Source organism: Triticum aestivum, chromosome 2B, assembly GCF_018294505.1.
Source record: "Triticum aestivum cultivar Chinese Spring chromosome 2B, IWGSC CS RefSeq v2.1, whole genome shotgun sequence".
Taxonomy (NCBI): Eukaryota; Viridiplantae; Streptophyta; class Magnoliopsida; order Poales; family Poaceae; genus Triticum; species Triticum aestivum.
The window spans coordinates 313,623,410-313,693,924 of record NC_057798.1 but is presented as its reverse complement, the minus strand read 5'-3'; the positions used below and the strand labels follow the sequence as shown (position 1 = coordinate 313,693,924).

The 70,515-nt window shown below is 45.0% G+C and overlaps 1 long non-coding RNA gene across 1 annotated transcript; it reads right to left on the bottom strand.

Annotated features, from left to right (window-relative positions):
* Positions 1-15,918: 15,918 nt before the first annotated feature.
* Positions 15,919-18,892, bottom strand: LOC123044815 (uncharacterized). Its single transcript, XR_006420508.1, has 2 exons — positions 18,323-18,892; positions 15,919-16,266 (listed from the first exon to the last, which is right to left on the bottom strand). It is a non-coding gene; the product is annotated as an uncharacterized lncRNA (long non-coding RNA).
* Positions 18,893-70,515: the final 51,623 nt, after the last annotated feature.

Here is a 70,515-nt window from a genome sequence, read left to right as displayed (position 1 = left end):
GAGGGTGCGGGGGGGGTGCTCGTAGGCGGCGGTGGAGCGGGGGAGGGTGCGGTGGGTTGTCGGCGGCGGTGGAGCTAGCGGGGGAGGGTGCGGGTGGGATCGAGATCGAGATGGAGGGGAATAGCGATCGAGATGGAGGGCCGGGGATCGAGATCGAGATGGAGGGGGAATCGAGATTGAGATGGAGGAGGATCAAGATCGAGTGTCCTCATGAATTGAAAAAGTGCCCATGAAATTTAAAAATATTCATGATATCAAAAAGTGCCCATGAAATAAAATCGAGAAATGAAGACTACGATTTAAATACAATCGATCTTAGCTAGCTATCTGTTCACAATCTTCTTGCCCTTCTTTTTCGCAAATGGAGTTCTTCTGTGGAACGGACGTCCTTTAGGTAGGGTGGTACTGCTTCTTCTTGTGGTGTGTGCTGCTACTTCATCGTCGTCGTCATGTTCGATCTTCGGGTCGCCGTACTTGTCGAAATCTTGCTCATTGGCTACTCCATCCATTCTGATGATCTTCCTTTTGCCTCTTCTCACGACAACACGACTGGGCTTTGATGGGTCGGTAATGAAGAAGCATTGGTCCACTTGGGAAGCCAGTACCCATGGCTCATTTTTCGCGGTGACGTTTGCGCCCGCGGTCTTGGATTTGGCTTCGGGTATAACCATGGTGGTGAAATACCGGTCTTCTTTTAGGACGCTCTTGGCCCATCTGACACGGAACATCGGGACCTTCTCTCCAGCGTAGCTCAGCTCCCAGATCTCCTCGATCCTTCCGTAGTATCTGTCCTTGTCGTTACTGGCGTAGGATTCCATCGTTACCCCGGAGTTCTGATAACCATCACTCTTCATGTCCTTGTTCTCGGTGTAGAATGTGTAGCCATTGATATTGTACGCCTCATAGGTCATCAGGTTGTGCTTGGTGCCCTGTGACAAGGCGAATATGAGTTGTTCTTCCGCGGAAGAATCCTCATGATTATATCTCCGTCCGTCCTCTGTTGGCCTCGGTCATTGTACGTCTTCTCAATAAAGGTTTTGTGCTCTACCACCCAAGGATCGACCACGTCTATGTGTTGTAGCGCAACTAGGTTTGCTCTTTCAAAGTCGGCGAGTCGACCCTTGAAGTCGACATGCATTTCGCGGCGACCCTCACGGTGACCCCATCCAGCGAGCCTGCCGAGGTGCCTATTGACGGGCAGACCAACGGGGTTCTTGATGCCTAGATAATTCGTGCAGTAGGAGATGCACTCTTCGGTCAGAAAGCCCCTGGCTATACTTCCCTCTGGACGTGACATGTTGCGAACGTATCCTTGTTGGAAATATGCCCTAGAGGCAATAATAAAAGTGTTATTATTATATTTCTTTGTTCATGATAATAGTCTTTTATTCATGCTATAACTGTATTATCCGGAAATCGTAATACACGTGTGAATACATAGACCACAATATGTCCCTAGTGAGCCTCTAGTTGACTAGCTCGTTGTGATCAACAGATAGTCATGGTTTCCTGGCTATGGACATTGGATGTCATTGATAACGGGATCACATCATTAGGAGAATGATGTGATGGACAAGACCCAATCCTAAGCCTAGCACAAAGATCGTGTAGTTCGTATGCTAAAGCTTTTCTAATGTCAAGTATCTTTTCCTTAGACCATGAGATTGTGCAACTCCCGGATACCGTAGGAATGCTTTGGGTGTATCAAACGTCACAACGTAACTGGGTGGCTATAAAGGTGCATTACAGGTATCTCCGAAAGTGTCTGTTGGGTTGGCACGAATCGAGACTGGGATTTGTCACTCCGTGTAAACGGAGAGGTATCTCTGGGCCCACTCAGTAGGACATCATCATAATGTGCACAATGTGACCAAGGGGTTGATCACGGGATGATGTGTTACGGAACGAGTAAAGAGACTTGCCGGTAACGAGATTGAACAAGGTATCGGTATACCGACGATCGAATCTCGGGCAAGTAAAATACCGCTAGACAAAGGGAATTGTATACGGGATCGATTGAGTCCTTGACATCGTGGTTCATCCGATGAGATCATCGTGGAACATGTGGGAGCCAACATGGGTATCCAGATCCCGCTGTTGGTTATTGACCGGAGAACGTCTCGGTCATGTCTGCATGGTTCCCGAACCCGTAGGGTCTACACACTTAAGGTTCGATGACGCTAGGGTTATAAAGGAAGTTTGTATGTGGTTACCGAATGTTGTTCGGAGTCCCGGATGAGATCCCGGATGTCATGAGGAGTTCCAGAATGGTCCGGAGGTAAAGATTTATATATGGAAAGTTGTTGTTCGGGTTCCGGAAAAAGTTCGGGTTTTTTCGGTATTGTACCGGGAAGCTTCCAAAAGGTTCCGGAGGATTCCGGAGGGGTCCGGAGGTCCGGAAATTGTTCCACCACGTCCAATACAGCAGCATGGGCTGTAAGGGGGCGCCCTAGCCTTAATGGGCCAGGGGAACCAGCCCCCCAAGGCCCATGCGCATGGGAGGGGGGAAACCCTAAGGGGGAGGGCCTCCACTTGACTTGGGAGGCACTCCTCCCCCCCTTGGCCGCACGCCTTCCTTGGAGGAAGAGGCAAGGCTGCGCCTCCCCCCTCTCCTTTGCCCCTATATATAGTGGAGGGGAGGGAGGGCAGCCGCACGAGAAGCCCTGGCTCCTCCCTCCCTCCCGTGACACCTCCTCCTCTCCCGCAGGTGCTTGGCGAAGCCCTGCAGGATTGCCACGCTCCTCCACCACCACCACGCTGTTGTGCTGCTGCTGGATGGAGTCTTCCTCAACCTCTCCCTCTCTCCTTGCTGGATCAAGGCATGGGAGACGTCACCGGGCTGTACGTGTGTTGAACGCGGAGGTGCCGTCCGTTCGGCACTAGGATCTCCGGTGATTTGGATCACGACGAGTACGACTCCTTCAACCCCGTTCTCATGAACGCTTCCGCTTAGCGATATACAAGGGTATGTAGATGCACTCTCCTTCCCCTCGTTGCTGGTTTCTCCATAGATAGATCTTGGTGACACGTAGGAAAATTTTGAATTTCTGCTACGTTCCCCAACAATCCTTTGATGACACCTTTCATCCTTTCGAACGGCATCATGCTGTGCAGGAACGTTGGCCCGAGTTGGATGATATCCTCCACGATATGGACCAGCAGATGCACCATAACATCGAAGAATGTGGGCGGGAAGTACATCTCAAGCTCGCATAGTATCACCACGATCTCTTCCTGTAGCCTTCTGAGTTGCCTCACGCCAATCGACTTCCAAGAGATGACGTCGAAAAAGTTGCATAGGCCAAATAGCGTTTCACGGACGTGCGCGTCCATGATCCCACGGATTGCAACTGGAAGTATCTGCGTCATCAGCACGTGAGAGTCGTGAGACTTCATCCCGCTGAACTTTTGCTTCACTGGGTCTAGGTATCTGCTTATCTTCCCTGCGTAACCGTAAGGAAGTTTTACTCCTACGAGGCAGGTGAAAAACTGCTCGATCTCCTCCTGACTTAGAGTGAAGCACGCGGGAGGGTAGTCATTTCCGGTCTTCTTGGCCTTTTTGCCTTTGCGACGACTTTCTGTGTCCTGCTTCGCCTCATCATCATCATTAGCGTGAAGCTCCTGCCTGATGCCCATTGATTTCAAGTCTGCCCTTGCTTTCGGCCCATCTTTGTTCCTCTCTGGCATGTTGAGCAGGGTACCAAGCAGACTCTCGCACACGTTCTTCGTGATATGCATGGCATCAAGGCTGTGAGGCACATGGTGGATCTTCTAGTATGGCAAGTCCTAGAAAACAGACCTCGTTTTCCATACCTTCAGCAGCGGCTCTGGCGCCTTTCGCTTCTTTCCCGGCTCTGGCGCCTTTTTCTTCTTTCCCAGCAGTGGGCAATCTTTCCAATTTTTCAACAACTCGTCTATTTCCTCGCCGCTCCTCGTACACAGGCGTCTTCGGGGTTCGGTTTCACCATCGAACAGATCCTTGCGTTTCCTCCACGGGTCAACGTCGCGAAGCCACCTTCGATGTCCCATGAACACGGTATTCGAAGACCCGGGATCTCTATCTAGCTGGCGATACGTTGTGTCATGCATGCACCTTACGCATCCAGAAAATCCGTGGACTACCTGCCCCGCGAGATATCCGTAACCGAGATAGTCGTGCACCGTCGTGAGCAGTGCGGCTCTCATAGGGAAGTATTCTTTCTCTGTAGCATCCCACGTATTGGCTGGCATTTTCCACAGCGTGTCTAGCTCCTCTTTCAGCAGCCCCAGATACAGATTGATGTCGTTCCCTAGTTGTTTCGGCCCTTCAATTAGCATACTCATGTGAATGTACTTCCTCTTCATGCACAACCAGGGGGAAGGTTGTACATCCACACAAACATAGGCCAGGTGCTATGTGTGCTTCTCTGGCTACCAAACGAATTCACTCCATCGGTGCTCGCGCCCAGCATGATCTTCCTTGGATCCTTCCCAAATTCTGGGTATTCGAAGTTCAACGCTTGCCACTGGCTCGCATCCTTAGGGTGACTCAGCATCTTGTCTTTTTTATTTATCTCCGGATCATTTCCGTCATCTTCCCGCTTCTTCTCCTCCCTATCCGCGTGCCAACGTAGGAGCTTTGCTACCTTAGGGTCCGCGAAATACCGCTACAGACGAGGAGTGATCGGAAAGTACCACACCGATTTTCGAGGAGCTTTCTTCCTCTTCTTGTATCGAGTGATGCCGCACACCGGACATATGGTAGACTCCGCATGCTCGTCCCGATAAATGATGCAATTGTTCATGCACACATGGTATCTCATGTGCGGTAAATCCAGAGGACACACGATTTTCTTCACCTCCTCGAAACTGGTCGGGCACTTGTTCCCCTTGGGAAGACGTTCGTGCCAGAATGACATGTTCTCGTCGAAGCATGTGTCGATCATTTTGTGTTTTACCTTCATCTCCAGAGCCATGAGTGTTACTTTCAGGCGGGTATCCTCGGGCCTGCATCCTTCATACAATGGAGTAACCGCATCTATCTCCAGCTGATCCAGCTTGGCTTTCTCTCGGGCGGCAGCTCTTGCGTTATCCGTCTGCTTGAGAAGCAGCTCTTGAATATGAGGGTCCTGCACCCAGCCTCCATCATCGTCTGCTCCGGCATCTTCATCTTCATGATCATGCCCTTCGTCTTGATCTTCCTCATCATCATGTACGGCATCTTCTACATGATGACTGTGTACAGCATCACCGTCGTGATCATGTCCTGGAGATTCTTCATCTTCTCGCCCTCCCTCGCCACGGTGGTTGTCTTGTTGCCCTTCCTCATTTCTTGCCCGGCCCCCATGGACGACTTCATAGTCATTTTCATCACCTTGTCACCGATAGCCATCCATGAAACCACGCAAGAGCAGGTGGTCCCGCACCTGCCCGGAATGCAGGTCCGCAATAAGGCCCTTCATCTTGCATCTTCGACACGGACATCTTATCTCCGTCTTGTTCTTTTGAAGCATCTCGGCCTTCGTGGAGCTCAAAAACCTATTTGTGATGCCTTCGGTCATCGTGCGGACCATGGTCGCCTGCGGGATAGAACAAAACAATATTTTAGAACCAAGAAAAAAATTGGCATGACCTTCCCTAAAAATAGGACCAAAAAGAATTCATAGTGCCAAAATTCTCGCCGAAACGGAAATGAATCAACATTCCGGCAAAATATTGGCAACTATCGCATTTCAAATACCGGTACCTGCAAACACAAACATACATGCAACACCACAAACATGCATAGATCTAGCTAGGCCACAAAAAGTGCATGTGCACGTTGTTGGAGCGAGCTAGGGAGAAAAAAAGTAGATCTACAACATGAAGATAGCTTTCCCCTTACTTACCTATCAAAAAAAGGTAATTTCACCACTTAATTTTGATGAATCTATGGTGCAAATGAGGTGAGGAGGAGGAGGTAGCCGACAAGCTTGGAGAAGAAGGTGGAGGGAATGAAGTGGGGAAAGTGAGTGGGTAGGTGTGGCTGTCCAAAATATCTTGTTGGTCCCAGGTTACTAATGGCGCACCACCTCCAAATGCGCCATTAGTAACCCTGGTTACTAATGGCACACCAGCAGGTGGTGCGCCATTAGTAGTTTTGCAAAAGAGTAAAAAAATATACTAATGGCGCACCGTGGCATAGTGCGCCATTACTAGTTTAAACTAGTAATGGCGCACTGTGACACGGTGCGCCATTAGTAGTTTTGCAAAAAAAAGAATAAAAAAAGAATACAGTACGGGCGCACTCTATGGCTGGTGCACCATTACTAGTTAGAACTAGTAATGGCGCACTTAGCTAGGATGCACCATTAGTATGTATGGAACAATGAAAAAAAATTGTTACTAGTGGCGCACCTTGTGTCTGGTGCGCCATTAGTGTCTTCCACACTAATGGCGCATCACCAAATGGTGCGCCATTAGTATATAGTAGTGGCGCACTACTTATCTGGTGCGCCATTAGTGTCAATTTCATCTATAGCCCTTTTCCTAGTAGTGTTAGGGTTTCCCCCAAACCCTAAGCGCATGGGCCCTAGGGGAGATGGCGCCCAGCCCACTTAGGGGCAGGTTCCCTTCCACATACAGCCCATAGGGCCCTCTGGGGCAGGTGGACCCTCACGGTGTGTAACACCCACGATGCAGCTATATCTCCCACGTGTCGAAGCATGACTTAGAGGCATAACCGCATGGTGGTTTTGTCGCAAGAAGGGTCATCTTCACACAATCCCATGTAATGAACAAGAATGGGATAAAGAGTTGGCTTACAATCACCACTTCACACAATGAACATAAATAAGTCATACATCAATCAGAGTACACACATAGTCCGACTACGGACGAAGCCAAAAGAAAATAAGATAACCCAACTGCTAGATCCCCGATCGTCCCAACTGGGCTCCACTACTGATCAACATGAAACGAAACATAGCAACGACCAAGATCTGCGTTGAGCTCCCATCTGAGATCGGTTGCATCACCTACACTGGTATCATCGGCACCTGCAACTGTTGTGATAGTATCTGGTGAGTCACGAGGACTCAGCAATCTCAAAACCCGCGAGATCAAGACTATATAAGCTTATGGATAGGAAAGGGGTAATGTGGTGAGGTTGCAGCAGCGACTACGCATATATGGTGGCTGACATACGCAAATAAGAGCGAGAAGAGAGCAAACGGAACGGTCGTGAAGCTAGAAGTGATCAAGAAGTGATCCTGAACTCCCACTTACGTCAAACATAACCCAAAACCATGTTCACTTCCCGGACTCCACCAGAAAGAGACCATCACGGCTACACACACGGTTGATGCATTTTAATTCGGATCTGGTGTCAAGTTATCTACAACCGGACATTAACAAATTCCCATCTGCCACATAACCGCGGGCACGGCTTTCAAAAGTTTGAACCCTGCAGGGGTGTCCCAACTTAGCCCATCATAAGCTCTCACGGTCAACGAAGGATATTCCTTCTCCCAGGAAGACCCGATCAGACTCGGAATCCCGGTTTACAAGACTTTTCGACAATGGTAAAACAAGACCAGCAAAGCCGCCCGATGTGCCGACAAATCCCGATAGGAGTCGCACGTATCTCGTTCTCAGGGCAACACCGGATGAGACTAGCTACGAGTAAAACCAGCCCTCAAGTTTCCCCGAGGTGGCCCCGCAGGCAGCTCGGTTCGGACCAACACTCGAAGGAGCACTGGCCCGGGGGGGTTAAAATAAAGATGACCCTTGAGTCTGCAGAACCCAAGGGAAAAAAGGCTTAGGTGGAAAATGTTAAAACCAAGGTTGGGCCTTGCTGGAGGAGTTTTATTCAAAGCGAACTATCAAGGGGGTCCCATAAATCACCCAACCGCGTAAGGAACGCAAAATCCGGAAACATAACACCGGTATGACGGAAACTAGGGCGGCAAGAGTGGAACAAAACACCAAGCATAAGGCCGAGTCTTCCACCCTTTACCAAGTATATAGATGCATTAATTAAATAAGAGATATTGTGATATCCCAACATAATCCTGTCGATCATGGAGCAATCTTCAACTTCACCTGCAACTAACAATGCTATAAGAGGGGCTGAGCAAAGCGGTAACATAGCCAAGCAATGGTTTGCTAGGTAGGGTGAAAAAGGTTAGAGGCTGACATGACAATTTGGGAGGCTTGAAGAGCAAGTGATAGATAGCGCAGCATAGCGATAAAACGAAGCAACTAGCAAGCAAAGATAGAAGTGATATCGAGGGTAGTGGTCATCTTGCCTGAAATCCCGCAAGTAAGAAGAATGAGTCCATGAAGAAGACAAACAGACGTAGTCGAACGAATCCTCACAACTCCGGAACGAAACCGAAGCTAACGAGAGAAGCAAACTGGAAAGAAGCAAACAACATGGTAAACACACAAGCATAATCATAGCATGATGCACAATCAAGTAAGATGCATGTCCGGTTTAATGAGGCATGGCATGGCAAAGTGCAACAAACAATACTACAAATTAAGTGGAGCTCAATATGCGATGAGTTGCATATTGACAAAACACCACATCAATTATTTAGTTCTCTCTCGGTTATGTACCCAACAACATTAAATGTTAGTAAACATGGCAAGAGGTGAAGCATGAGCAAACCACCTATTTAGGCAAGTTTAAATGCGGCTGGAACAACAAACAACAATTCTGGAAAATCCACATATGTCATTTAGCAATTTAATGCAAACACAATTTTAAACATTTAAATGTTGTTAACATGATGCGGATGACATATACAAGTTTATGCAATTTCATGAAAATGTTGACATGAGCATGTTACGAGGCATTTGTCGCCATGGTGGAAGGAAAAAGGTGCCACGGCGATGAAAAGGAAATGGTGCCACGGCAACATTCCGGTCCCGATAACTCATGGAGGTACCGGTGCAAAAGGAAGTGGTAATGAAGTGAGCGAGTCATGCAAGATGGTGGGGTGATCCTAGTTACCGGGTTCCCCACGTGTCGGTGGCATGGCAAAAGAGGGGCATCGCAAGCGACAATTCGATCATGGTGCAAACACGAGCATCTCATACAACACATGCATTCGGTCCACGGGCGGTCGTCATCTCGGAATTATACCTTTGAAGCATGCATTTCGGAGCGGTTCGGGTCCGATGCATGTGCGCGATGGGGATCGAGACGAAGGTGGCGGCGCTGGCAGGGGAACAAGGGGAGGAAGAGAGTGAACAGAGGGGATCGGGCTAGGGTTAAAGGAATTAGATGGGCTGGCTGGGCTGGCTTGGTTGGCCGGGCCTAAGAGGTCGGCTGGGCTGCAAGGCTGTTGGGCTTCTTCTCTCCCTCTCTACTCTTTTCATTAACAAAGAACTGGCAGAAAGGAAAGGAGAGAAGAGAAGGTTAGAGGAAGAATTTGGGCATGCGGTTCATTTTCCCGGACTCGCAAAAATGCGCTTGTTCCAAGAAAAATGGCATGGACATGATTGCAGGAATTAAATTCAAACTCATTTGAAATTCAAATGGGTTTGAACTAGGACTAGGTTTTTGAAGTGACCAAAATTGTTGAGGAATTTGGTGGAGCTCGGGAAAATGACGAAAGAAATTATGGGCAAGGCTGGAGACCAAGAATTGAGATAACAACGGCATGGGATATTTTGCAAGTGGGTTATGGTTAACTCCAAATCAATGGAACATTTGAATATAGCTCCCTAATATTGGAAGATATGTTATAAAGAGAAGTCACCCTTCCCTCGATTTAAATGGATCGAAGATCCATACAATTTATTTAGATGAGTTATAAAATTAATGACATGATGGCATGATGCAATGCAAAAGATGCAACAAACAAAACAAATCACACGACGAAACTCAGAATACAAGGAAGGCATCTGGAGCGTCGGTCTCGGGGCGTTACACGGTGGACCCCTGGAACCCCTTCAGTGGTCCCGGTACAATACCGGCAAACCCCCGAATACTTCTGGTGGCCGTATGATGACTTCCCATATATAACTCTTCACCTCCGGACAATTCTGAAACTCCTCGTGACGTCCGGGATCTCATCCGGGACTCCGAACAACATTCGGTAACCACATACTATTTACCATAACAACCCTAGCATCACCGAACCTTAAGTGTGTAGACCCTACGGGTTCAGGAATCATGCAGACATGACCGAGACAGCTCTGCGGCCAATAACCAATAGCGGGATCTGGATACCCATGTTGGCTCCCACATGTTCCACGATGATCTCATCGGATGAACCATGATGTTGAGGATTCAAGCAATCCTGTTTACAATTCCCTTTGTCAATCGGTACGTTACTTGCCCGAGATTCGATCGTCGGTATCCCAATACCTCGTTAAATCTCGTTACCGGCAAGTCACTTTACTCGTTCCGTAATGCATGATCCCGTGACTAACTACTTAGTCACATTGAGCTCATGATGATGCATTACCGAGTGGGCCCAGAGATACCTCTCCGTCATACGGAGTGACAAATCCCAGTCTCGATTCATGCCAACCCAACAGACACTTTCGGAGATACCTGTAATGCACCTTTATAGCCACCCAGTTACGTTGTGACGTTTGGTACACCCAAAGCATTCCTACGGTATCCGGGAGTTACACAATCTCATGGCCTAAGGAAATGATACTTAACATTAGAAAAGCTTTAGCAAACGAACTACACGATCTTGTGCTATGCTTAGGATTGGGTCTTGTCCATCACATCATTCTCCTAATGATGTGACCCCGTTATCAATGACATCCAATGTCCATAGTCAGGAAACCATGACCATCTGTTGATCAACGAGCTACTCAACTAGAGGGTCACTAGGGACATGTTGTGGTCTATGTATTCACACATGTATTACGGTTTCCGGTCAATACAATTATAGCATGAACAATAGAAAATTATCATGAACAAGGAAATATAATAATAACCATTTTATTATTGCCTCTAGGGCATATTTACAACAGCCGCAGCTCGGCGCCCGAGCTCGCCGCCCCTTTGCCGTCGTGCCTCCCCGGCCCGGATTCGGCGAGATCTGGTCGAGGGAGCCCCGGATCCGTCTTCCCCGCCGCCTCCGCTGTCGGACGGCGACTAGACGACCCGGCCCGACCTCGCCGTCGGCGAGCGCCCGATCTGGACCGCCCCGTCCCGAAATGTCGCCGTGCGCCCATCCAAACGCAGCCCCGTACCAGATCTGACCGTCCCCGCACCACTTCGTCCCGTTTTTCTGTGAGGTGAAAAAAGACTGCCAAGTCCCTGAGTTTTTTATATTATGTGTGCATCTTTGCCATAGCATAACTTCGTGTATATTGCTCCATTTTGCGTGTATGATATGTCAGTATGTTCACCTCATGGTGATCTACATGATGGAGTAGTTTTCATGCGTGTTATTATTCATATTGATGCCTTAATCTTTGTTGCAAAACTGCTAAGTGATATAAACTGCTGAAAATTGCTGCTTGTTAACATCAGTTATGCATCTTGTGAGTGGTGTAACTTTGTACCTGTTGATCATATGAGGATGATCTTGATATGAACATGTTCTTATCTTCATGCTCTACACGTTGGTGTGCTTTTAATTCATGTTAGGGTGCATCTACATATCTTAATCTATGTTGCAAAAGTGCATGTTGTTGTTAACTATTGGAAACTGTTATAACTTGCCTATTTGTCATTTTTATATTTTTTTTTGTGTGATTTTCTTTTGAGCATCATGTCTACATGTTTTAGAAGCATAATCATGCCATATTTATAGGGGTGCAATCTGTGTACTTTGGTATGCCATTTAGTGAGTGAATCAAGCTTGTGAAGTGGGCTACTTGCTGTTAATGTTCTATCAATGCTGAATCTGTTATATCATGATGCCATGTTTGCTTGATGCTACCAATTAATACATGCATAATCTGGAGATACTTAGTTGACATGTCTTGATTTCTATCATGACATGCCATTTGTTGCCATATATATGTCTTGTAGGATACGTTTTTATTGCCATGAACATGCCTATATGTTGTTCGAGTTTTCTGTTAACTTCATGATGCCTTATTGTGAGCTTGTTATTGATTTATCCATGCCTCTTTTGGAGATTCTCCAATTACATGTTTTGAATTATGCTATGAGTACTATATTCACATGCCATGGTTGTTAATTTTGGATATCATATGCCTCTGTTCCCTGCTTGCAAACATGCTATCATAATGTTGCTGTTTCACTTGCTGAAACTGCTTCAACATTCAATCTTGTTATGTTGGTTTCCACTAATCCATGAGCCATATGCATATGATGCCATGATGTTATTTGCTCTTTGTTATGTGTACTTTGATGCTATGTCCTTCGTTGCTATGTATAGTTGTCGTAGCATCTATGTTTCATGCATCCTACATGCCATCATATTAACACTACTCATGCATATGCTCCTGTGTTATAAAATTGCTTTTTGCATTGATCATATTGGTTTAATCTCGATGCCTGTGAACCTGAACCTTAATGATATCTGAAGTTTGTTATCTGTACATGAAGTGCATGTCAAGTTTGTGTTTATATGATTCCTGTAGCATGTTATTTTGATGATTGCAAAGTGCCTAGTTGTTGTTTTGGACAGATTGTTGTTATATCTTGTTTGGAGTGTATGTGTTGCACCCATGTGGTTGCACCGTTGCTCTGTTTTGAGCATGCTCTATATAAAACTTGCTTAGAATTGCATGTAGCTTCATCATTTCATATTGAATCCTTGTTTTGGGTGTGTTTTCTTGATGTTTGAATGCATTTTGCATCAATGCCATGTTTAACTTGTTTTGCTCATATCTTCTAGGTCGTAGCTCCGAATTAAATGAACTTTATATGTAACTTGACTGGATTTTCACGTAGATCATCTTGGTGCATCTTAACTTGCTGTTTAACAACTTAAAAATAAGGTTTATTCAGATCTGGACCATTTTCGAAATTTGCATATGAGGACTTACCGGAATTGTTATAGGTTGTTTCCGGCCTCATTTAAACTTGTTTTGATGTGTTGTTCTTGTATGCATCATCTCTTGCCATGAGTAGCATCATATAGCCTTGTCATGCATCATACTTGGTTGAGCATCATGTCATATTTATGTGTTGTGTGTTTACCTTGTTGTTTGCTTCTTTCCGGTTGTGCTTCTTCTCGATAGTTCCTGTTTCGTTGCGATCATGAGGATTCATTCGACTACGCTTGGTTCGTATTCGCCCGTTCGTCTTCTTCATGGACTCGTTCTTCTTCCTAACGGGATTTCAGGCAAGATGACCGTTACCCTGGATCTCACTACTATCATTGCTATGCTAGTTTTTAGATGCTATCGCTATGTCGCGCTTCCTACTACTTGTTTATCAAGCCTCATAAATTACCATGCGAGCCTCTAACCTTTTTCACCTTCCTAGCAAACCGTTGTCTGGCTATGTTACCACTTTTGCTCAGTCCCTCTTATAGCATTGTTAGTTGCAGGTGAAGTTGAAGATTGCTCCATGTTGGACCATGATTATGTTGGGATATCACAATATCGCTTATTTAATTAATGCATCTATATACTTGGTAAAGGGTGGAAGGCTCGGCCTTATGCCTGGAGTTTTGTTCCACTCTTGCCACCCTATTTTCCGTCATACCGATGCTATGTTCCTTGATTTTGTGTCCCTAACACGGTGAGGGGTATGGGACCCTCTTGACAGTTCGCTTTGAATAAAACTCTTCTGGCAAGGCCCAGCATTGGTTTTCCATTTGCCTAACAACCTATACCTTTCCCTTGGGAGTTATAAACCCGAGGGTCATCTTTATTTAACCCCCCAGGCCAGTGCTTCTCTAAGTGTTGGTCCGAATCAAGCAGCCTGCGGGGCCACCTCAGGGAAACTTGAGGGTTGGTTTTACTCGTAGCTTGACTCATCCATGGTGCCCTGAGAACGAGATATGTGCGGCTCCTATCGGGATTTGTCGACACACTGGGAGGTCTTGCTGGTTTTTTTTACCATTGTCGAAATGTCTTGTGCACCGGGATCCCGAGTCTGATCAGATGTCCCATAATGGAGGATTGTCTCTGCGGATCGTGAGCTTATAATGGGCTAAGTTGGGACACCCCTGCAGGGTTTAAACTTTCGAGAGTCATGCGCGCAGTTATGTGGCACATGGGAATTTGTTAATATCTGGTTGTAGAGAACTTGACACCACACTCGAACTAAAATACCCAACCGCGTGTGTAACCGTGATGGTCTCTTTTCGAGTGGGTCGAGAAGAGAACACGGTAGGGCTATGTTTGGATGTAAGTAGTTTCAGGATCACCTCTTGATTATTACTAATTTGCGACCGTTTGCGTAGCTTCTCATCTTATTCTTGTATTCGTAAGTTAGCCATCATATCATGCTTAGTCGTTGCTGCAACCTCACCATTATCCATCCCTTACCCTTTAAGCTTTGCTAGTCTTGATACCCATGATAATGGGATTGTTGAGTCCTCGTGGCTCACAGATTACTACACACTACAAGAAACTTGTTAATCTATGATGGATTTCTCATGAAGGTTTCAGAAACTATCATCAATGGTACTCGATGAATGACGGTTAGCCTAGATCCATCATGGATCATCAAGAGGCCAACGGCCTCTGAAAACGGGTGACAATTTTTATGACAAACGTTGCCTCACTGTCATAATCCCGATATGTAAATCGTCATGGATTTACTGGCGGGCTTTTGTTCCTTTCTTAATTTCTTTTACCCCATCTGAATCATATATTCTGCTGATATGTCGTTCTCGAGATAGGCCACGTTATCGAAGCGACCCTCGCTCCGCCGCACACCCTTTTGTGCCGGCCAATGTGTTTCGTGGTGGAAGGAAGCCCCCTGCTCTTTCGTTTCTTTTTTTTTTTTGCCTTTTTTTGTTTTTGATTTTTAAAAATAATTCTGGATTTCAACAAAGTTTCAAAATTCAAAATAATGTGGATTTTGAAGAAAAAAATGTTCAAGAAATCATAAAATGATAGTGAATTCAATTAATGTTCAGGATTCTGAATTTTTTCAGGAAATAGTAAATCTCCGCGGATTAAAAAAATGTTCATGGTTTTGGAAACAAAGGTTCACATATTCAGAAAATGTTCACGGCTTTGAAAAAAAGTTCGGGAAATCAAAAAATGTTCATAATTATGAAAAAAATATTTTAAGTATTCGAAACATGTTCATGAATTTTAAGAAATGTCCACAAATTGCAAAAATATTCACAAAATTTAAATAATTATTCTCAAATTTCAAAAAATTGCATTGATTTAATAAATGTTGGCTAATTCAAAAAAAACATGAATTCAGAGAAATGTTCATGCATTTGAAAGACATCTAAACAAAAAATGTTCATGAATTTAAAAAATTGTTCGTCAATTCAAAAAATGTTCAGCATTTCATAAAAAATGTCCAAATGTTTTAAAAAAAATGTTTGCACATTAAAAAAATATTCATGATTTCTAGAGATGATAACAAATTTGAAAGATGTTCGCGAAATGAAAATTGGAAGGAAATGAAAAAAAGAGAAAGAAAGAAAAACCGAAAATCAAAAAAGAAAATGAAAAAAGAAAAAGAACAAGAGTGAAAGAAAAGCGAAAGAGAAAACACAAGAAAAGAAACGCGGTCTGGAGAAACGACCAGAAGGATTACACGCTATGCCCCAAATAGGAGTCGCCAGCACTATGTGCTCAAAGAAATCTCATACATCAGCACTAGGCTAGCAGGACGGCACAAACCAGCCACCACAGCGGCTCCACGCGGAGGAGCTGCGCCTGTGGGCCAGGTGTGCAACTTGCAAGCATCCCAGCTTGTTGGGACTATGTTTGATTCATTTCATCCATAATTTGAAATATATAATTTGGATTCAGATCAAGAATTTATGTAGAATAGGAACACGGTGCAACTAACAATCACAACAAAAGTAAAAACAACCGAAAACTGGATTAATATCAGCCATAAATCAAATAATTTAAAAATCAGCGAAAAAACATTATACATCATATTCATACTGGCCATAAATTCAAAGAAAGGCTAGCCTAAGTTGCTAAATTGCTAGAACACTTCAATCTACATATACAATCTGCTATAGACTAGACCACGTATCAACTAGAGTTGCTAGACCAAAACACTTCAATTATAATGTTAATTAACTACACAGCAACACAATGTTAGCATTTGAGCAGTATACATTCCAAACATCCGTTGATCACTTGCATCAAGTTGCCGATCCAAGTCTTGAGAGGACCATCTGATGAGCTTACGGCATGAGGCTGAAAATAATGGTCACAAGTTTAGCACTTCGATAAAATATGAAAATTATTTTTGGCAGAACACAAAATGCTACATCATATTAGCGGTAACACGGCAATCATGGACACGGAGAACTAACATAGTAATATCAGTTCAGTAAAGGGAAGTATATCACACAGCCCCACTACATTCCTGGTATTTGCTTTGGTGCAGAGCCGTCAGATATATTGAGAACTGCTTAGTTCTACTGATGTGCACATACTCCCTCCGTTCCTAAATACAAGTCTTTTTAGAGATTTCAATCTGGACTACATACGGTACATCCGTATGTAGTCCATATTGAAAACTCAATATATCTAACGGAGGGAGTAGATGCAAACTTGTAACATGTAACCATATCTTCTTGTGTTGACATAATATTACAAATTTACTGCATTGTGTGTTCCCCTTTTTCCAGAAAAAATTATCAATTACATGTATGCTAATATATAAGGAAAACATATGTCGAATGTTTTTCTTAAGTACAATCAGAATGTAGATTTGAAACATTATATATTTCGTCCAAAGGGCTCGCAAGAGAGCAGCATGACAGTGCATATATTGATATATAGGTCACGACCATAGTAAATTGTTAAATGATTGGAGTGTTAAATAGTATCAGACAATTATTTTGTTGGAAACGGCACGCTTGCAGTGAATATTGCAAAAGTTATTTCGATTCAAGGTGCAACGGTACATATTAAAGAGACGCCAAGTATAAACAACCCTGATCACCATGAACTCCAAATTCACAAATTTATGCAATGCCACAAATATAAAGCATAACTGTTGGAAAGCTAGCAGGATGCCTGCATAAGTGATGGAACCATAATGATTGTTCATTGAATCATAACAACATCATAAGGGAATAGAATCAGTAACTGAGACAATTGTTTGTTCATATCCACTGCATGGTTATTTTAGCTGGCCATATTTGAATAAACTACGCACTGCCGACGGTAATAAGCGCATTTAGTAAAGGCATACCTGCACTATCTTGACATACAGACTTTTCAATCTTGTCAGACTCAACACTCGAGTGATTTAAACCTATATTTAAGAAGATCATTGGTACAGCTTCACAGAAAAATGAAGTATTGCATGCTCTTCCTCCTATCACTCAGGAAAACTAAAACCAAGTGACATGAGATGTTCTGCAGACATTCTAAATGAAAAAGGTGTGTGTAAAATAGAAAAATGATTGCACATGCTATACAGCTCCTCAGTCGGCATCCTCTGTTAGCAGTAGTTCTATTCCTGGTATACAAATACTAATTAGACGTTTATCCTGAATCATCGCATTCCATTGTCCCACCCTAACAGAGGCAACATTTTTATTTTGGACAACTTCACTGCAACTGATCCTGCTTCTAATAAAAGGGCATATTTCCATGTTAGACTATCTAACTCCAGATGTTCACAAGTTCCTTACTAGTCCCAGTCACCACTCACCACACAGCGGACCACAAACAAATATTAGAACAACAGTAATATGGGAGTACCATTTAACTAGCAGGGGAAACAAGGTATCCAACTCAGATCTATATGTCTAACCGATAGAAACCTGAGAGGGTGCTTGGATACGTTTTAGTTCCATGACTAAAAGTAGTGGGACTAAAACTTGCTAGCCTCACCTATGCTTGGATCCAAATACTAAAGAGACTAAAATCAAATTATTGAGCATTTATTATTCTCAAAACCCTCCAATCTAGAACTCGCATGTGTTAAAAGAGAGGAATTAAATGAGGAGAGAGAAGGCTAATACATATTTTAGTAGGTTTCCTATGACTAAAAGATTTTAGCCTCAAGACTAGTCCTAGCCTCTCTTTAGTCAGGGGTGCTTGGAACTTTAGCCTCTAAAAGAGACTATTTTTAGTACTAAAAATAGTCCCTTGATCCAAGCACCCACTGAAATAACGATAGCTTGGTTGATTTACCACAACTCGTCAACATTTACACACCAATTAATGCAATTAATTAGTGCCTTGTGGTCTGAATTTCGGACTCTCGAAGTCCCAAATCTCGCTGTTGCCATACCTGGTTTGTCGCGCAGTCTAAGTCACACACCATTGAACCACATCGCCGTTGTTGTCACAGCCCTTGTTGTTCCTGTATGCGCCTCGGAGTCGGTGGCTACATCAGGAAGTGATACGCCGAGATCGAAGTCGCCCAGCCCGAAGTGTCCGCCAGAGTTCCTGCAAGAGCGACTCCAACCTTTGCCTCGGCAGCCTGACCATCAGCGACGCGCGCGTCCGGCACCGCCATTTCCTTCCGTGCTACCGGTCGGCATCGAATCGGCGGAGTACGGTGCTGCCACCGCGGGCTTGGCAGTCCGGTCAATCTCCACGGGCGGCGCAGCGGGGTCACCGAGATCGACGTGGGATGGCGATTGTGCCGTGGATCGAGCCCTATAGGCAGAGAAGGGGGCGAAGAGCGTGCTGGGGCGGGCCGAGGCTCTGATCTGGGGAGGGGGGAGAGGGTGCGGAGAGATCAGCTTGAGAAGGTGGGATTTTGGAACTCTGGCGGCGCTCGTTTTGAGAGAGGGGAAGAACGAAGGAGGAGACCTGACAGGGGCGGCCTCTTTTCCCATCTCAATGCGCAAGTGGGTCCAATAGGGCAGGCCATGGAAAGATTGAGCGCGCGGTCCGTCAAAAAATAGGCGGGAGAGCATTTTTTTTTTTTTGCGAGGGTGGCGGGAGAGCATCTATGTGCACTGTTCATAGTTTCACATGTGCCCCTCGGAAAAAAAACTTCACATCTGTGATGGGCGTTGGTTTCTTTCTAATTTTTTTGCACCGGATTCACCTTCCTCTAAGTTGCATTGTTCATGGATTTTCTCTTCCTTGTGAAGGATAATAAGCTAGGTAAAATCTTTGATTCTCTTAGGCCCTCCACTATGTGACTAAGGATGGCAATGGATAGGGTATGGGGCGGGTAGAGCAATACCATACCCATACCCGTGTAGTCAATGGGTACAAAATTCTATCCATACCCGTACCGGTGGGTTTGATACTTTACCCGTACCCTTACCCCGACGGGTACCCAAACCCATTGGGTACCCAATGGGTAGATCAATTAGTACACAAGTTATTCACAATTTTACATTCATCTATAGCACATTTGATAAAAAAAACAATTGATCTCAACTAAATAACAAATAGCCGAGTACATGAAAATTATCTTAATTTAAATTGACAATTAGTAAAAACTTAAACATAGGTCCATAGGCTCACAACAGAACTTTAACATAGGTACACTTGTGATTGTGAATCACGGGTAAGATTCACATGTCGGTATTAAATGGGTAGGGTATGGGTATATCCATAGGTAAAAGGCTATACCCGTGCCCTACCCATGAATTAACGGGTAGGGTATAGGTACTAACCGTGGGTATAAAATTATGCCCATACCCTGTCCATACGTGTACGGTACCCGCGGGTACCCATACCCATGGGTAAAATTGTCATCCTTATATGTGACCGGTGCCTGATGCATTAAAATATGGTAGATTGGGCATTGATGCCCTCAGGAAAAAATTTGGCACCGCCCTCACACCGTTGGTTTGCAGCCCGTAGAAAAGCGGGACCCGCACGTACATAAAGAAATCGAGCAAGCCAACCTCCCCCTCGATCCTTTGCGCTGGAAGTGGGCATTGGTGCATAGTTTAATGTATTTTATTGTCATGCTGGAAGTGGGCATCGGTCCTAGCACTTGCTCCGGTTCCCACAATATTTTTTATAGCACCGCATGGGCTATGGAGGGCATCGATGCCAAATTATGCAGAAGTAGATATGGCACCTCATTTGGCCTACATAGTGGAAGGCCTTAACATACCGAATCAACAGGTATTGAAAGCAATATAAGCGTTCCAAACTAACATATGTTGGCAAGCGTGACTGTGTATCACATTGTGATTTTGTTTAAATGTCGAAATTAGCACACAATGAAGCACACCTTTGCCTTGGAATAGCGATGAGCAATGGTGACTACAGAGAGGCGGTCGCCGATGGTGGTGGGGAGGAGAGGGGGCTCTTATGGGGCGACTAGTGGTTTTCCTCCTCTCCTTCCCTCATGGAGTAAAGCATCAGTGTGTTCAACCGCTGTAAGGAAGCTGTCCTGTGATCTCTCCCTTACTGCTATCTGGTGTGTCGAGGAGTAATCAAGCTAGCTTTTATCTTCTCCGGCTATTCAGTTCCATACCGTTGGCATGGGCACAATAATCAAGGGCCTCAAGGAGTGTGTGGGTTGAACCCCTATTGTTCGATCGACGGTCGACACCAATCACCTATCCTCCCTTCAACATCCGAGTGTGGGATGACTCGATCCCATTTGCCACCTTCTATGATCCTCCTTAGGAAGGCCGCTTAGTGTCGTCTTATCGATATGGTGTGTCGAGAGGTAATCAATTATTGATCTACTGTGTCGAGGGGTAATCAAGCTGACACGGTGTAATCAAGCTAGCGTCGAGGGGTAATAAAGCCGCAGTCTACTATGCCGAGGGGTGATTAATCTGTGGCCTCGTGTGCTGATGGGCAATCAAGCCGACATTGATGGGTAATCAAGCTGACACGGTGTAATAAAGCCAGCATCGAGGGGTAATAAAGCCACAGTCTGCTATGCCGAGGGGTGATCAATTTGTTGTCTCATGTGCCAATGGGCAATCAAGTTGACACTGATGGATAGTCGAGCCGACATTGAGGGTAATCAAATCGCAATCTCGTATGCTAAGGGATAACAAAGGCACGACCCAGTGTGTTGAGGGGTAATAAAACTGACACCAAGGGGTAATCGAGCCAATGCCCGAGGGATAATTAAGCATGCGTTGAGGGGTAATCGGGTGGGCATTCGTCCTTTTTCTAACAAACAAGTCGACATTCATCCTAGATGCCTATGCAGGCACACAAGAGCCAAAAGAGTTGAGATTAAACCATATCCCCTTAATAATAGTGATCTAAACGCTCTTACTTTACGGAGGGAGTAGTAATTATTTATAGAACATAGTGTAAGAAATGTCAAATATAACGTGCTTGTGTAATACTATAATATTCTTAAATATAAAACCTTTTAAAGATTTCACTATGAACTATATACAGATATATATAGATATATTTAAAGTGTAAATTCACTTATTTTACTTTATATGTAATTCATAATTAAATCTCTAAAAGGCCTTATATTTATGAGGCTAGTCATAGTGAGGAGTAACTTAGAGTAGTGTCATGCATATGACACTACTCTATGTTACCACTTTCATAGTGCAAAGTGTCATAGAACTAGTATCATATATGGTTGCATTTATTAGCTTGTAGACTCAATTTTTCTTATAAAGCGCCATGTGATGGTAACATAATACTCCCTCCATTCCAAAATATAGTGCGCGCGCGCTTTTCGAGGTCGAACTTTGACCATAAATTTAACGAACGAGACCGACTGCGGCGGGAGAAAAAGTTACATAATTAAAAACTTCTTTCGAATACGAAATCATTGATATAACTTTTGCTCCCGCCGCAATCAGTCTTGGTAGTTAAATTTACGATCAAAGTTGAAGCACGTAGATAGAGGAAGCACTACATTGTGGAATGGAGGGAGTATGTTACTCCAAACACCTCTCTACTCATTAAGTATGTGCCACATAAACAAACTTTTCTTGGGATGTGTTATGTTACTATCTAAGTTACCCCCACTATAACTAGCGTATAGAGGGAGTATATCTTCTAGACTTTACGTATATTCAATTCCCTTTGAAAAAGAAAGTTCTATATATGGTCGGAGGCAAGAAAACCCGCGCGCACGCGTTCAGTTTTCGCCGCAACGGCGCCAAGCCAAAAAAGCACCGACATGAATTGACCCTATTACCCATGTTCAGGTTGCCAAAAATTAGACAGTAGTACACTACTCTATACGAAGGGTATTTTAGTAATTGATGCACAGAAACTCCATAACCCCACACCACACCCCGCCCCGAGTCCCCAAATCGCCCAAATCCCCCTTCCACCTCCACCCCACCTCCGCCGCAGGCCACGGCTCCACCTCCACCCCACCTCCGCAGCAGGCCACAGCTCCAACTCCACCGCGCCCTTCCGCCTCAACCGCCGGCTACTTCCTCCCATCCCCCGCAGCCTCCACAGACCCCTTACCAAGCGGCTCGCTCCCGCCACCATCAGACGGCCGGGACTCCACCTCCACCGCCGGTCACGACCCCACCTCGCCGCCTCCAAAGCTGGCCAGCAGTCCACCTCCATGCCCCCCTTCTGGATCCGGTCTTGCTACGTATCCCTCACCATTCCCCTCCGCCTCCACCAAACCCTAGATGCGCACTAACCCACCTCACGGTTGCCTATCTACTGCTCGTACACATGTAGGTGTAGTTTGATTTCGTTTGCTAGTGCTAGTGTTTCATTAGAGCTCTGTTCGTTCCTATGAATAAGCAATCATCTAATTAAGTACTAGACCTCTAAGGTATTTGTAGCATAATGTTGGCGCAGGCAGTTACAGCCTGTGCGCGTCGATGTATAGTAGTAAGAACTAGGGAACGAAGGTTACATATGGACAAGACAGGTTAATTAGATCGACATTAATCACGCAAGTTGTGGCCTGAGTTACAAATATTAATCAGCACAGAGGTATCTAAGCGAGAGTGATTCACAGAAAAATAAAATACAAAGCGACAAGTGAACTAACTATATATCACCATGAAGCATTGCACCTTCATACTGAGCGCGACAAAGTCACGTGCTCACCTACTGACCTTTGGGTCAGCACCGGCCTTAGGTAAGCACCGTATGTAATGTAGACACATGCTCTGAGCATGTGTCATGTGTGAACCTTGGCGCATGTGTTCCTGTGAGGAGTACTTTGGCCATGTTCAGACCCTAGTGGAAGTTGGAACTGAGTTTCTATTTGTCATAGGGGTGGACAAAAGTCCTTTCCAGCATTAAACCACACGTACGTCTGCTTTTCTTGGCGCTGCCCAGCCACGCTTGCACTCTGTGTATGTAAGACATGATCGATTAGCTACTGGAAAACTGAATTGTCAGCTTTTAGGCTGTTCAGTACAAGGAATCTTTCTGTATCAATCGTTTGGAAAGGTTCCCCTACCTGCGTTTTTAGAGGAAAATAAACATCCACTGCAATCTCTTGTTTCTCACGGGCCCGAGGCAGCACAATGAAAAGCTGCTGACTCATGCACCATTGGGCCCAATGTGAGGTTGATTTGTACATGTCAGGACCAAGATTCACAAGGCAGGATCAGACTTGATTCGTTAAACCTTTTATAATTACCAGCAGGGCCATGTGAATTGATTTCTCTTGGTTTCTTTCCCTATGTTTAGAACTCCAGTTCTGCACATCTATACAATCTTTTCCTTTTGTATGTTATGCACCTCCGTTCCTTTTCATTTCCGTGTTTTCCTTCCCTTTGTTCCGACCACAGCCTAAAATGATATATTTATAGTCTGGTGTTGTGGCGCAATTTAAGAAACTACTTAACTTGACGTTTGCGCTCTTTTTTTACAGTCTTTTTGCTCCCTGACTTGAGAGTATTACCTATGTTGCCTAAAACATAGTGATGTCTATTCTTCACCTGGAAATCTTGATCATATTGTGGCACACAGCAGATTGACACACCAATACTAGCATATAACACAGTATAATATACACCATTACATGACATATATTTTTCTTCCATCTAGTTTGATGATGCAACTAGTTGAAATTATTCCCGTTTCAATGGAATAGCTAGATGTCTATCTATTTCCTCCTGGTAGTGATAGGGGCAAAGGTGTCCCGTCTTTTGATGAGATGATGGATATCGCTTTGGTGGAAGTCGATTTTGACGATCCGACTACGAACGTGCGAGGACGCCGCGCCTTAGCGATCGCTAAACCAACTCCGAGAGGTTATTGACCACGCCGGAGCACGATCAACCTTACCACGAGGGTCTGTTTTCTGCGAGCAAATGAAGAACAAGCAAGAAACTGAGATTGCAATCTAGATATTGCGAATATAAGATGAAAGCTTTATTGATCAAGGTGGGGTTCTGTGACGCCTTTGTCTGATCGTTGAACACAAATGAAGTACGCGAAGTTGCAGCTATGGCGAACTTTTAATCTAAACAAAACCCAAAGTCTAAACGTTGCCCTAAGGGCTGTATATATGGAGGAAGAGAGGGGGAATTTCATGGCCCTTGGTAGAGGGGTCCGAAATCAACCCTATCTCTTGTTTCCCCACACATACGGACTCTAAAAATAACCTATACTAATGTATTTCGAAATTACATGGGCCTGACCCAATAAAAAGGTGACGCAACACCTATAATAGCCTATGGACGAAATTTATGAAGTGGCATCTTGTATATTTCGTCCAAGGCTTTATGCACTCGTTATGGTGGCTTCAAAGACCTGAAATCATCACTCGTAACTCCGTTTTTGTTCCCCTTGCGCATACCATCATCTCCATGTTTTCTCTTGCTCCAATGTTCATCCTTCTCCAAGCTAGGCCCTTCATTTGTAAGCAAAACAAATGTATCCAATTTAGGCAGCATCATATTCTCATGAACATTAGAATCATTACCAAGAAACGAAAGTACCTGGTAATTTAGTTGGCGTGCGCGAGCTCTAGTAATTGGTCCAGTATGTATAGCAGCAGGGGCTGTGGGTGTAACAATGGTATTGATGTCTTCATCATCCTCTCCTTGAAATGAAGACGTCCTCGACGGAAGTTCATCTTCCTCACCCAAATAAGGATTCAAATCTGCAATGTTAAAAGTGGGACTAACCCCAAAATCTGCAGGTAGCTCAAGTTTGTATGCATTATCATTTATTTTCTCTAACACCTTAAAGGGACCATCAGCATGTGGCATTAGCTTTGATTTGCGCAAATCAGGAAATCTATCTTTACGCAAATGTAACCAAACAAGATCTCCAGGTGCAAACACAACATATTTTCTACCCTTATCTCCAGCAAGTTTATATTTAGCATTCATACGCTCAATGTTTTCCTTAGTTAACTCATACATTTTTAAAACCAATTCAGCATGTTGTTTAGCATCAAAATTAACCTTCTCCAAAGATGGAAGAGGCAACAAATCAATAGGTGCACGAGGTAGGAAACCATACACAATTTCAAAAGGGCACATCTTAATAGTAGAATGCAATGAACGATTATAAGCAAATTCAATATGAGGCAAGCATTCCTCCCACATTTTGTTATTATTCTTCAAAACAGCCCTAAGCATAGTAGACAATGTTCTATTGACTACTTCAGTTTGTCCATCAGTTTGGGGGTGACAAGTAGTACTAAAAAGCAGTTTACTCCCCAACTTAGCCCATAAACATCTCCAAAAGTGGCGAAGAAATTTAGTATCACGATCTGAAACAATAGTATTTGGCACATCATGCAAGCGAATAATTTCATGAAAGAACAAATCAACAACATTAACAACATCATCGCTTTTATGATATGGTAAAAAGTGTGCCATTTTCGAGAATCTATCCACGACAACAAATATGCTATCCCTCCCCTTCTTTGTTCGAGGTAAACCTAAAACAAAGTCCATAGATATATCCTCCCAAGGAACACTAGGTACATGCAAAGGCATATATAAACCATGAGAATTGAGTCGTGACTTAGCTTTTTGACATTTAGTGCAGCGAGCAATAAAACGCTCAACATCCCGTCTCGTCTTTGGCCAAAAGAAATGTGTAGCAAGTACGTCCTCCGTCTTCTTCACGCCAAAGTGTCCCATTAATCCTCCTCCATGCGACTCCTGCAACAACAAAAGACGAACAGAGCTAGCTGGAATGCATAGTTTGTTATCACGGAACACAAATCCATCGTTAACGACGAACTTGTTCCACATTCTTCCTTCTTTACAATTCTGCATTACATCTTTAAAATCAGCATCATGCACATATTGATCTTTGATGGTCTCCAAACCAAATATTTTGAAGTCAAGTTGTGAAAGCATAGTATAGCGACGAGACAATGCATCAGCAATAACATTTTCTTTTCCCTTCTTGTGTTTAATGACATAAGGGAAAGTATCAATGAATTCAACCCATTTAGCATGTCTATGATTCAGTTTAGCTTGACTTTTAATATGTTTCCAAGATTCATGATCAGAATGTATAACAAATTTTTTGGGCCATAAATAATGTTGCCATGTTTCTAAAGTTCGAACAAGAGCATATAATTCTTTATCATAAGTAGAATAATTCAGACTAGGCCCACTCAATTTCTCAGAAAAATATGCAACAGGTTTGCCATCTTGTAATAACACACCTCCTAATCCAATTCCACTAGCATCACATTCAAGCTCAAAAGTCTTATTAAAATCAGGAAGTTGGAGTAAAGGATCATGTGTCAACTTCTCTTTCAATACCGTGAAGGCTTCTTCCTATGCGGTACCCCAAAGAAAAGGCACATCTTTCTTTGTAAGCTCATTGAGAGGTGCAGCAATGGTGCTGAAATCTCTCATAAAATGCCTATAGAATCCAGCGAGGCCAAGAAAACTCCTCACTTGTGTGACTGTTTGGGTTGCGGCCAACTCTCAATAGCGTCAATCTTGGCTTTATCAACTTCAATTCCCCGTGGAGTAACAACATAGCCAAGAAAAGATACTCGGTCGGTGCAAAAGGTGCACTTCCCAAGGTTACCAAACAAACGTGCATCACGTAGAGCAATAAAAACAGCACGTAAATGTTCCAAATGTTCTTCCAAAGATCTACTATAAATCAATATGTCATCAAAGTAAACTACCACAAATCGTCCAATGAAAGCACGTAAAACTTCGTTCATTAATCTCATGAAAGTACTAGGTGCATTAGTTAAACCAAAAGGCATGACTAACTACTCATATAATCCAAACTTAGTTTTAAATGTTGTTTTCCATTCATCTCCCAATTTCATACGAATTTGATGGTATCCACTACGCAAATCAACTTTGGAGAATATTGTAGAGCCACTCAATTCATCAAGCATATCATCTAGCCTAGGAATAGGATGACGATAACAAATAGTAATATTATTAATGCCTCTACAATCAACACATATACATGATGTACCATCCTTTTTCGGCACTAGAATAATAGGAACAACACAAGGACTAAGAGATTCGCGTATATAACCTTTGTCGAGAAGCTCTGCATAATCTCCTTCGTCTCCTCTGGATTGGTACGGTATGGCGCACGGTTTGGCAGTGAAGCACCGGGAATTAAGTCAATCTGATGCTCAATCCCTCGAATAGGCGGTAATCCCAGTGGCACGTCTTGTGGAAAGACGTCAGCGAAGTCCTGCAAAATGTTAGTGACAGCAGGAGGCAAAGAGGAAGGCACGTCCTCAAATGAAAATAATGTCTCTTTGCACACAAAAGCATAGCAAACAGATTTGCTGAAATCTAGCTCATCAATATCAGATTTGGTGGCAAATAAACATGCATTTTTCAATTTAATTTCAGAAGCAACACTAGATGGTTTATTATTAGGCTTCATTTGTTGCTCAAATTCTTTTGCCACAATCTGATTTTCACTCTTATTCTTCTCCTGTTTTGCTTTATTAGCTCTATTAATATCATTTTTTAAAATAGAATCAGGAGTCATAGGAAGCAAAGTAATATTTTTATCCTTATGAACAAGAGTATACTGATTGTTTCTACCATGGTGTACAGAATTTTTATCAAATTGCCATGGTCTACCAAGTAATAAGGAACATGCTTTCATAGGTACCACATCGCAATCAACATAATCAGCATATGTAGAGATACTAAAATGCACACGAACAGTACGTGTTACCTTAACCTTGCCGCTGTTGTTGAACCATTGGATGTAGTAAGGATGTGGATGTGGTCTTGTGGTGAGAGAAAGCTTCTCCACCATCTCCATGCTAGCCATGTTGTTGCAGCTACCTCCGTCTATGATGACGCGCACAGAACGTTCCTTCACAACTCCCTTGGTATGGAACAAATTGTGCCTCTGATTTTGCTCAGCTTGTGTGACCTGCACACTCAAAACACGTTGAGCAACTAAACATTCATACCTGTCAGCGTCTTCAGGAGCCATGTATTGCGTCTCATGATCAGAATCATCTCCACCATGTTCTTCACGTGTAATAAGAGCCAAAGTCTCCTCATCATAGTCACTAGCGGACTCATATCCACCATCCTCGGTAGCAATCATAACACACTGAGATTTGCATTCTCTCGCATAATGACCTCCTCCTTTACAACGACGACAAATAATATCACTTGTGTGCCTTGTTGATGCCATGGAAGAAGAAGAACTCTGTGCAGGCCCGACAGGTGCGCTCTTGGCAGATAACGGTGGTTGTGCCTGTTTTCTTGTATCACGGCTGGAGGAGGCACCTGATTGAGGTGCTGGTGCAGTTGAAGTAGAAGATGCACGTGGTGTCCATGATGAAGGTCGGCCTGCAGAAAAGTTAGTTCACGCCAATGCTTGTCGATCCTGCACTTCACGTTCAGCTTTACAAGCAAGATGGAATAAACGAGTGATATTAGTATACTCCTTATAGTCTAGAATGGTCTGAATCTCTCTATTTAATCCACCCAGAAAATGTGCAAGCATAGCTTCATTCTCCTCAACAATACCACATCTAATCATGCGAGTTTGTAATTCCTGATAATATTCTTCTACAGAATTTTTCCCTTGTCTTAAACGCTGCAATTTTTGAAGCAATTCACGTTGATAATATGGTGGAACCCAATGCGTACGCATAGCAGTTTTCAAAGCAGCCCAAGTAGTTGGAATAGGATATAATCTACAATGTTCAGACCACCATACACATGCAAAACTAGTGAAAGCACAAACAGCAGCAGCAACCCGTCTCTCCTCAGGATATTGTAAACATGTAAATCGTTGTTCAGTTTCTAACTCCCAAGTAAGATATATATCAGGAACATATCTACCCTCAAATGGTGGAATATTCAATTTTAGTTTAGGAATATGGACATCATCTCGTACCTGAGGTGGTGGTGCAGGCCTACCATTGCGCATATTTGCATGTGGACGACCTGGTGGGTGTGGTGCAGGTGGTTGCACGTAGTTCTGATTTTGATCAACCTCATCCTCGTAATCTCCCACATAATCATCCTCCTCCGCATCAGCAGCAGGAGCCACAGAAGTATCAACAGCAGCACCAACAGTTTGGCCAAACGCAAGAGGGACACGGCTCGCTCGGCGGAGGTCTGTTTCGCGACGTGGAGGTAGTCGTTGTTGTTGTTGTTGGAGAGGTGCGTTAGGTGCAGCGGGTGGTGGTGGTGGAAGACGCGCGAGCAATTCATTAAACTTGTTATCGAGCTTTGTGTCGAACGTCTTCTCCATGCCATCTATCTTCTCCATGGCCTCTTCAAATCTGTTTAGCACATCTTCCACCCGTCCACTCATCATTTGCTGAAATTTATCATGCAAATCCTTATTCATCATGTTCTCCCAGTCAGTCTCGTCGGCTTGTGATCCTGGCATGGTTAGCAGCAATAGAAACACACAAGAATATGATCCTACAGACTACTAACAAGAGGTAGTGGTGGGTGTCACAAATCCGTCAAGCAAATCTCAAATTCTTACCAGTTCTTACCCGGCAGCAGGCGGTGATCGGCAACCGTTGGAGTCAAAACTCTCAAAGCTTGGATAAAGCGATTACCATGGAGAGTCAAACGCACGACGTAGATGTATGTGGAGCTGGGAAGGCTTATAATATGGTAGCAAAAAGGATCAGCAATAATCAATTCAGAGATGCAAAGTTGAATAAACGCTCAACGACGGTACAGTGCTGGTCTTAGGCTAGACTGTGCTAGAGACGCGAGCCTAGAACACCAACAAAATCACGGCGCGGCACGTAAACAAGGGAGGAGCACACTCTGAATTTTTTTCTCTTTTTTTTTCCTTTTTTTTGCACTTTTTTCCTCTTTTTTTTTGCTCCGCAACAATTTTTTTCGAAAAAGTCTACAAATGGTCTAAAAACTGCCTAGCCAGAATTTTCCAGACTTAGTTTTTTTTTGAAACTGGAACTATTTTTCTTCTGCGGATGGTTCAGAAGTTGGGGAGTCCTACTCTGTCACGACTCGGAGTATCACGTGATCTGGAAATCAAGAACAAAGCAACAATTGCTGGACTCGGACTAGGACTGGTGGCGGAGATGAATCTGGTGGAAACTTGGACTGGTGGCGAATATTTGCAGGGCGATGGAACCCAGACTGGTGGCGAATCTTTGATGGAGGTGGACTTGGATTAGTGTGATGGCGGGGATATGTGGTATATGGTAACGGCGATGATGATGGTGGTATATGACAGCGGTGATGACGATGGTGGTATATGGCAGCGGTGATGACGATGGTGGTATATGGCAGCGGTGATGACGATGGTGCGGCGGCGGCGTGACAACTTGTGAACAGAACTCGAATCTCTAAAGTACTAGATGCTAGGACCAGCAACTTGACACGATGATGCAACCGCAAATTCAACAAAGCAAATACAGAAAAGATTATGCAAAAGCTCAGATTGGTTCGGATAAGATGAACTAACCCTAATTTTTTTTTGGCTTTTTCGTGGACTATAGGTATGAAGAAAAGACTCGATCTAAACTACGAAAACTATAAAATCTCACCGAGCAACCTGGAAATCTGATACCACTTGATAGGGGCAAAGGTGTCCCGTCTTTCGATGAGATGATGGATATCGCTTTGGTGGAAGTCGACTTTGACGATCCGACTACGAACGTGCGAGGACGCCGCGCCTTAGCAATCGCTAAACCAACTCTGAGAGGTTATTGACCACGCCGGAGCATGATCAACCTTACCACGAGGGTATGTTTCCTGCGAGCAAACGAAGAACACGCAAGAAACTGAGATTGCAATCTAGATATTGCGAATATAAGATGAAAGCTTTATTGATCAAGGTGGGGTTCTGTGACGCCTTTGTCTGGTCGTTGAACACAAATGAAGTACGCGAAGTTGCAGCTATGGGGAACTTTTAATCTAAACAAAACCCAAAGTCTAAACGTTGCCCTAAGGGCTGTATATATGGAGGAAGAGAGGGGGAATTTCGTGGCCCTTGGTAGAGGGGTCCAAAATCAACCCTATCTCTTGTTTCCCCACACATACGGACTCTAAAAATAGCCTATACTAATGTATTTCGAAATTACATGGGCCTGACCCAATAAAAAGGTGACGCGGCACCTATAATAGCCTCTGGACGAAATTTATGAAGTGGCATCTTGTATATTTCGTCCAAGGCTTCATGCACTCGTTATGATGGCTTCAAAGACCTGAAATCATCACTCGTAACTCCGTTCTTGTTCCCCTTGCGCATGCCATCATCTCCATGCTTTCTCTTGCTCCAATGTTCATCCTTCTCCAAGCTAGGCCCTTCATTTGTAAGCAAAACAAATGTATCCAATTTAGGCAGCATCATATTCTCATGAACATTAGAATCATTACCAAGAAACGAAAGTACCTGGTAATTTAGTTGGCGTGCGCGAGCTCTAGTAATTGGTCCAGTATGTATAGCAGCAGGGGCTATGGGTGTAACAATGGTATTGATGTCCTCATCAGGTAGCAATAGTTTTCTAAGTAATTTCATGTTACATATGTTATAAATGGCCGGTATTGTAGATTAAATTGTTTTCAACTAGTGAGCCCTATCTATTAGTTCTTATTGTATGATGCATTGACTGCCTCAATTGGAAAATGATGACCTTGTCCATCGTGATGCCATCACATGTATGGCCAATGGCAGTGACCTCAATGCCCCAGATGAGGACAACCATATGGTGGAGAAAGGCGATGACAACCAGTTTGTTCAGTTGCTACCGAACTGACTTTTATCTACACTTTTGTTAAAAAAACATAGGAATTAGCCATGAGATGAAATTTTAGAATCGGAGTTGAGAAATTCAATCATATATGCCTAATCTAAACCTTAATTTGGCTTCATTGCACTTTGTTCCTTTTAATATCATATTCTTTCTTTGGACATGGATTAGCGTATATCCATAAAATTATGAAACCGGAGTTGAGAAATTCAATCATATATGCCTAATCTAAACCTTAATTTGGCTTCATTGCACTTTGTTCCTTTTAATATCATATTATTTCTTTGGACATGGATTAGCGAATATCCATAAAATTATGCCTGTTTCAGTGGAATAGCTAGATGTGTAGTTTTTTAAGTAATTTCATGCTGCATGTGTTGTAAATATCTAGTATTGAAGGTTTATCTGTTTTCAAATAGCGAGCCTTGTTTATTAGATTTTATTATATGACCAATGCACTCTCACTTACTGCCTTCTTTTAAGATGACGACCTCGTCCATTGTGTTGAAAACACCTCTCTGGCCAATGGAAGTGATCTCATTGCCCAGCCTGAGCACAACCATATGGTGAACGAGGAATGTGATGGCAACCAGCCTCTTCAGTTGTTATTGTACTGACTTTAATCTACATTTAACAATACTAGCTATTTGCCCGTACGTTGCAATGGGACTATACATATTCCAATAATATTAACATCAATCGTGTATACCTATAGGATACTCATGCATAACAGACAACATTTTTCTCCCGAAAAAAAACAAACACCATTATTGACTATTGTTTCACCACTCAATCACACTCTTCTTCTTTCACCACTATTTCCACCTCTTCGTCTCCTTACTCCAAGTAGCCTCCCTAGTCCAATCTATCCATACGGTTCTCAATAGCGCATCCGGGTTGCATCCTCAACCACTTCCCCCCCTCACCCACACACACTGGAATTTCAAGCACGCAACCATGTAGTTGGGGTATATTTCACAATGTGTTTGTCTTAGCAAGGCGTGGTTGGTGGAGGTTTTGATATTTCAAGATTTCCTGTATTGCATCCTAATTGGTGATTAGAAAGAAGCCAAGGATCAATAGAGTTATATTATTCCAAAGCAGAAACAGTAAAACAGAAAAAAATATTCTAGAGGTTAAAGATTTGTACAAGTTCAACGAAGACTAATTCATGCTACCACATCAAATTCCTTTAGCAAGATAATACTTTTCCAAAATACGGTTAACATCTAACTTTTCTAAAAGTTGTAGGACGGCTCCATGAAAATAAAATGAGCAGTACTACATGGACGATAATATTGGACGATTGCGGACAACAATTAAATGCAGAACGGCCACTGGAATCTCCCTGCTTTAGTTAAGATTAGATGATTTGCCCTATTTTTCTTTTATCTTTTGATCATTTGCCCTAATATGTATTCTAATTAATTCTTAATTAATTTCATTCAAAGAATCAACGTGGAATGACCTTTGTGCCCCTGTGGTAGTTTTGCAATTTCTATGCCTAATTTACCTGGTTCGACCCTTCGTAGTTCGTACTGAACCTGCTGCTCGTCCTGCTCGCTACTCTTAACACTGATGCAGCAAGAACATGAAGCAACGCTGCAGCTCAGCGGCCCGGCGGCTACTGCTGCCGCTCGGAGGCCCGGCAGTTCCCGCTGCTGCCCGACGGCTCGACTGCCCGCAGCTTCCTCTCCACCCCAGTGGCTCCCACTTCTGCTCGGCGGTCCGGCGGCTCCCGGTGATGCTCGACGGCCCAGTGCCTCCCTCTGCACCCGGGAGGCTCATGTTGCTGCTTGGTTGACGGCCGCTCCCTCTACTGCTCGTGCTCGGTGACACGGCACCCACCCGGCGACCAAGTGCCTTGTATTTCCTTGCTCCTCTCGATTCCTCCGCAAGGCAGCATGTAGCTTACATCAGGGGAGAGATTTAGTGTTTGACCAGTGCATTTTGAGCATTTTCCTCTGATCCCTTACTCTGAACTTGTGCATAGAATTTTGAGAGATCCCATTAGCCCATGTAAGCATAGGTTCTGCATCAGTTACTAATGTTTCTGTCTTGAACAGGAATACATGGACAATCAGTTAAACGATTTTTTTGCCTGTTAGATAGGAGTCATATCTCATTCAATAGATGACTCTGTGTTCACATCTTAGAATTAATGCAAATTTTCACACAAAATAAATGATTCAGAGTTCACATCTCACAATTTATCACAAGTTGCCACACAAAACAAATAAATGATTCAGAGTTCACATCTCCTAATTTAAAATAAGTCATCACATCATTGAAATCAACCTATCATCTTAATGCAATAAAATTCTAGTGTTTTTTCTTCCTTAGGGTCAATTTCTTCCTGGATGCTATAGAGCTTGAAGGCATGTCAAAAAGAGTTGCTGGAGAAGCACATTCTTTTTGTTCAATGTGTTGCTCAATCACAGGATGAGACATTCACGCTTTGTGGAGAAACTTGTCAAAGAGACCCATGACAACATATTAGTCACACCCATCTGGAGCGGCAGCAGCCGTTGCAGGCTTTTGTCCTTGCCACCGTTGTCACCGTGGAACATCGCGACTCCTGCAAAGTTGCCGGAGTCGCCCCGCCTTGCCCCGCCGTGATTGCTGGAGTGGTTGTGCCCAGATGTGACTACTTGTGGCTGCCAGTCTGCTTCTCGCCCTGGTCCATAGCGGTGGTGGTGGTGGCTCCGGCGATCTTGTGCTCATGAGGACGGTGCAAAGTTGATGGCCTGCTGCCTTTTTACCATAAAAGAGAAGTTTATGGCCTTATACATAAGAGATTTGGTGAGTTTATGGCAGAGATTGATCGATCATTTGGTTTCCGTATGTTTATAACCTTACCATACGTGAGTTGATTTATTACCATAATTGCCATATTTGAGATTTTCGTGAGTTTATGGCCTTACCATATGTGAATTGATTTATTACCATAATTGCCATATTTGAGATTTTCGTGAATTTATGCCTTACCATACATGAATTGATTGATTACCATATTTGAGATATGCTGGGTTTTCACGTGAGACAAAAAAACTCAATAACAGAGAAAAACCGGTTGAAGGGGAAGAAAAATCGGTGGAAGGGGGAGAAAAATCGGTGGGAGCGGGGGCTCTCGTAAGTGGAGGGCCGGACGAAAGGTGGGACGACGTAAGAGGGGAGAGGGAACGTTACGTTTCTTTTAGATAGTAGAGAAGATGAAATTCAGAATCTGAATTCGGCAAGTCAATCATATATGCTTGATCTAAATCCTAATTTTTGATCACATTGACTGCATCTTTCTGTGTAGATTCTGAATTTAGCAATTCAATCATAATATATACTTAATTTTGTGAACATCCATTCTTGATATCCTTCAAGTCATGGTTATGGTATGTAATATAATGTACCATTGTGGGCACTATGTAATACCATTGTGGGCACTTCTTGTGAATAGAGGTGGTTTTGCTATTGTTTTGGATATGTAGTATCTGCTTAGTTTTGCCACTGCATGCGTACAACCATCTGCAGTAACTTTTCTTGTGTTGAATAGCAAAAGAAATAGATAAAGAGTATTACCTGCATAGATTTTTTTATGCTTGTGAAAATGTTCCTTACCATTGTTCATGTGTTTATCTACTATATTGTCAACTAATTAAGCCTATGGGATCATCTACTAGTGCATAGATAAACTTATCCTGAACAAATGGATAAAGTAAAGTTCACTTTTGGTATTATATATGTTCTTTCTTCGTAGTTACTAAATCTGAAGCAACGGTGCATCCTGCATATATGCCATTTTCAGGGAGAAAATACAAAGATGAAAAACACACTGCATTGGATTTGTTCCAAGGAGTGCCACTACAACAACAAGAAAGGGTACACAGATATCGTACAACCACAATCTGCCATTTTAAGTCAAGGTTCGAGGAGTGATAACCATATCACAATGCTTACTTTTTTTAATAGATCCAGTAGTACAATAGTCAGTAATTATAAAGTCAGCCTAAAGGTTGAAGAATAATTTGACTTTGAAACAATTGAGCACATATCACTTTAATGAAATGACTAGATTTTTTCTGTACTATTCTTTGCTTCTTACATGAATATGACCACTTGACAACCGTTGAATGATTTATGAAATTTTCATATCTTACCTACAAAGACAACAATTCATACATGGGTTCAATTTATTTTTATCCATTTTTGGGCAGTTTTCATGATGCGTATTGTGTATGCAATGCTACATTTCTTTTCATGATTTCTTAGAAGATTACTTGAACATAATCTTTTTCATAGTTAGATGTCTTCATTTGTAAACCACATACATACATGTGATCAAAACAAGGGAGCTCACCTATCTCCTCCAAATTTAAGTGTGGCTTGCTAGGATAATGCTGAGAGTGTCCAGAGTATCTGTGTCTGCTTGGTGGGCCCTTCAAGCTGGGTTGTGTGCTTGTCTATACCACTCCCTCCGATCCAAATTAATTGTCACATCTTTAATACAACTTGGTACAAAAGTTGTACTAGAGCTACGGCAATTAATTTGGATCAGAGTGAGTAGTTCTTTTAGGGAAGTTTACTGCTAGGTAAGAGAATTCATTCGTCCATCTTGTGCTTAGTGTGGGTGAGCTTGGGCCAAGTGGCTGGGTTGCGTGGCCTTTGACGTGTCTATCGCTGGGTGTGTGAGTGTGTAATGTGTGTGTTGGTTTCTTTGGTTGATCAATTAAGTGGGGCTGCTTGGTTAAAAGTGCATTGTCTGTAACCTTTGGGTCCGTTTGTTACTGCGTATTTTTTTCTATTTATTTTGTGTTGAGTCATAGCATTGCTGCATGTTTCATTTTTATTTGTTTGTTTGGCTGCTGCTGATCCATGTGTTTTTTAGCCACAATTTTGTTGCAATCTTGCTGGTCAGAGGGGCTTGCTGCTACCATAAATTTCACACGAGCAGTGTTATATCTATGATAATTCTTGTACTATTTATATAAAATGCTGCATTGTAGGCATCCATTTATTCTCTGCAGCTTTATCGTATGAGCTAGGATAACATTGTACAACCATCAGATGCGGTTTTGTGGTATGGTAAGAGTAATTTGAATTGCATTTGGATATACCAAATGCCATTATACTTGTGCACATCGGAGTCTGCTGTTTTGCCCAGTTTGTCTTGATCTGTCTTGTGGCAAAGCTGTCTCATAACTCATAACCATGTCTGTTTGTTGCTTGCATTGCTAGACTCATATGGAAGAGAATTTCTCTCAACCTACTAAAGATGGACAACCTATCTCTGCAACTGAGGTTATATCTGATGTGCTCACTCAGCACACCAAGAAGCTTAGGTTTCTTCAGCATGTTGGGATCCAGCATGTGCGTGAGAGAACCAGTGGTACCAACCTTGAAGCGCAACTGGCAGCAGAGAAGAAAGAGAACGCAGAGCCTGGTAGGTTGTCAATACCTTGACTACGAAGGTAGAAGAATCAGGACAAGCAAGGGTCAGACAAGAAGAAGCAAGCTGAGATGGACGCAAAAGTTGACCTTTTGCTAAGCCAGAGGTGATCAAGTTGAGCTACAGGGTAAGGTGGTCGTTGAAACACAATATTGTTGTAAGGTGATGGCAATATGTGTTCTTTTGCTGGTGCCGTGCTTTTGTAAGGTGATGGCAATATCTGGTAATGCTTTTGCTACTGCAAACTGCATGCATTTTGTTTGTAGATATGAATGCAAGCATTTTACCGTAGGTAGTATTTGGCACTAGAGTAAATGTAGTTTCATATTTATGTTGGATGCGAACATGTAATTTGATGCTGTAACTTAATTTATGTTGTCATATATGTGTCGTGATCTGTTGCTGGATCAGAACCTTCATACATAGCATTGTGGGATTGTTTAGAATTGGGCTAAAATTGATTTGGTGCTGCACTATAGTTGGGCTGAAATTGGCTAGGCCCAAGATCGAAGTAAGCAGGCCTAACAATTTTGTACTAGATGAAAAAAATACAGTGGGCCAAATAAGGTGAAGCTTAAATGGGTTGAAATTAGACAGGCAACATTTTTGAAATGTGCCAACGAAGTGGATTGGTGGAAATAAGTTAATGGATTTGATTGGGCTAAAATTAGGAGGCCAAAAGTCTAATTGGGCCAGCCATAACATGGGCCTGGTAGGCTATCATGTTGTGTAACTTAATTTATGTTGTTATATATGTGTCGTGATCTGTTCCTGGATCAAAACCTTCATATATAGCATTGTGGGATCGTTTAGAACTGGGCTAAAATTGATTTGGTGTTGCACTATAGTTGGGTTGAAATTGGCTAGGCCCAAGATCGAAGTAAGCAGGCCTAACAATTTTGTACTAGATGAAAAAAATACAGTGGGCCAAATAAGGTGAAGCTTGAATGGGTTGAAATTAGAAAGGCAACATTTTTTAAATGGGCCAATGAAATGGATTGATGGAAATAAGTTAATGGATTTGACTGGGCTAAAATTAGGAGGCCAAAAGTCTAATTGGGCCAGCCATAACATGGGCCTGGTAGGCTATCATGTCCATACAAGCCACGTCATGAAATTCTGTGATGGTTTGAGTCGTCACGAAGGCCTGGGCTGGGCCTAGGCCCGACCTAAACTGGAAGGGCTTAATGCTATTCTATGACGGCCAAGGATCGTCATGGGTCAGCATAATTTGTGAAGATTTTGGCCCTCCATCATGAAGACCAATCTATGACAGGGAATACATGATGATTTTCAAAAACATCATCGATGTGCGTTTGTGATAGTTTTGTAGTGATATGTGAAGGTTTGGAGTCGTCATGGATCAATAACATTGTTGTAGTGACAACAACAGTTGCAGGTACAGGAAATGCGATGATCATGACGCGAGAGCAATGTTTACTTGTTTTGGAGTTCTTCTGCTTCTTCTTTGATCAGGGGATAGGTTCCAGGTCGACAGCCTGGGCTAGCAGGGTGGATGCCGTTTGAGTTTCTGTTCGTGTTTCCATAGTCGGATGTTGCTCTTGTGTATGAGTTTGTTGTATTCATGTGGCATTGTATGCCTCTTGCATGTATCCCCATCTATTATGTAATGGTACGATGTAACGATATCCACCTTGCAAAAGCGTCTCCAGTATGCGCTTCTATCCTTGGTGGGACCCTCGAGTTCCTTTAGGATAGGGTCGCATATTAGGCGTGACACAAGGTTACATCATCTTGGGGCAATGTCGAACGTGTCACCATCCTCTGGGTCTTCATGCCCTTATTCCTCGAGATGATCTCTTCTATTGGTATTGTCTTGTCGTGGTGTCGCAAAACTTGTGTTTTGAAGATGTGGGCGATCTTCTGGCAAGGTGTATTCCTTCTAGGCTATCCACAAGGATTTCAAGGAATCCAGTGGTCAGGGGCATAAGGGTACTAGCGACCATTTTACAAAAAGTTTTGAGGGGAATGAGATCAACAACAACAAAATATATCTTAGTTTTTGAAAAAACTCAGAAGGGAAGAGAAGTACACATAGTTTTGAAAATTAATAATAGTTTTGAAAATAGTTTTACCCTAAATAACGAACATGCTAACTAAGGATTCGTACAGTCAGGATGGCTCTGATACCAGCTCCATGGGGACCCCGACTCATAAGTCGAGATCACTGAATGCACATGTATAGTGATCCCAGAGATCAATGCTCACTGAACACACAAAAGCTGAATAACAAGAGTCTTAAATCCATACATATCGTCTCACACAAATTCTGACCATTATGTTCAAGTCTTACATAGATAAAGCCTTAAGGGAAGCGTCCTAGTTCGCATGTTCGTCACCAAAAAACTCTTCCTTTAACTCCTGCTCTTGTATGCCTGGCCAATTAAATAACTAGTGGCAAGCCAATGGGTACTTGAATGTACTCGCAAGCAACCCATTTTTCGGTTCAAGGTACAACAATGCATGATATAGGTAAATTTTTGAAGAAAGCTAGTTTTGAGTGCTATGACATGTTGAACAACTTGTAAGACATGCATCATGAGAATTCAAGTGACCATGAGAACAGGTTACAAATATCAACATAGAGTTGGAAACAATCCAACTTAATCATCATGTCAAGTCTTTTGACGTGACTCAGGTAGTTCCTACCACTTATCCATACACACTCACCGGGTTTTGTAAACATGTGGACATAGCCCAAGAGCGGTTATCCAACTGTCCTTGACCATGGAAATGACTATTCAAATAGTTTTACACTATGCAGAGGTTGCACACTTTACCCACAAGATCCGGGAAGCTTTCGTGTCATCCACGATCCCGCAGTACCTCAGGTACTCGGGGGAAGCACCCGATCACTATCTTTCCCTAGCCGCGACTAACATTGAGTCCACTCGATTGGTAGCAGCCCCCGTGCCAAACATTGTCACATAATAAATTTTTTTTGTGGAGCCACGCTCCCATATTACTCACATATCACAAGCACGGGGTACCGACCGTGTGTCCGGTGCCCTGTAAAAACAGTCATGGCTGCCCTACCTGGCACGACCCCATCCCAAGAGTGACCACGCCACTCCCATGACTAGTAATGCAGGCATCCATGATAGCACGAACTAGGTAATCAATAATGCCCTTTCCCATATAAGGGTAGAGTGGTTGCGCATGTAAGGTTGAAATAATGGTCGCAACTTAAAGCAATCCGTTTTGAAAAACAACACACTCACTTGCCTCGGTACACCACTTCTTTATCAAGTGGTTACCTAGCTCAACATCTCGATCGGGCATTAGTGGCACCCGACGGGGTTTCAAAGAGTCTTTGAGACTACTTTTGTCTCCATCACCATGCATATACCATGTCCCATGTGTGTAGCAACTACTTTAGCATCCTATTTACTCCCACCTGCATAACCCTCATAGGAAGGTAGGGTCATGCACAATGCAGGTATCAACGAGGTAGTAATGGAGGCAACCCACTAAAGTGGTTACCATCTCATCATGATACCGATGCAACAATAATAAGGTGCTATATGAAATGCATAAAAAGGGTTTCATAGACATGGTCAAAGGGCTGCTTGCCTGGTTTATCAGAGTCTTCAAATCTTCTGGTCCTTCCATAAGTACTCCGTCTACTTCGTCAACTAACGCCGGAAAACGCCGGAAACAAACACAATAAGCAACACAACAAGGCAAAAATAGAAGTGCTCTACAAATAGGAGTTGGACTTTTCTAGGATACCTCTGGTCATATGAGAAATGACCAAGGTGGTTTCATTGGAAGTGGATCAATGGATTCTTTTGAACATTTCAATATGATGGAATTAAAAGAGTAGTGGATTTACAAGAAGTGCACAGAAGAATTATTTTTGAAAATGAGCAAAGGCACCCATTTAGCAAAGCAAGATTTTAGAAGCATCTAGGAGTTGGTTTCACTTGAATTATATTTCAAAATAATTTCCTATGATTTTGCAAAGTTGGCTATACATGGATAAATGGTTCAATAATTTGTGATGTAGCGAAAGCATAGGGAAACATGTTCATAAACTAGGCTATGATCTTGGAAGTGTCTAGGAATTTGAATCAATGTATTTGGATAAAATATGGGCTGTCTGTGATTTTCCAAAGTTTATCACAGAAATAGAAAAATATAATTTTGATAAATATTTGTGAAAGAAATATTTCTTGGAAAATGGGACAATAGCACCAGGTGATAGAGCATGATTTATGGAGTCACTAGAAATTTGAATCATCAAATTTGGAGTCCATTTGAATATTTGGGAGATTTTACAAACTTACAGAAAAAGAAAAAGGAAAGGTTTTACCTAAATGGGCTGGATCTGGGCAGCGGCAACGCGCACATGACGGGGTTTAGTGGGAGGACACCACTTCGCCGGCCCTGCGGCTCGGCCGCATGCACGAAGGGGCCACATCAAAGGCAACTTTCCGGGAGTGCGCTTCTGCCCAGGGAAAGCGAAGCCGACCGAAGCCGTCTCCACTTAAACAGGCAGGGCCTGATTGTGGGGTCACTGACCTATGGGGTCCACCTCCAAGGTCGTCTCCCTTCTCCCGCCCGCCACAAAGGAGGTGGAGGCCTCATCAGCAGGAGATTGCCGGCGACCCCGACAACCTCCCGCGGCGCTCGGCCCACGGGAGTACTCAGGGGACCTAGCCGCATCCATCGTGGGTGGCACTATCGTCGAGGAGTGCCAGGTCTGACAGGGCGTCGGCCGTGGCGGACGAGGATGACGGCGATGGCGGCATCGGAGCTACAGGGTACGAGAAGGGCGGCAAGGAGCGGGGGAGCTCTGTAGCCCATCCGCGGTTCTCCTGGAGGTCGAGTGAGAGGGGGAGAGGCCCTGGTTCATTGTATCCACGTGAAGATCGACGATGACCGAGGCGACGATGGATAGGCAAGGAGAGCATGAGGGGGAGAGCTTGAAGGGAGAGAGGGAGGGCAAGAGGAGGCCAGAGGAGAACTCGGGAGGCCTCTAAATAGAGGGGGTGTTGGTGCACCATGGACGCGGCCTAGGGCACGTTAGGCGAGTTCTGCAGAGGGAGAAAGAGGGCAAGGGAGGAGGGGCCTGACAGTTTTGCGTGTCGTGGACGTCGAGGTGACCTTGGGAGACACGGCCCCGGCGCCCAAGGTCGTCGAGTGCCTCGAAATGGGCAAGCTACAGTGCGAGAGTGCACTGTAGCGTGCTCTAGAGTGCGACCATGGCATGCCATGGCATTTTAATAGTGCCATGGGCATGTCCTCTAGTGTCTGGGGGTTTTGGGGGGAAGTAAACAACGTCGAGATGGCCTTGGATGCCCTGGTGAACCACTGGGAGATGGGTGGGGTTGAGAGAGAGTGAGAAATGGGCTATCCAGAGAGGGGAAAGTGACGTTTTCACCCCTCAATCATTAAGCTCTGGTTGAGAGGGAGTTACTGGAGGTAGAGGGTGACTAGTTGAAGCTTTGGTAAAAAAGTTGAGCTCAAGGAGAATAGTGTAAGTGGTCAAAATGGTGAGTTTGGAAAAATGACAGAAGGTGTTTGATGCAAATTTGGGAAAGCAAATGAAGTCCAATTTATATGAGAATTAACAGGATCAATTGGCATATAGGAATGGGTTTGATCACCAAATTTGAGCTCATTTGGAGAAGGTTGCAAATGTAACTTTGGTAAACCCTAGAAATCAATAGAATTGGATTTTCCTAGATTTAGTCATGCAAATATTTTCTCTTTGATGCAGCACTTGGTGTAGTGTCATCATTTGAGGATTTGAGCATGTCAACAAAATTTGGGATGAAAAGGAGAAAGTTGGTAATGTACAATTGTTCAAATTTAGATCTGGACATAGAGGGTTTTGGGGTACTTCGATCAAGTTATACTATCTTACAACTTGTGACATTTGGTCTAGATGAATAACTATACCATACTAGAATGTGCACCAAGTTTGAGGGTATTTGGAGATGTTTGGCAATGCAAAGTTGCTCAAACTTCAAAATGGACAGAAGTAGTTTTGAGGGGATTTGATGATGTTATCTAGTTCTCCAAGACATGAGACTTGGCAAGATCACCAAATAGGGCATTTGTGACATGCTAGAATTTTCTTGGAATTTATAGAGAAAATTTCCTTTGTAAATATTTTGAAAGCTTGAAATATCCAGAAATAGTTTTTGAGGGATTTGACCAATATTTGAACATGACCATGTGTTGAAACTCATATATATGGACAATATATGTCCACTGAGCTTCCCTAAATTTTACGAAATATTTTTGAAATAGTTAAATAATTTTAACCTATTAAAGGCCATTTCTGGCCTAAAGAAAAATCCTTTAAATAAAATGGGAAAATAACTTTTAAAATTATATTTTTGTGGTTTTTGGGAGTCGCATATCCAATAGGAGTCAAACATAATTTTTGAAAGGTTTTTCACACTCTTAATTAAGTACTTGTAGTTCAAGTCCCAATTCAGGGGTTTTTGCAAAACCTAATTTAGAAAATACTTTTTGGCCAAATTATTTTGTAATAAAATACTATTCTGTTCTATACACATGGCATGATCATTGGACAAAGTTTTGGCTCAAGGAGAAGGTGTACAAGAGTTGGAGGATTTATTTGATTTTTAGAGCACTTGCAAACAACAATAAAAAATCCAATCAAGCAAAGTTCAAAACACTCAAAAGTTTTTGTCAAACAATATTTTAGCATGATTATTAGCTTAAATGTAGTGGCAGGAAAATCAGGGTGTGACAGCTGAGTTGGGGCATCAGAGATGGCCAGTGTAGTAGGGCTAGAGTCTGCTAGAGTTGTGGCAGTGTTTTCTGGGTCTAGTGATATTGCAACTACACCTAATGGGCTATTTGATTTATCAGTTGTCACTACCTTTTCCAAATACTTTGTTCGTGCTCCTCCGCGATTAGCAAATTCCCTCTTCCTTTTGAACGTCTAATACTCAAGAACAACATTTGAATGGATAAATATGGTATGATGACATATTGAATATGTACTGAAAATGGATAGGCAGGGCATATTCACATACATGATGTGTTAACTAAGATAATGGCAGTGCAACAAAGCAGAAGCAATGCAAAGCATCAGTTGCAAGATATGTGCGACCAATATAACCTTGGAAAGTTAGAGAAAGCACCTTGATGGGTGAATGAGATAGGGTATCTGCATATGACTCCTCCACTAAGGACCTCCATTGACTTAGGTCTCCCTCTAGCTCAGAATCACTGTTAGGATCATATTCTGAGCATGAATCTATAGGTGGAGAGCATTTTCATTGCATTGCATCCAGACTTGATTTCAATCCCTTAATGCCAAGTTTGATAGCCATGTCATTGTTCTGCTTTATTCTTTTCATGCGCGCAAGCTCATAATAATTATGATGTTGTTCAATATCTGAGATCCATGAAAACATAAAAACTAGTCAGATTATCTATGGAGTGCATTGCGGATTCAACTTGAAGAGTGTCTCCCTATAAACCCCTACGTATACAAAGTTCACCCCCAACCTTGCTGACCAGACCACACACAGAAATACAAACCTCTTATGTCTATGTAACAGGCAGACACACATTTCAAAACTGAAGTAGGAACATTAGAATGATATCAAATTCGTATTTGGACAAATAAACTAAGTAATTATGAGTGGCATAAAGTTTAGCTTCAAGGGTGGAGTGCTGGTAGTGCGACACAAAGCAAGTAGGCAGATTGTATTCCATTTAAAAGATCGTAGTCTATGTAAAAGGTGGATATGAGACTTTCTTTCAATACAATGCAGTGTTTGTTGCCCACACATGATGGAAGAGATCACACAAAGAAATACTATTGACTCATGTCTGCGGTTCCAGTATTTTTAAATAGGGTGGTCCACCCTAAAAGAATATTGACAACAAACATGACAAGGCAAGCATAGAGGTAGTGAATCAATCATTACTTGTGAGCTTACTAGGACAAGTATGCAGAATTGTAACTGTAGTAAGAGATCATCCAAAATCTGAATCACGAAGTTGGTCTAGCACTTATTGTTTGCAACTAAATGACGTGAATAATTGGAGATCATATCGAATGAGTAAGAAATACAAGTAAAATTGTCAACAAACCTGGCCAACAGTAGTAATCCGGGTCAATGTCACTAGTGTCTGTTCCTAGGGCAAGAATTTCGAAACCCTATTAACTTTATAGTACTAAAGATTACTGAAATACAGCTGAACCATTAAGTGTAGGTAGCACTCAGTACACAACAAACCTTAATGACAGTACTGCCTAATGAGTAATGAATCAATTAAAAAATGGGTGATGAGGAGTGGTTGCTAAGTGTTGAGGATGTATCTTAGGATAAATCGGGTTGGCTTAGTGGTTGCTGCACGCTTGAGCCCTGAACGGACTGGGAAGGTAGGCATGGCAGTGCGCCCGGGCAGCGGTGACGCTGTTGGGCGAGCGGCTCCTGACCTCCTATTAGTCCAGCGTCTCCTTCTAGAGGCATGCCGTCCAGTGACGACAAGTCGCTAGCGGGGCAGGCGGCTGGGGGCGAGTAGAGATCAAAAGCGCAGTAGAACAGAGGGGAAAGCGCAGCAGCCCACCGTGGGCACCCTGTAGATCCACACCCGAGCGGCTGACATGCATTTTCAAAACTAAATTGGGAACATTTAGCTGACCAATTAAATGACTCTGTTTTAATAATATTAGATTCGTATTTGAACAACTAAGCTTTTTTTAGCTTGATGGGCGGAGCAGTGCTATTATGACACGAAGCACGTATGCTTATCGTATAGTGATCATAAAAGGAGGGAAACCCTAAGGCCTAAGCATGATCAATTAAACCCTAATATGACTGTGCCAGGGCAGATTTGAAGGTACAAACCACAGAAATGCTATTTAGCAACCATTGTTTGCTTCGAACTAAGAACTAAATTCTAAGAGCTAAGAAGAAAGTACAGTAACCAAGTTACGATCTATTTTCTGGTCGAGATAAAAAAGTTGAGCAGATATGAAGTACCACCTCTCTTGTGGCGCCATGTAGGCATCGGGGGTGCATTGGCTGTCGGTGGCGTTGAAGCAGATCTGCGACGGTAGACGGGTACATCGGGGGATTTGCCCAGTTGCGGTGGACGAGAATGTCATGGGAGCGGCCCCGACAAGGAGGACGACGGCGCCGATGAAGCGAGAGGACACGATGCAAGGCTCCTGGTCCATCGCCGTTGATGAGAAACATCCATCTCTAGTAGTGGACGATGCGGTCTTGGTAGGCGCTCCGGCATGGTGGAGGATGGCGGTGATGGATGGGATGGAGGACGACGACGATGGATGGGGTGGCGGACGCATGAGGCTGGTGTGGGGATGGTGTTCTAGCGTGGACAGTGTATGAATGGGAAAAATGGAGGGAGAGGGTACGAGGAACCATGTTTTTGGGACGCGCCTGTCTGAAATGTGGGGAAGTTACAAACTTTGCCCCCATTTAAAATTTGGATGTCTCATTGGTTGGGGATAGGACGGGAATCTCGCATCTCCCCAATATTTGCCCAGAGCGATTTCGGGCGAGGAAAGGGTGTTTTGGCGCCCACTGTTGGCACCCATGGTGTATGAACGGGGCTGACATGTAGGGCGGTTGTGTCATGTCTGAGTGAAGTTACAAACTTGCCCCTATTGAAAATATTTGCCTACATCGATTTCAGCCGAGTCGAGTTTGTTTTTCCGTGTCACACCCTAGCTAGTTCATGCATTAGAGTGTTGCATCATGTCTATTCTTTCATCAGAAACCTGAAATGGGGATGATAGAACCCCCAGCCCCCTCTGAAACCAACTAGGGTTTACTAAAAACTTTTTCAATGAACCTGAAATGCCCTTCTAAAATGCCCATCATTTTTGTCTTGGTTCAGAACCTCTGCCAAAAGTGATGCACATTTTCCTAGGTCATCTTAGGGTCTTTGAATTAAATCATAAATATTTGAATTTGGGCATTTAAAATTATATAAAATATTCAAATGCTCAAATATCTCCAAACTAAAATGTTTCATGTTGGAAATAATCCAACTATGGACCAGGAGTAGTTTGGTGATTTTAGGAGTTGCCTAAGTATTTTTAATAATTCAACAAAGTTGCAGAAGTATTAAAAACACAGAAAACAGGAGAAATAGCAAAAACTTACCTGGCGCCCAGCACCCGGCCCACCTGCCGGCCCAGCCCAGCGCCGCGCCAGCGAGCTGCTTGCCGGCCAGGCAGGCAGGCAGGTACCCGACGGCGGCCGCAGCGTGCGCCACGCAGCTGGCCGTCGCCCTGCTTCACCTCCTCGCCTCGTGGCTGGATGGATGAACTCCACGCCGCGCCGTGAACCCGCAGGACACCTCCATTCTCCCCCAACTCCTCTCTCTCGCGCTCCCCCGCCATAGCCGACGCCATCGCCGCCACCCCCTCGCCGTAGCCACGCCCTCCGTCAACCCCACGCCGTGCCGCCGTGTCCAGGAGCTCCGCCATCCTCCTCTCCTTCGAGCAAGCCGAGCCCCGAGCGCTCGCAAGGCCCGAGCCCACCGCATCGACCTCGACCGAACCGCCGTCGCCGGAGATCCCCTTCAACGCCGACGTCGCTCCGGCCCGTCCCCGGCCGCACCAAGTGCTTCGTCGAACTCCCCGTGAGCTTAGCCATCTTCCCCTCCCTTCTTTTCTTGCTTCCGAGCTGTGTAGTGACCTCTCGGAGCTCAACCGCACCCACCGCCACGGAGCTCGTCGCCGACGTGCTCCCGGTCACCCTCCGGCCACAAACTGGTGCCCATCATGCTCACCACATCACGTAGCACCTAACCAGCTACTCCCCGCACCTCACCGACCCTCTAGCGTAAAGTTCGCCTTCGGCCGAACTCCGGTGGCCACCAAAGTCGTCGCCGGCGCCAACTCCGGCCACCCCGACCCCAACGGACTCCACCAAGAGCTGCGGCTCCTCCTCAGCTCCACTCCGATGGCCTCCGCGACTCGTTTGGTTGCTGGAACGGCAAAAACCACTTCCGCCGCCGCGTCGGGCTCGCCGGCGGCTAAACACCGGTGCAGCCGACCTGGGTTTGACCGCGGGTGGGCCCTGGTTGACTCCGATGAGTCAATGACAGGTGGGGCCCAGCCCTGTTAACTAAATAGGTTTAGTTTTAATTAAACTTTAACTAATCTAATTACCCTGACACCCTGGACCCACAGTCAGGTTTGACCTGGACGTCTCCGTTGACCCTGACGTCATCCTGACGCATGGCTGACGCAATAAATTAATTTTTGGATTTATTCTAATATAGGAAATTCCAGAATATAGTTTAAACTTCAAAAATTCATAACTTTTAATCTGTAACTCCAAATCAGACAAGTTATATATGAAAAATGATCAGAAAAATCCAATCTATCCATCTGTACTATTTTCATGCATGATTAAACAAGTTAACTTGATGTTTAATGCAGAACAAGATAAAACACTTTAAAGGGCCATGTATGAGTTTGAAATTTGAATCTTTGGTTCAAATTGGTTCAAACCCTTCTGGTCTTAGTTGCATTAGCCCAACACACTCATATTGCCATGTTTCATGCATGCATCATATTGTCGCACATTGTTTGGTGATGGTGGTGTATCGGTGTTCTTTGCGGCAGGTTCTGCCTCCGAGGAGTACCGTGATTACCCTAGCGAAGAATCGTATCCGTGCATCGATCCATCAGGCAAGCAACCAACCATTTGATCATATTGATACAATCCCATGTTCTCGCTCTTGCTCTCTCTTACTGCATTAAGACAACGTGTTTCAAACTGCTGTGTGCTACGGTAGTTGAACCCATTTCCTCTGCATGACCTGTCATTGCCACGGTAACTAGATGAAACCCACTAGCATGTGTAGGAGTTGTTTGAGCCATATGTATGTGTTGTTCCTACCTTGCTATGCCTGCTATGCTTAGAGTCGTGTCAGGTCTGGTTCGTTTGGGTGATGAGCTAGAGTGAAATGATTATGTCGGTAATGAGAGTGATGTGGTGAACACGATTTGGTAAAGGCATCGATGAGAGGCCATGTAGGAGTACATGGTGGGTTGTTTCATTGAAGCCGACCTTAAGCACTGAGATCTGTATGTGTGATTTAAGATACAGCTACTACCATGCATTGGGCCCTGAAATATGACCCCGCTTGACTTCTTATTCACCCTAGTTCTCTGTCCAGGAGTTGCAAGTAGTTTCTGGTGTTTGTAGCCTACTGGAGGCCGTGGACAGCGCTGACCGTAGGGGTGGGCTGTGATGCGGTAGGTACGTGGCACGGTGTACCGAATACCCGTTAGGTATCTCGGGAACCCTGTTCACATCGTTTGGGGCTGTGAGCGAAACCTCGGCCGGATCTCCTCATGGATGGAACCCGAATAGGCGATAAACCTGGACTAGAGACTTAGGTGTTTAGGTAGGTCGTGGTCTACACCCACGTCGGCTTTCGCTTGAAGTCTGCCGAGCACATGTCGTGTGCAGACGCTAAGTGGTGGAAACATGTATGAATAAGTACACCCCTGCAGGCTTAACATGATCTATTCGAATAGCCGCGTCCGCGGTAAAGGACTACTTGGTTGCCTATACAGTTCATAGACAAGTAAATGGAAACTACTAAAAGCCTCAAGATAAGTGTGAGTGCCGAGGATGGCTCTTCCGTAGGAAGACGGAGGTGGATCCTCGGTAGTGTATTGAAGTGGTGAGTAGTGGACTCGTGTGCGCAAAACCGTTTCAAGATGGAGTCTCGTAGGATAGCCTAGCGAAGAGTCAAAGCTGGCTTGCTGCAACAACTCCACCAACCCTTCTTGATAATATGCATGTATGTAGGATCTGATGTAAGTCTTGCTGAGTACCTTTGTGCTCATGTTGCTATAATCTACATTTTTACAGAAGACGCTGCAACCCCTTCTGATGGGTTCTTCGTAGACGTTGACATCAATGAGTAGGCTAAGGCCCAGGTGGTGATCCTGAGCTTGTGAAGGACCACGTAGTATAGCTAGGCTTTCCAAGCCTCTTTTATTTTACTAGTTGTCTGTACTCAGACAAGTTACTTCCGCTGCTGGTTTGTATGACTGTATGACTTGAATGCTGGGTCGTGTGACCCGTACCTATGTGTATGTTATGTATGGCTCTCTGGGCCTTAAATAAGGTACTTGTGTCGTAGAGTCATGTTGTGATGCCTTGTTGTATTTACACATATCGAGCATATTGTGTGTATGATTGAAATGCTTGGTATGTGTGGGATCTGACTATCTAGTTGTTTATCTTTAGTAGCCTCTCTTACCGGGAAATGTCTCCTAGTGTTACCACTGAGCCATGGTAGCTTGCTACTGCTCTGGAACACTTAGGCTGGCCGGCATGTGTCCTTCTTCGTTCCTGTGTCTGTCCCTTCGGGGAAATGTCACGCATTGAGTACCGGAGTCCTGTTAGCCCGCTACAGCCCGGTTTACCGGAGTCCTGCTAGCCCAGTGCTACAGCCCGGACCCACTTGCTGATGACCGACACGTTCGAAGCTGGGTCATGGATGCCTGTCCCTGTAAGTCTGTGCCACTTTGGGTTTACGACTAGTCATGTCAGCCCGGGCTCCTTATCATATGGATGCTAGCGACACTATCATATACGTGAGCCAAAAGGCGCAAACGGTCCCGGGCAAAGGGTAAGGAGACACCCGTGGGGATACCGTGCGTGAGGCCGCAAAGTGATATGAGGTGTTACAGGCTAGATCGATGTGACATCGAGTCGGGGTCCTGACAGCGTTGGTATCAGAGCCGGACTGCCTGTAGGTTCTCCAAGCCAAACTGGTCGATGTTGAGTCTAGAAATTCTTTAGTTATATGTAGGGGAATTGTTTGTGGGTTGGAACGTAAGGCTCTTTTTACTCATTTATCTTATGACATTCTGATCTGAGTCAGTCTATTCTTCCACCGGGGGTTAAGGAATTAGGATCTTTTCTCTCTATCAGGTTCACGTGTTACTAATCAGTAGTACCTTATAGGTTTGATGGATACAAGCCTAGTTCAGTTCTACTACCACATTATGTTGCTGGGATGGACTCAGAACTTTGATATGATGTTGTTGGGTGTGTATGAAATCCTTTGTCAAATGTCTCAAAATCCTTTTTGAGCATTTACAGCTGTTATGCTGTCGAAATTTTGCTAGAAATTCTAATGCCTTTGCATTATGGTTGTGCTTTCAGATGGCCACTCGCGACCTCAATCAAGTGGTTCGCCTGACTCGATGCCTAGATGTACCCGGCCATACTGCCATGTTGGTCAGGGTAATGACTGAGGCTGGATACCGTTGGTATCCTGAGTACACGGTCGAAGAGCAATTTCGAGACTTTAATCAAAGCCAGTATCTCTGCACTGTCAGGATATTTCCATCTTATCCTGGATCCACCGAGCCCCTTCACTGCTCCTATGGACTCGGGGTTACTATTGAGATGGTTGTGCAGGATGCCGCCTATTCTATGATGACCATCATGCGAGTCAGGACTGGCCTATTTCGGGACTCTGATTTCCGGTATATGCCAGCATCACTTCCGGGAGCACAAGGGTATCTCCAGGCTATCTATGCTGACCCCACTTTGGAGGATTCACGGACTCGCACCACTGCTGAGATGCTCGAGGATAAGGACCGTGAAAATCGGGCCTTGAGGCTAGAGCTTTTCAATACCCGTGCTGACCATTGGGCCACGTTGACTCGGTTTGCACCGGCTGTGCAAGCTGGATATTCGGATATGCGTGATCTCTATCCTGTGAGATCTGCTCTGCCAGACGTGATGGGTTGGCGTGATGTAGGAGGCATCACCCCACCTCGCGGTCCCCGCAGGACACCGTCTATTGGTCCAAGACCTCATCCTAGCCCCTATGGTCCACAAGCTCCGCGAGATCGTCTGTTCCCGGATGATCATGTTGAGCTTCCAGGCTATGGAGGTGACTTCTACGAGGACTACTACGGATCGGTCTGAGTTAGTGGTAGTATCACTAGTTCGTACTAGCTGTGTCGTCTATCGTCCTGCGTGACTCGTGGGATATGACCTAGTTTGTACCGCTTTCCGGAGGTGTAGAAAAATAATGTATAGGAGCTTGGGATGCCTCCGATGTGATGTAATCTTCCTTTCACCGTAATAGTACCTTGTTTGGTCTTGTACTAAACCTTGTATGGTGTGTATGACGATGGAATAAAGAAGCAGTTTCTGTATCTACCATGTCATACGGATGATCATCTTGCATTCCGAGTTATTCCTTACATTCTGTATCCTATGTCGGAATCTTATCATTCTGACTAAATCATTGTCTTGTTTACCTAGGATGGTCAACACGCACAATAACCCTACTCCTCAAGAGCAGGCCGAAGGCAGTGAAGTCAGGAATGCAAATCTGCCTCATCCTCCTTCCCTAGCCGAGGTTATGCTGGAAGCCGAGAGAAACAAGCGGGAGACCAACCGTTTGTTGGAGCGTATTGAACAGAACACAGCACGCCATCAGAGAAATAACTTGGTGTCACTCAGTGATTTCATCAAGTTACATCCACCCACGTTCCACCACTCCGTCGAGCCTCTCGACGCTGATGACTGGCTTCGCAGTATTTCTCACAAACTGCGTTCCGCGCTAGTAGCTGAGGCTGACAAGGTCACCTTTGCTGCATATCATCTTGAAGGCCCCGCCAGTCTATGGTGGGAGAATTATGGAGCTATGCGCCCAGCGGGCCATGTCACTACTTGGGCTGAATTCAGCGAGGCTTTCCGTGAACATCACATTCCGGAGGGTCTCATGGACCGTAAACGTGAGGAATTTTGCAGTTTCACTCAAGGCCGACTCTCTGTGGATGCTTACAGCAGGGAGTTCGGTAACCTCGCACGATATGCAACTGAGGAAGTTTCTACTGATGCCAAGAAGCAAGCAAGGTTCCGTAAGGGACTTAGTCCTGAGCTTCGCCGCAACCTCCGTCTGCATGAGTGCACATCTTTTCAGAAGCTTGTTAACAAGGCCATCAGTGCTGAGACTGGTCAGACTGATTATGACGCAACACGCAAGCATGGCCGTGACGTGGGTTCCTCATCCGGTGCTGGTCCTCAAAAGCGCCGCGTGTGGGTGCCTAACACTGCCCTGCCACCCAGGTTCACACCGAGGCCATCCTTCCAGGCGCCTCGCCCCGTTCAACAGTTTGCACCAGCCAAGCCCTATGGTGGTCCAACCAACAATGCTCCTCCACGCGCCAGTTCCGTGACTTGCTTTAAGTGTGGGGAATCTGGCCACTATATGCGCGAGTGTCCCCAGACCAACCCCAACCAACCTGCTAAAGCTGTTGGCCGGGGCAAGCCGACAGGTAAAGTGTTCCACGCCAAGCCGGCCACCGCTACACGTGGCCATGTCAACTGTATCTCTGCCGAAGAAGCTCAAGAGGATCCCAACGTCGTTCTCGGTACGCTCCTTGTTAATTGCCACCCGGCATCTGTTCTTTTCGATACAGGAGCATCTCATTCATTTATATCCGAGAGCTATGCTCGTCTGCATAACACCACATTCTGTGAGATGCCCACCTCTATGGTAATTCAAACTCCGGGATCCAAATGGCAAACCTCTAGGGTAAGTCATGGAAATGAAATCCAAGTCGACAGACTTGTTTTCCTTGCATCTTTGATAGCTCTTAAATCTTCAGATATTAATATCATCTTGGGTATGGACTGGATGTCAGCCCATCATGCCAAAATTGATTGTTTCTCTAGGACTGTTCAACTCACCCATCCTTCGGGGAAGATAGTCAATGTCTTGACCCGAATAGCCAAGCGACAGTTATATTCTCTTAACGCCAGCCTTTGCCAGACCTTGAGGACGTTCCGGTAGTCCGTGACTTTCCGGATGTCTTTCCAGAGGAATTGCCAGGTGTTCCACCTGACAGGGATGTTGAGTTCGTAATAGACCTCATCCCAGGAACCGTCCCGATTGCTAGAAGACCCTATAAGATGGCACCACTAGAACTAGCCGAGCTTAAGAAACAACTTGATGAGTCCTTGAAAAAGGGTTTCATCCGACCTAGTTCATCTCCGTGGGCTTGCCCCGTCCTCTTCGTCAAGAAGAAGGATGGTACGGACCGGATGGTTGTAGATTATCGACCTGTCAATTTGGTCACAATCAAGAACAAATATCCGCTTCCCAGGATCAACGACCTGTATGATCAGCTCGCTGGATCCTCAATCTTCTCCAAAATGGATTTGAGGTTGGGCTACCATCAAATCAAAATCAGGAACGGGGACATTCCTAAAACGGCCTTTGTTACTCGTTATGGCCAATACGAGTACACCGTCATGTCCTTCGGTTTAACCAACGCTCCAGCCACCTTTTCTCGGTTGATGAACTCAATCTTCATGGAGTATTTGGATAAATTCGTCGTGGTTTACCTCGATGATATACTCATCTACTCCAAGAACGAGGAAGAACATGCCGAACATCTAAGGCTAGTGTTGAAGAAACTTCGAGAGCATCGCCTTTATGCCAAATTTTCTAAATGTGAATTTTGGTTGTCAGAAGTGACCTATCTGGGTCATGTAATATCTGGTAAAGGTATTGCTATTAACCCTGAGCGAGTTCAAGCCATCCTTGATTGGACTCCACCTGAATCGGTCAAGCAAGTTCGGAGTTTTCTGGGCTTAGCGAGCTATTGCCGTCGCTTTGTTGAAAATTTCTCCAAAGTTGCAAAACCTCTAACCGAACTCCTCAAGAAAGATAAAAAGTTCGAGTGGACTCCACAATGTGAGCACAGCTTTCAAGAACTGAAAAGACGCCTGACCTCTGCTCCCGTACTGGTACCGCCAGACTTCTCTAAGGACTTTGTTATCTACTGCGACGCCTCGCGACAAGGACTAGGTTGCATTCTCATGCAAGATCGACACGTAATTGCTTACGCTTCACGGCAATTGCACCCACATGAGGAGAATTATCCTACTCATGATCTAGAGCTTGCAGCTGTAGTCTATGCACTTAAAACCTGGCGACATTACCACTTCGGTAATCGTTGCGAAATATTCACTGATCACCAAAGTCTGAAGTACATCTTCACCCAACCGGATTTGAATCTCAGGCAAAGACGTTGGGTCGAGTTGATCACAGATTTCGACTTAGGAATAACTTACACCCCAGGGAAAGCCAACGTCATGGCTGATGCGCTAAGTCGTAAATCTTATTGTAACAACCTGATGTTACAACAAAGTCAACCGCTTCTCCATGAGGAATTTCGGAAGCTTAACCTTCACATTGTTCCTCAAGGATTTCTTTCCACCTTGGTGGCAAAACCTACTCTTACGGATCAAATTATCGCTGCCCAAAAGCGAGATAAGGGAATATCTAAAATCAAGGAGAACATTGCTAGCGGAGGTGCTAGTTGTTTCTCCACAAATGATCATGGTGTTGTGTACTTTGAGAACCGTTTAGTGGTTCCCAAGAACCAGCATCTACGGCAGTTGATCCTTAAGGAGGCTCATGAATCTCCTCTCACCATTCATCCCGGTAGTACCAAGACGTATCAGGACCTACGCTAGAGGTTCTGGTGGACTAGGATGAAGAGAGAAATTGCTCAGTTTATTGCTAATTGCGACGTCTGCCGTCGTGTAAAAGCAGAGCATCAACGGCCTGCTGGCACCCTTCAACCCCTAGCTATTCCTGAATGGAAATGGGATAAAATTGGTATGGATTTCATTACCGGTTTTCCCAGGACCAAGAGAGGGAATAATGCTATCTTCGTCGTTGTCGATCGTCTTTCCAAAGTGGCCCATTTCTTACCCGTTCGTGGGAGTATAACTGCTAGTCAGTTAGCAGACCTGTACATCTCCCGAATAGTGTCTCTCCATGGTGTTCCTTTGGAAATTAACTCAGATCGAGGAAGTCTTTTCACCTCTCGATTTTGGGAAAGTTTCCAAAATGCTATGGGAACCCGCCTTTCTTTTAGCACCGCTTTCCACTCTCAATCGAGTGGTCAGGTAGAACGCGTCAACCAGATCCTAGAAGACATGCTTCGAGCCTCTGTTATCTCATTCGGAATGGATTGGGAGAAATGCCTTCCATTTGCCGAATTTGCTTACAACAACAGCTATCAATCTAGCTTGGGTAAAGCCCCTTTTGAAGTTCTCTATGGACGACGGTGTCGAACACCCCTTAACTGGTCAGAAACCGGGGAAAGACAATTCTTTGGCCCAGATATGATTCAGGAAGCAGAAGTGCAAGTTCGCATCATTCGTGAAAAGTTGAAAACAGCCCAATCTCGTCAAAAGAGTCAATATGACCGAAAACATAAGGCTATGACTTTCGAGGTTGACGAGAAGGCTTACCTTCGGGTTACTCCTTTGAAGGGAACCCATCGTTTCGGTATCAAAGGCAAATTGGCTCCCCGTTACATTGGACCTTTTCGTATTCTCGCTAAACGAGGAGAAGTTGCCTACCAGTTGGAGCTACCTCCGCATCTCTCCAGAGTCCACGATGTCTTCCACGTTTCTCAACTCAGGCGTTGCTTCTCGGATCCTATCCGTGGAGTGGACCACGAAACGCCTGATCTCCAAGATAATCTCACGTATCGAGAGTACCCCATTCGTATCCTCGATCAGGCCGAGCGTACCACTCGACGTCATAATATCAAGTTTCTCAAAGTTCAATGGTCGCACCATTCTGAGGATGAAGCAACTTGGGAAAGGGAGGATCGTCTTCGACTCGAGTATCCCGCCCTCTTTCCGGAGGAACCCAAATCTCGGGACGAGATTCTTTTGAGTGGGGGTGAGTTGTCACACCCTAGCTAGTTCATGCATTAGAGTGTTGCATCATGTCTATTCTTTCATCAGAAACCTGAAATGGGGATGACAGAACCCCCAGCCCCCTCTGAAACCAACTAGGGTTTACTAAAAACTTTTTGAATGAACCTGAAATGCCCTTCTAAAATGCCCATCATTTTTGTCTTGGTTCAGAACCTCTGCCAAAAGTGATGCACATTTTCCTAGGTCATCTTAGGGTCTTTGAATTAAATCATAAATATTTGAATTTGGGCATTTAAAATTATATAAAATATTCAAATGCTCAAATATCTCCAAACTAAAATGTTTCATGTTGGAAATAATCCAACTATGGACCAGGAGTAGTTTGGTGGTTTTAGGGGTTGCCTAAGTATTTTTAATAATTCAACAAAGTTGCAGAAGTATTAAAAAACAGAAAACAGGAGAAATAGCAAAAACTTACCTGGCGCCCAGCACCCGGCCCACCTGCCGGCCCAGCCCAGCGCCGTGCCAGCGAGCTTCTTGCCGGCCAGGCAGGCAGGCAGGTGCCCGACGGCGGCCGCAGCGTGCGCCACGCAGCTGGCCGTCGCCCTGCTTCACCTCCTCGCCTCGTGGCTGGATGGATGAACTCCACGCCGCGCCGTGAACCCGCAGAACACCTCCATTCTCCCCCAACTCCTCTCTCTCGCGCTCCCCCGCCATGGCCGACGCCATCGCCGCCACCCCCTCGCTGTAGCCACGCCCTCCGTCAACCCCACGCCGTGCCGCCGTGTCCAGGAGCTCCGCCATCCTCCTCTCCTTCGAGCAAGCCGAGCCCCGAGCGCTCGCAAAGCCCGAGCCCACCGCATCGACCTCGACCGAACCGCCGTCGCCGGAGATCCCCTTCAACGCCGACGTCGCTCCGGCCCGTCCCCGGCCGCACCAAGTGCTTCGTCGAACTCCCCGTGAGCTTAGCCATCTTCCCCTCCCTTCTTTTCTTGCTTCCGAGCTGTGTAGTGACCTCCCGGAGCTCAACCGCACCCACCGCCGCGGAGCTCGTCGCCGACGTGCTCCCGGTCACCCTCCGGCCACAAACTGGTGTCCATCATGCTCACCACATCACGTAGCACCTAACCAGCTACTCCCCGCACCTCACCGACCCTCTAGCGTAAAGTTCGCCTTCGGCCGAACTCCGGTGGCCGCCAAAGTCGTCGCCGGCGCCAACTCCGGCCACCCCGACCCCAACGGACTCCACCAAGAGCTGCGGCTCCTCCTCAGCTCCACTCCGATGGCCTCCGCGACTCGTTTGGTTGCCGGAACGGCAAAAACCACTTCCGCCGCCGCGTCGGGCTCGCCAGCGGCTAAACGCCGGTGCAGCCGACCTGGGTTTGACCGCGGGTGGGCCCTGGTTGACTCCGGTGAGTCAATGACAGGTGGGGCCCAGCCCTGTTAACTAAATAGGTTTAGTTTTAATTAAACTTTAACTAATCTAATTACCCTGACACCCTGGACCCACAGTCAGGTTTGACCTGGACGTCTCCGTTGACCCTGACGTCATCCTGACGCATGGCTGACGCAATAAATTAATTTCTGGATTTATTCTAATATAGGAAATTCCAGAATATAGTTTAAACTTCAAAAATTCATAACTTTTAATCTGTAACTCCAAATCAGACAAGTTATATATGAAAAATGATCAGAAAAATCCAATCTATCCATCTGTACTATTTTCATGCATGATTAAACAAGTTAACTTGATGTTTAATGCAGAACAAGATAAAACACTTTAAAGGGCCATGTATGAGTTTGAGATTTGAATCTTTGGTTCAAATTGGTTCAAACCCTTCTGGTCTTAGTTGCATTAGCCCAACACACTCATATTGCCATGTTTCATGCATGCATCATATTGTCGCACATTGTTTGGTGATGGTGGTGTATCGGTGTTCTTTGCAGCAGGTTCTGCCTCCGAGGAGTACCGTGATTACCCTAGCGAAGAATCATATCCGTGCATCGATCCATCAGGCAAGCAACCAACCATTTGATCATATCGATACAATCCCATGTTCTCGCTCTTGCTCTCTTTTACTGCATTAAGACAACGCGTTTCAAACTGCTGTGTGCTACGGTAGTTGAACCCATTTCCTCTGCATGACCTGTCATTGCCACAGTAACTAGATGAAACCCACTAGCATGTGTAGGAGTTGTTTGAGCCATATGTATGTGTTGTTCCTACCTTGCTATGCCTGCTATGCTTAGAGTCGTGTCAGGTCTGGTTCGTTTGGGTGATGAGCTAGAGTGAAATGATTATGTCGGTAATGAGAGTGATGTGGTGAACACGATTTGGTAAAGGTATCGATGAGAGGCCATGTAGGAGTACATGGTGGGTTGTTTCATTGAAGCCGACCTTAAGCACTGAGATCTGTATGTGTGATTTAAGATACAACTACTACCATGCATTGGGCCCTGAAATATGACCCCGCTCGACTTCTTATTCACCCTAGTTCTCTGTCCAGGAGTTGCAAGTAGTTTCTGGTGTTTGTAGCCTACTGGAGGCCGTGGACAGCGCTGACCGTAGGGGTGGGCTGTGATGCGGTAGGTACGTGGCACGGTGTACCGAATACCCGTTAGGTATCTCGGGAACCCTGTTCACATTGTTTGGGGCTGTGAGCGAAACCTCGGCCGGATCTCCTCATGGATGGAACCCGAATAGGCGATAAACCTGGACTAGAGACTTATGTGTTTAGGTAGGTCGTGGTCTACACCCACGTCGGCTTTCGCTTGAAGTCTGCCGAGCACATGTCGTGTGCAGACGCTAAGTGGTGGAAACATGTATGAAGAAGTACACCCCTGCAGGGTTAACATGATCTATTCGAATAGCCGCGTCCGCGGTAAAGGACTACTTGGTTGCCTATACAGTTCATAGACAAGTAAATGGAAACTACTAAAAGCCTCAAGATAAGTGTGAGTGCCGAGGATGGCTCTTCCGTAGGAAGACGGAGGTGGATCCTCGGTAGTGTATTGAAGTGGTGAGTAGTGGACTCGTGTGCGCAAAACCGTTTCAAGATGGAGTCTCGTAGGATAGCCTAGCCAAGAGTCAAAGCTAGCTTGCTGCAACAACTCCACCAACCCTTCTTGATAATATGCATGTATGTAGGATCTGATGTAAGTCTTGCTGAGTACCTTTGTGCTCATGTTGCTATAATCTACATTTTTACAGAAGACGCTGCAACCCCTTCTGATGGGTTCTTCGTAGACGTTGACATCAATGAGTAGGCTAAGGCCCAGGTGGTGATCCTGAGCTTGTGAAGGACCACGTAGTATAGCTAGGCTTTCCAAGCCTCTTTTATTTTACTAGTTGTCTGTACTCAGACAAGTTACTTCCGCTGCTGGTTTGTATGACTGTATGACTTGAATGCTGGGTCGTGTGACCCGTACCTATGTGTATGTTATGTATGGCTCTCTGGGCCTTAAATAAGGTACTTGTGTCGTAGAGTCATGTTGTGATGCCTTGTTGTATTTACACATATCGAGCATATTGTGTGTATGATTGAAATGCTTGGTATGTGTGGGATCTGACTATCTAGTTGTTTATCTTTAGTAGCCTCTCTTACCGGGAAATGTCTCCTAGTGTTACCACTGAGCCATGGTAGCTTGCTACTGCTCTGGAACACTTAGGCTGGCCGACATGTGTCCTTCTTCGTTCCTGTGTCTGTCCCTTCGGGGAAATGTCACGCATTGAGTACCGGAGTCCTGTTAGCCCACTACAGCCCAGTTTACCGGAGTCCTGCTAGCCCAGTGCTACAGCCCGGACCCACTTGCTGATGACCGACACGTTCGAAGCTGGGTCATGGATGCCTGTCCCTGTAAGTCTGTGCCACTTTGGGTTTACGACTAGTCATGTCAGCCCGGGCTCCTTATCATATGGATGCTAGCGACACTATCATATACGTGAGCCAAAAGGCGCAAACGGTCCCGGGCAAAGGGTAAGGCGACACCCGTGGGGATACCGTGCGTGAGGCCGCAAAGTGATATGAGGTGTTACAGGCTAGATCGATGTGACATCGAGTCGGGGTCCTGACATCCGGCCACCATGTATGAATGGGGAAATGAGGGAGACACACAGGTCTTTTAGACGAGCTAGAATCAAATGTATTTTGCCGCCCATGTTCGGTGCCCACCATGTCTGAATGGGCTTAGAGGCGGTCGTGTCACGTCTAATTGTAGTTACTAACCTACCCCTATTGAGAGTAATGGAAATCAGGCCGATGGATTGTCCGTGTAAGGGGTAGACAGTAATCTCCATCTCGCAAACACTGGCTTCGGGCAGCCGATGTGGGAGTGGATATTTTGCCGCCTTTTTTGAATTTTGAGACAATAAGCATCCACATTTACCTTGACAACTAAATTTGAATCCATTTTGTATTCTTATATGAATCTTTATAAATCATTCTATGTGTTTTTATATATCTTCAAAAGCACAACAAAGTGTATTCCATTGTCATATATGGATATGATTTACAAATGTCGATACTCGAATTCAGAAGCTAGAATCTAGTTTAAGGTGAATTCGAATATTTGAAACCACTTTATGTCCAACTCAAGTGTCACACGCAGCTTAATGTATACTCCCATTTAGACATGTACACAAATGATGTGTCAAGATTCAAAATACGGAGTCAATTAACAAATAATGTACAAAACTAATAGACATATAAACACTTATAGAGTATATGGATCAATAATACCAACTAACATACATAAGCCAGTCCGCTGTACTTTTTTCTTGCTAGAAGAGCATCATTTTTTAGCGAAGCTAGTACATCATCTTGGCCCTTTTAGATGCGTGCAACTTAAGGACCATCTATATTACTATAATTGTTGAATGCACATTCAGCCCGATTGGCATATTCATAGGTCTGGCACAACAATCAAAATGAAATGTCTCAGAGTCTTATCAGTTAATACAGACACGTGCTCAAGAAACTACAAACCAAAAAACAAAAACAAAATTATTACATGATCCATAAAACAAATGGGTTGATTGATTACATGAAAAAACAACACAAAAGTTATTCAACGATGGAAAAACATTTCACCTATACCAAGTGGGAATTTAATTTCCTTTTTTCCTTCAGGACCTTAACAATGCGGCCAGTCTCAGCTTGCTTCGTTTTGAAATCCACCAAATATTTAATGGTTGTCTTGAGTACTGCATGTGATTGTGCTATTTGTTTCCTCAACATGTCAACTTCATCTCTAATTGTAGAAGCAGAATATCTTTCTAACAATAGTTTAGCCTGTAGAGCATCAGCAGTTGGAAATTAATGATGCATGATTGGGTCGGTGCCACTGCTGTGGGATGATACGATGTCCACGGGGACCTCACTCTTTGATCTTGGGCTAACCTGTTTTGCCATTGAAGTTCTGATTGGATTCTGAAAAGTTGAAGTTAGCAAAACATCTCAACTTGGAGTTAGAACTGCAAACCAGTTAAACAAAAAAGGAATTAAAAAGTTTCAATTAGATGCTGAAAACTAGTTATTAACATCATTGTAACCGGTTGCAGCAGCAAAGCAGTTAAACAAACAAGTTTTGCAAAAGGTACTTGTTGTGGCATTGGAGTTTCTCTTGGATCCTGAAAAGTTGATTAGTCAGAAACTTGATTAGAGCAACAAGTTATAGCAGCAGACCTGTTACACGAATATATGTTTGAAAATATACCTGCTGTGCAATTGGACTTCCAATTGGATCATGAAAACTTGAAGTTGGTAATTTGTACTTCTATGTGGCAATTCTTAACAATAAGTATCAAACACATAGATAAGCAAGTCTATAATAGGATTAACAGGCTATGGCATTACGTAATCAGTAGTAAACTAAATTAAGCCAAGCAACACAATTGAACAATTTTGCAATAAGTGGCTAACTTAAATTCCAAGAAGCAGGTAACTGAACTTACGCTAGCTCTTTGTACAGCCAAACTGCAACTTCTTTTTTGCTTACAAGGTTCTACGAAGGAGTCCATGGTATCAATTGCTTGGATACGCAGTCCCAATACTTCATTCTTACCACACTACATTAGTAAGTCGAATGGTTAATCTGATAAGATGGTGTGTCCTTGATATGTTATATGAGGATGGGTTGTCAGACTAGTTGTAGCAACACACATCACACTGGATTTTACTGTATATTTCATGCGAATGCATTTGGCATATCGAGATCTAAGCAATCTACACTAGGATGAAAAGACAGGCATTGTCAGTGGAACAAACCCTGGATCTGTTGTCCTGACTCTGAACAGGCACGAGATCAAGATTGAAGCACCAACCCAAGATAGAGTACAAGAAACCAAGAGATTCGAAGGACCAACAACCAGATCAGAGGGACCAAGACCAAGCTAGAGAAGCAAGATATCATCAAGAGAAAGGCCTCCATTGCCGGGAAGGCGAGCCCGGCAAAGGGAGGGGCCACCCCCAGAAGAAGGCGACCAAGGCGTCCCGGCAGGGCTTGCCGGGACTTGCGGAAGCTAAATCACCTCACCAACCACTCCACCATGACTCGCATCATCAATCAGTGCGGTGTCAAGCCGTAGAGTGATTAAGTGGCAGCCATTCGCCACATGGCAGCCTCTCCCTACAGGAAAAACCCACAGATGACACCCGTCTTACGACGTGTCAAACAAGCAGGAGTGGACCTGGCAAGATAGCCCGACAAGCCTTGCCAGGCAACCAACGACGTGACATTGAGTGGTGCATTAAATGCGTACTGTCAGCCCACAGAGTTAGGTATGATAGCACTGTTTGCTATCATATAAATGCATAATGACTACTTTGCCATTGTGGTGACCCCTTAATCTGTAAAAGGAGACCCTTTGCAACCGTAGATGAGGATAGAAGGTTGGATAACTCACACCCCCGTACTCGCGTAGTCGCTGCCGCCCTGAGGCAACCCTTGCCGGGCAAGTGTACTGCGCTCCACCACCATATTCCCGCCATCAATCCACCAAAAGCAGGAGTAGGGTTTTACGCCTCGCGGCGGCCCAAACCTGGGTAAAACTTCCTGTGTGATCTCTGTCGTGCTGCCTCACATTGGTCTGCTCTTTGTGCAACACGATGTCCCCCTACTGAACCAGCAAGGGGTCTCCTGGTCCCATAGGTGGCTGTGGTTTCCCGCGACATCTTTGGCATGCCAGGTAGGGGGATTGCTTGCGCGAACCTGAAGACGTGAGGAGCGCGCCACCTTCATCGCCATCTGCATCTTCGATGACGCCATCGACCATGGCGCCCATGAAAAACCCCGCTTCTTCGGCTCATCCATCCACCTCAATGGCTCCGCTGCCCACGGCCTCCAACGCCGCGGGGGGCACGGAGATGCACGAGGACGTGGACGTTGTCGGAGATGTGGTCGGAGCAGGCGGCACCGCCAGCACTTCCGCCGTGGCCGACCCAGGAGCATGAGGCACTAGAGGAGAGCAACACCAATAACACCTCGATGGCCATGCTCCGCTCGCTGACGTATACAGCCGTAGTGACGGTGTTCGATATGGGGCAAACCGCCGCCCTCCGGCCACCCCTGTCACATGCGCGACCGATGCGTGTGCGCTTTCCCCCGGGCGAGTCGACCAAGCCATTGTGGCCAACAAAGCCGTTGGCCATCGAGCGCCTTCACCGCACCACCCTACTACCCAGGTGGTTGCACCGCAACAGCGGGGGCACGATGCTACCACCGCTGGCACCGTTAGGAGCCGAGCAACGCCGTGATCAACTTATCGTCATCCATGCCAAGTACAGCCTCTGAGGCCATGGCGCGGGTTCAGCTACTACTGAGGTTTCTGCCGGTGGCCGAGCAGATGGATGAATGGTGTGCCACCATGAAAAGTCTGCTCAGTTTTGCCGAAGCTGGGGGCTCACGGCGAGCTAACCCGCCATGGCCTCCCCAAGCGACAACGACGACTCATTCTGCTGCCTGTACAAAGGGGGCCATCCCCACAGTGTAGTCCCCGCCATGGCAGCCAGCGCGAGTGCGACCAAATCAAGACCCTGACAACGTCTCGATGGCCTCCTCTGACCCTCGAGCACGTCCAGGCGAACGACGAACCCCGAAGGATAGGCGGAGAGGAGACGCATGCGTCGTCGAGCAGCGCCACGACGACCTCTGCTGGACCAACATGTGCGATGGCGCCGACGTCGACAAGCCCGTGCTCAGTATTGGCGAGTGCCTACCTTTCGAGGTTGGCTGCCCTCGCTTTACCCGTGAGTTGCGGCAAGTCCGTTGGCCATCCGTTCGCATGTTCAAGCCAGAGATACCTGAGAAGTATGATGGGAGGCTGAACCCGTCAGAGTTCCTGAGCATCTACACCATCATTGTTCAGGCTGCCGGGGGAAGAGATGAGAAGGTGTTCACCAACTATTTCCCTTTGGCCCTCAAGTACAATGTGAGGTCTTGGTTGATGCACCTGCCGGAGAACTCCATTTCGTCATGGGTAGACACTACTAGGTAAAACCCTAGCAGTAGCGCGGGTATTTTGCCTATCAGTAGCGCAGGACGTCGCACTACTGATAAGGCACTACAACTAACGTGTAGTAGTAGCGCCTGTCATCCCACGCTACTGCTATACATGGCTAGCAGTAGCGCGCTTTAGGTAAGAGCGTTGCTGCTAATATCTGTAGTGCTTTTTAGAAGTAAGCGCTACTGGTAAGGGAGCGCTACTGCTAACTTTGTTCCCCTCGCTACTGCTAGTTTTATTAGTTTTTGTTTTTATGCATATTTATTTTGTATTTGAATAGGCTTTATACAATAATCTTTAGCATATCATACACATACAAATGTAATCATAACATATACATACAAATAGTCTCATCAAATCATGTCATCATCATAATCATCATCCAACACAAAGTGGTCTCTCATCATCATCTCCAAAATAGTGATACAAGTCTCGATTCCTTGCAACTACATCGTCATCCATCTAAACAATGATATACGCGAGAAGAGATACATTATGAGTGAGAGCGGAACTATGAAGTACATGAGTTCATATCCCTCTCTCACATTAGCGTGAACATAAACTAACTACTGGCTGTCGCTCGGAAACCGGAAACCGGTACACCCGGGCCTGACACTCCGGCCACTCGTCGTATACTCCTGGTGTAGCACTTCTTCGCCATCGATGATCTATGCAGCTGCATCATCACATGAGTCGATGATATGCAACATATATAGTTGAGCAACAGAAAGAGACAGACTTGGCAAAAATAGAAGCAACATATCATAAGCATAAATAACAAAGTTCATCTTACCTAAAATGCCCTAACTAGAGTGATCTTCGCTAGTCGAGGAGGAAGACGGTTTAATTACATCACAAATAAAGTTTCTCCATGCATAACTCAAAGTTTTGTCATACAGAAAGTATGGACTAAACGGACACACATTGTCATATATCGACAATCACTCCAACATGTCATGCCATCCATCCATGTCAGGGAGAAAGTCCCCGAGCTTAGTGAAAGGCTTCATGTCGAGATGCTGAGAGGCTACACATGTTCGGACATCTTCCCGCGACATTTCTCCTTCTTCATAGAACATCCTATTTTTTCGAGGACCTCCTTCATGATGATTTGGGCAAGTTCACGCTGGATGTGATAGAACTCAGCTCGAAGTCGATGATCCTCGATATCTCCTATTTGCTTTGCCCATTGCAGAATATGCGCATTGCCAGATTTAGGTGACATGCAAAGTTTCTGGTGATCCCGTATGTACTCCAGCATGTGGTGTAGGACATAGAATCCATCATTAAGAGAATCACTCGGTTGCTGGATGCAATAGAAGTCGGTCTTATGGCTGAAGGCGGGCCTGCCGTGCCTTGTGTTCTTGTCGTTGACCTCTCCACCCCCTTTGCCGTAGTAAAAGATAGCACTGTCGAGAACATATTTGATGTGGGTGTAATCCTTTTTTGGTAATGTTATTCGACGAGTCCAAGTAAAGAGCGTGGGAGTATCGGGGGTAGAGGATGATGAGGACGGCGCGCCCGCCGCTGCGCAAAATAAGTACACCTCAAATTAATTAGCCTCCACCGTGCAAATGAATGATTGAAATCGAAGGAAGGATATCCGGGCGGATGACTTAGAGGGGATGATAAGGCACAAGAATTGCCTCCTTGTCCTTATTGGCGAGCATGAAATTGACGAGGTAGTCCCTCGCGAATTCACGATGCTTTGCGCAGACTGCCAAGAAGCTCTCGTGCATGAAGTACGGGTCAGCGACACAGATAAAAGGTATGCGCTCAACCTCGATGAGGTAGTACATGTGCAAGGCATAAAGGCGGACAAACGTAAAATCCAGCTTCTTCCAGTGATACATGTCGAAGATGTAATCGAATCGAAGGAAGAACTTGTCCGTGGGGAATGTGTCGATGTACGACAATTGCCGCGGCACGTTAACCATGTAGAGTGGGTATCCTGGATTTTTTGAGGCGATGAGGCATTTCTCTCTCCGCAACACATCGTCATGAAGTATCCTTACATCGCCGAATCTGGCCCCTATCACTGCTTCAGGTAGGATTTGTTCACCGGCGGTATGCCATTTTGCCGCACCGGGGATATCTATACGGTCTTGAACCCGAGGCTGCTGAGGCGGCTGGATTATAGAATTAGGTTTTTTTGCCTTTCCTCGGTCTCTTCCTAGACTTCTTTGGTACCGGAAGGTTCTCCATAATACATTCAGACTCCGGAGGCGACAATTCAGGCACCAACTCATGACGCTCAAACCCTAAGTAGGTGCCAGTATTGACATATTGTTGAGTGTCATCATCATCCTCATCCTCATCTATGGCGACGTCACCAACGACTAATGGAGCCTCTTCCTCACCCCCTCCGCTATCACCCAGCACGACAACCGACACTAATTGAGTAGGCGAGGTGTTGATGTTCATACCTAACTGTGTGCTCGTGGGTGTGCTCCCGGCCGCCTCCAGACGAAGCAGACTCTTTGGCCACAACATGACCCAGCCATTGCAACAATCACCAAGCTACCGCGGGGTCTCGTCATCACCCCCCACTAGTACCAGAGGATCAAAATTCTCATGGCCCGGTTTGACACTGGCCACGGAAACCTTGAAGATGTCCGGGGGGATCGGCTGGCTGTGGAACAATGGTTCCTTCGGCTCCATTATCGTCGCCTTCCCCACGTCCACCTTCTGGTCATTAATGGTGTACAATAAGGTGCACGGGGTTTTGTCGGTGTGCAAAGAGAAGTCTGCGACGCGAGACATCCGAAAGGCAACAAAAACGGGAGATTATACATTTATTGAAGAGGGCCGGTGTGACATATACCATGAGGGCGTCGAGCTCAGCCAAAGACGAAGCACCGCTAAGCACGTCCGGTGCCGGAGCCGGTGCCGGAGTAGGTGCAGGAGCCGGTGCAGGAGCAGGTGCAGCTGTAGGTGTTGGTGCAACGCTAGTCGAGCTGCTCCCCAAGAAGTCAGCAAGGGGAAAGTTTGCTGCATTCTTTTCTGGATTTTGCTTGGTCCAATTGAAAACGGTCGGAACCAAGGTAGTAGACATATCTGTCGGCGTTCTGGGAACGGGGGTCCCCAGACTTGCCTGCCTGCGGCCTGCGGCGTGGCTCCACCAGTGGCCTAGTATGGCCCGTCTTCATCAACCCAACACTCAAGACCCTCGCGAGGGGCCAAGACTCACGGGGGAATGGCACAAGGCCTCCTCAGGAGTGGCCTCACCAGGCAGGCTCGCGAGGAGGCGGAGAGGTTAAGGCAAGGGGTACCTCGCGAGGTTCCCATGATGAAAGCCATGACGATCAAGACCAGGCGGGCGCCAACCCGTGCAGTATCCTCATTTCCTCTTTGGTGCAAAGGGGGCAAGAGCAGGCGCGGAGTATCGAGGCATTAGGCAAAGGTTTCCATATTGGTGCAACAGACCAAGACCAGCAGGACGATAGGAAGGAGGTCACCGTGGATCCCAAGACGACGTCATCACCAGTGCCTTTGACAGGCGAAGACCACCTTTAGTCAGGATAGCTGATGTCTACTACACAACCTTCTTCTTGTAGACGTTGTTGGGCCTCCAAGTGCATAGGTTTGTAGGAGAGTAGCAAATTTCACTCAAGTGGATGACCTAGGTTTATCAATCCGTGGGAGGCGTAGGATGACGATGGTCTTTCTCAAACAACCCTGCAACCAAATAACAAAGAGTCTCTTGTGTCCCCAACACACCCAATACAATGGTGAATTGTATAGGTGCACTAGTTCGACGAAGAGATGGTGATACAAGTGCAACATGGATGGTAGATATAGGTTTTTGTAATCTGAAAATATAAAAATAGCAAGGTAACTAATGATAAAAGTGAGCGTAAACGGTATTATAATGCTAGGAAACAAGGCCTAAGGTTCATACTTTCACTAGTGCAAGTTCTCTCAACAATAATAACATAATTGGATCATATAACTATCCCTCAACATGCAACAAAGAGTCACTCCAAAGCCACTAATAGCGGAGAACAAACGAAGAGATTATGGTAGGGTACGAAACCACCTCAAAGTTATCCTTTCTATTCTATCTATTCAAGAGTCCGTAGTAAAATAGCATGAAGCTATTCTTTCCGTTCGATCTATCATAGAGTTTGTACTAGAATAACACCTTAAGACACAAATCAACCAAAACCCTAATGTCACCTAGATACTCCATTGTCACCTCAAGTATCCATGGGCATGATTATACGATATGCATCACACAATGTCAGATTCATCTATTCAACCAACACAAAGTACTTCAAAGAGTGCCCCAAATTTCCTACCGGAGAGTCAAGATGAAAACGTGTGCCAACCCCTATGCATAGGTTCATGGGCTGAACCCGCAAGTTGATCACCAAAACATACATCAAGTAGATCACGTGAATATCCCATTGTCACCACAAATAAGCACGACAAGACATACATCAAGTGTTCTCAAATCCTTAGAGACTCAATCCGACAAGATAACTTCAAAGTGAAAACTCAATCCATTACAAGAGAGTAGAGGGGGAGAAACATCATAAGATCCAACTATAATAGCAAAGCTCGGGATACGTCAAGATCATATCACCTCAAGAACACGAGAGAGAGAGAGAGAGAGAGATCAAACACATAGTTACTGGTACATACCCTCAGCCCCGAGGGTGAACTACTCCCTCCTCGTCATGGAGAGCGCCGGGATGATGAAGATGGCCACCGGTGAGGGATTCCC